The sequence below is a fragment of the Rattus rattus genome, chromosome 16, assembly GCF_011064425.1.
Source record: "Rattus rattus isolate New Zealand chromosome 16, Rrattus_CSIRO_v1, whole genome shotgun sequence".
In the NCBI taxonomy this organism is placed as follows: Eukaryota; Metazoa; Chordata; class Mammalia; order Rodentia; family Muridae; genus Rattus; species Rattus rattus.
In genome coordinates, this window is record NC_046169.1 from 13359496 (window position 1) to 13427438 (window position 67943).

At 52.8% G+C, this 67943-nt stretch overlaps 4 protein-coding genes across 7 annotated transcripts in view; 3 read left to right on the top strand and 1 right to left on the bottom strand.

The window, feature by feature from the left end:
• Nucleotides 1–6085: 6085 nt before the first annotated feature.
• On the top strand, nt 6086–9054 carry Psmg3 (proteasome assembly chaperone 3). 2 transcript variants are annotated; one of them, XM_032886994.1, is made up of 3 exons: nt 6086–6200; nt 6647–6883; nt 8576–9054. In XM_032886994.1, exons 2-3 carry the CDS (start codon nt 6668–6670, stop codon nt 8726–8728), a joined length of 369 nt encoding a protein of 122 aa, XP_032742885.1. In that variant the 5' UTR covers nt 6086–6200; nt 6647–6667; the 3' UTR covers nt 8729–9054. The 2 variants fall into 2 exon arrangements, with proteins under 2 accessions (XP_032742885.1, XP_032742886.1); XM_032886995.1 differs by having other exon boundaries at nt 6169–6288.
• Nucleotides 9055–13414: 4360 nt separating this feature from the next.
• On the top strand, nt 13415–29285 carry Tmem184a (transmembrane protein 184A). 3 transcript variants are annotated; one of them, XM_032886571.1, is made up of 9 exons: nt 13415–13642; nt 20051–20278; nt 24647–24812; nt 25098–25188; nt 25295–25370; nt 25462–25553; nt 26110–26279; nt 26805–26999; nt 27439–28244. In XM_032886571.1, exons 2-9 carry the CDS (start codon nt 20051–20053, stop codon nt 27696–27698), a joined length of 1278 nt encoding a protein of 425 aa, XP_032742462.1. In that variant the 5' UTR covers nt 13415–13642; the 3' UTR covers nt 27699–28244. The 3 variants fall into 3 exon arrangements, with proteins under 3 accessions (XP_032742462.1, XP_032742463.1, XP_032742461.1); XM_032886572.1 differs by lacking the exon at nt 13415–13642 and adding an exon at nt 18919–19234 and having other exon boundaries at nt 26203–26279; nt 27439–29285; XM_032886570.1 differs by lacking the exon at nt 13415–13642 and adding an exon at nt 18926–19234.
• A 1530-nt stretch (nt 29286–30815) lies between these two features.
• Nucleotides 30816–41715, bottom strand: Mafk (MAF bZIP transcription factor K). Its single transcript, XM_032886573.1, has 3 exons — nt 41523–41715; nt 34095–34174; nt 30816–33229 (listed from the first exon to the last, which is right to left on the bottom strand). Exons 2-3 carry the CDS (start codon nt 34128–34130, stop codon nt 32795–32797), a joined length of 471 nt encoding a protein of 156 aa, XP_032742464.1. The 5' UTR covers nt 34131–34174; nt 41523–41715; the 3' UTR covers nt 30816–32794.
• A 14899-nt stretch (nt 41716–56614) lies between these two features.
• Nucleotides 56615–67943, top strand: part of Ints1 (integrator complex subunit 1) — a 24049-nt gene continuing 12720 nt past the window's right edge. Inside the window, exons 1-21 of the mRNA XM_032886624.1 lie at nt 56615–56991; nt 57550–57840; nt 59185–59381; nt 59462–59599; nt 59796–59955; nt 60057–60162; nt 60257–60443; nt 60548–60693; nt 60791–60932; nt 61764–61940; nt 62537–62645; nt 62854–62974; nt 63329–63406; nt 63969–64126; nt 64387–64483; nt 65392–65483; nt 65607–65667; nt 66674–66871; nt 67100–67229; nt 67474–67653; nt 67730–67879. Coding sequence (XP_032742515.1) covers nt 56853–56991; nt 57550–57840; nt 59185–59381; nt 59462–59599; nt 59796–59955; nt 60057–60162; nt 60257–60443; nt 60548–60693; nt 60791–60932; nt 61764–61940; nt 62537–62645; nt 62854–62974; nt 63329–63406; nt 63969–64126; nt 64387–64483; nt 65392–65483; nt 65607–65667; nt 66674–66871; nt 67100–67229; nt 67474–67653; nt 67730–67879 — 3057 coding nt within the window. The 5' untranslated portion in view covers nt 56615–56852. The remainder of the gene's footprint in view (nt 56992–57549; nt 57841–59184; nt 59382–59461; nt 59600–59795; nt 59956–60056; nt 60163–60256; nt 60444–60547; nt 60694–60790; nt 60933–61763; nt 61941–62536; nt 62646–62853; nt 62975–63328; nt 63407–63968; nt 64127–64386; nt 64484–65391; nt 65484–65606; nt 65668–66673; nt 66872–67099; nt 67230–67473; nt 67654–67729; nt 67880–67943) is intronic.

The window sequence follows — 67943 nt, forward strand, 5'->3', positions numbered from 1 at the left end:
TTATGTATGTGTCTGAATGAAGGTATGCGATGTATCCTGGGTGCTGGGCAAACAACCAGTTCACTGCGGACCGGAGCTCTGCCATGGGCGTCCAGGTGCTGCGGGTACACTGGTTGGAGAAGGCGTGGCGAAGTCTGGAATGGGTCCACAGCCTGTTTCCTCGTCGAACGCCGCTACACACCAGACTGAGAGAGGAAGGCAAGGTCTGGGATGAAGGCTGTGGTTCCTCATCTCCTCCCTCCAGTGTCCCACATGGAGAGGAAGTCAGGAAGAAGGCCCACGGTCCCACATACCCTACGGTTCACTGGAAGGGCAGCGAGAGTTAACTCCTGGGGCATCTCTGCAGACCCTCAAGACAACCTCTCAACCACTTTATTTTTATTACGTTTGTGTTTTTAAATTGCTTATGTGTATGGGTGTTTTGCCTGGGTGCACATGAGCACATGCCTGCCTGGTGAACACAGACGCCAGAAGAGACACTCGACCTCGTGGAGCCGGAACTAGGGGATTGTTAGTGGCCTAGTAGGTACTGCAGTTCAAAGTCGGTTCCTCTGAAAGGGCAGCCGGGTCTCTCACTGGTCGAACCGTCTCTCTAGCAACCTCAATCATTTTGTTTTTGAGACACGATCTCATGTATCCCAGGCTAGTCTTAAACTCACTATGTGGCCCAGGCAGTCTTTGAACTCCTGATCCTCCCGCCTTGACCTCTCAGCCAAACATGACAGTGCACCATCACGATCTGTTTCGTGCAGCGCTGGGGATCAAACGGTGGCTATATGCACACTTAAGCAAGTGCTATTCCCCTGAGCTTCCCAGCCTCTCAAGTCGATTTTCAGCCAGGGTCTCATTAGGTAGCCTCAAATTCACCGTCTCCCAGCCTCAAATTCGTCAACCTCCCAAGTGCTGGGTTACAGGAATGGTCTACCACACTCGACCTTAATAAAACTCCCCCCCTTCCCCGCCGTTGGCACCATTAATTCCACTGTTGTCTTATTTGTTTTTCTGTTGCTGTCACAAAATGCCCTGACAAAGACAACTTAAGGAAGGATATTCTGGCTCCCAGCTCCAGAGGGGTAAAGTCCACCGTGGTGAGCTGCAGGCAGGGCAGATGTGGGGGCAGAAGCCGGATGCTCACCAGTCACAATGTATCCACTACTCAAGAGCTAAGCATCAAGCGGAAGTGGAGTCTGCGTACAAAGCCTCAAGGCTCGCCTTCTGTGACCCAGGTCCTCCAGCCAAGCTCCAACTCCTTAGGGCTCCTCAGCATCTACCACAGACTATGTTACTATGTTTTCAAACACATGAGCCTAAAAGGGACATTTCGGATCCCTACAACTGTCATATATATATATATATATATATATATATATATATATATGTGTGTGTGTGTGTGTGTGTGTGTGTGTGTGTGTGTGTGTGTGTGTGTGTGTGTGTGTGTATGTATGTATATATATGTATATGTATGTATATATATGTATATGTATGTATATGTGTATATATATATAATTTTTATATATAAAGGGTTGCATGCATGTGAACCAATGTTATCAGTGGGCATGAACTGGAGCTGGAGTTACAGGTGGTTTCGAGCCACCGTATGTGGGTGTGGGGACCCAACCCAAACTCAGAATGACAAGAGCGGCAAGTGCTTGCGATCGCCGAACCGTCTATCTTTCCAGCCCCAGAAACAGCCATTTTAAATGTGTTTACTTAAGTTTCTTTCCAGCCTGGCCTTGTGACACAGACCTTTAATCCCAGCACTTTGGAAACCTCTGTGAAACAGGCAGAGAGCTCTGTGAGCTCAAGGCTAGCCTGGTCTACAGAGGGAGTCCCAAGACAGCCAGGGCTACATAGTAAGATCCTGTCTTGAAATAAAAATAAATAAAATTTTAAAAGGGGGGGTGTCTTTCTTGCCAGTGCAACAATCCCTCCAACACACGCTAGAGAACAGCCAAAAATTAATGAGACTTGTGTTTTGTTTTGTTTTGTTTTTTTTCTTTTCTTTTTTTCGGAGCTGGGGACCAAACCCAGGGCCTTGCGCTTGCTAGGCAAGTGCTCTACCACTGAGCTAAATCCCCAACCCCGAGACTCGTGTTTTTTAACTTATCTTTGTGTGTGATGTGTGCCTGGGGAAGTTCTTATACTGCAGCACAAACTGAAGTCAGAGGAAAACCTCGAGTTTTGACTCTCACCGTCCATCTTGTTTAGAGCTGAATACACCCCTCAGGCTTTTAGGGATTTTCCTGTCTGCATCTCCCATCTTCCCGAAAAGCACCAGGATTACAAACATATATTACCTCACCAGGCTTTTACAAGGACTCTGGGGATTTGAACTCAGGTCCTCAAGATTGCAGAGAAAGTGCTTTTCTCACTGAGCCCTGAGTGTGTGAGTCCCAACCACTCATCCATTTAAGCCATGGAGAAGTCCCTTTCCTAAAGCAACAGCGGCTCAGGTGGACACACCCTTTTAAAAAACAAACAAACAAAACCAAAAAATTTCTGTTTTCCTTCAGACCCAAACCAGCCCAAAGTCGACCCCTCAGAGTTGTTTGACGACGTGGCCAGAACGCTGTCCACCTTGTTCTCCGATCTCCCCTCTGCAAAGGTGATAAGTATGTGTCCAGGGCTTCCGTGTGCTGGGGAGGCAGTGTTCCTGGACCTCGGCCTCAGAGAGAGAGAGAGAAAGCATAACAAGGTGGATCAAAAGCTTTTCAAGATTTCTCCAGGCAAAGCAACACGACAGCAATTTGCTTTTGCGGTGTGTGGGCGGACGGGTGTTTAAATTTAGAACCGACAAAAAGACTTTGCTGAGAAATCTATACGCTCCTTGCTTCTTGAGTATTAGTGGCACGAAACTCTAATCTTCCCCCTTCACGTGCCAACTGCGAGAATGCTCGGAAACTCGTTTCCTCTCGATCTCCGTCTACTCCCGCCATGCTTTGTAAGTGTGCCTTTTCTTTTACACCCCCAAGAAGTCATTTTGGAAGATGCAAGCTTCGTACGACTCGATGGAGCTTGGATAAGGAGTCATTAACTCAAGGAAAGAGAGGATAAATTTATGGAGGAAAATGCCTGAGCTGTCTAAGGACTTTAGTGTGTAAGCAGAAGTGCGGCTTTTTTCAGACCCGTCAGCAGCAGGCACCGAAGGGCTTCTGGGGTGGAGTTTTCCAGACTACCAACCTCTGGGGAAGGGGCTCGAGGCTGCACTTTCTCCCAGTATCTGACCATGACTTTCCCAGTCGGTGAAACTTCTCTCCTGGTGAGGCTTTTGCCAAACTCATTCTGCAGGACAGAGATTCCTCCTACTTTCCCCTGAACTTTAGTGAGGGTCAGGGGCTCCAGGCATTAGCTGGAACCTGGTAAGGGTCAGTGGCCCAGGTTCCAGCATCCTCTGGGTCTCAGCAAGGGTCAGGGAACCGGGCCAGGCATCAAGTTGAATGGACGTCCAGGAAGGTGAGGGTAAGGTCAAAGCACTTTATTTTCAAAGGGTGCTCACAGTGTTTCTGTCTTAGGGAGCTCCGATGGTTAAATAAATGATCTAGAGGGGGCTGGAGAAATGGCTCAGCGGTTAAGAGTACTGACTGCTCTTCCAGAGGTCCTGAGTTCAATTCCCAGCAACCACATGGTGGCTCACAACCATCTGTAATGATACCGATGCCCTTTTCTGGTGTGTCTGCAGACAGTGACAGTGTATTCATATAAATGATAAATAAATAAATCTTTAAAAAAATAATAAAAAAATAAATGATCTAGGCATACTACAAAGGAATGGGTAAGGAAAATATGGAGTGGGGATTCAGCCATAAAGAAGAATGAGGGCTGGAGAGATGGCTCAGCCGTTAAAGGATAGGCTCACAACCAAAAATATAAGAAGAATGAGATGGGGCTGGGGAGATGGCTCATCAGTAAAGTTTTTGCCTTGCAAACGCAAATACACACACACACACACACACACACACACACACACACAAAACAAACACACAAAAAAATAAAAATTAAGAAACAGGAAATAAAATAAAATCCTCAAAGCCATATTTTAAAGCCTGGGAATCTGGTACAGCCTGCAATCCCAGCAATCCTAGACCTGTTCCCTAGACTTGCTGACAGCCAGCCTAACTGAACTAGTAAGCTCTAGGCCAGGCCTGGCTCAAGAAACAAGGTGTAGGGGACATGGTGACAGCACATGCCTTTAACCCAAGCACAGACAAATGAATGAGACCAGGCCAGCCAAGGCTGCACAGTGAGAATCTGCCTCCAGAAGAGAAAAAAAGAGGGAGGGAGAGAAGGAAAGAAAAGAACAAAAGCCGGAAAGAAGATGTGTGGACAGATCCTGAGGAAACTGACCTCTGACCTCCACGCATATGAACACACAAAAGAATGAGGTTATATTATTCTTAAAAACAGATGAATCTGGGCTGGAGAGATGGCTCAGTGGTTAAGAGCACTGACTGCTCTCCCAGAGGTCCTGAGTTCAATTCCCAGCAACCACATGGTGGCTCGCAACTATCCGTAATGGGATCTGATGCCCTCTTCTAGTGCATCTAAAGATAGCTACAGTGTACTTATATAAATAAAGTAAAAAAAAAAAAAAAAAACAAAAAAACAGATGAATCTGAACAGAATCATGTTAAGCAAATTAGGCCAGTCTCAGAACGACAGATACTGTATATTTTCTCTCTAACTGGTGGTTCCTAAAACCGTGTGTGTGTGTGTGTGTGTGTGTGTGTGTGTGTGTGTGTGTGTTTAGGAAAACAAAGAGACCTAACAGGAAGGGAGGGGGGAGAGGGCAGTGGGAGGGAATGGGTGGAATATGCTCAATTTACAATCTCTACTTCTAAGAAATAATTGTTTTAATTTAACAGCTAACCATTAAGAGCATTTGTTGCTCTTGCTTCCCATCGCCTACATGACAGCCCATAACTGTCTATAACTCCAATTCTAGGGAGTCCAGCGCCCTCTCCTGGCCGCTGTGGGTACTGCATGCATGCGGCATTATCTACAGGAAGGCAAAAATACTCATGTAAATAAATAAGAAAACAAACAAATACTGTCTAATTCTTTTAAGTATCCTGCAAAATGAGCAGTAATTAATATAAATCAGACTTGTTCCTCAATACCCAAAAGAAAGAAAGAAAGAAAATGAAAGAAAGAGGGAAGGAGAAAAAAGATTAAATGAGGGCTGGAGGGCTGGAGAGATGGCTCAGTAGTTAAGAGCACTGACTCCTCTTCCAGAGATCCTGAGTTCGGTTCCCAGCAACCACATGGTGGCTCACAACCATCTATAATGGGACTGATGCCTCTTCTGGTGACAGCGACAGTGCACTCACAGACATAAAATAAATAAATCTCTTTTTAGAAAAATGAGGGTTGGTGAATGCTTGCTTAGCTTACATAAATTCCCGGATGTTATCCTCATACCGAGTAACCATGCGTGTGGTGCATTCCAGTCATCTCTGTACTTAGAAGGTGGAAGGAGGAGAATCAGAAGTTCAAGATTTTCCTCAATCAACCTAGGATACTTGCGACTCAAAATAAAGAAGAGGAGAGGAAGGGAAGAGGAGGAGAAGGAAGAAGGAGGAGGAGGAGGAGGAGGAGGGAGGAGGAGGAGGAGGAGGTGGAGGAGGAGGAGGAGGAGGAGGAGGAGGAGAAGGAAGAAGGAGGAGGAGGAGGAGGAGGAGGAGGAGGAGGAGGAGGAGGAGGAGGAGGAGGAGGACCCAGAACTCAGGAGGGGCAGGCCTCCCTCTGAGTTAGAGGCCATCCTGGTTGACATAGTGAGTTCCAGGACAGCCAGGGCTACGCAGAGATACCATGACTAAAAAAGGCATAATGGACAGACAGACGGACGGACAGACAGACAAAATAAGTTACTATAAAGTGTTCCTTAGCCAAAGCCAGGTACACACCAAGTGAAAATAAATATTAATTCTTATTGCCATCCCAGTCCACAGTTATGACACAAAGCCCCCTACATTGGGGTTCAAGCACCGCCCACGAGGTCCTGAAGCGCGACAGGTACACTGTCCCTTTAACACGAAGCCTGGACGTCTCCTTTGCAGCGCGGAACTGAAGGCTCTGGGACTGCGAGGATCCAGGGAACCTTAGGCTCAACGGACCGGAACCGGAAGTTCTTGCCAGCGCTTCTGCCAAGCCAGAGCTAGCTGAGTTGCTCTCTGAGACATCTTTCTGGCACTGCTAGTGTGGTGAGCGCTGGTTGCTGAGGGTTTTGGTCCCAATTGCTGTCAGTAGTGATCCAGCCATTCCCTAGTCCAGTGCGGCCGGGGTTCCCCGGTGAGCTCCGCGGTTTCCCTCATCCCTCGTATCCAGAAGTGGAAGACCGCTAGTCACGGGAATAGCCATAACTGCAAGCAGCGCGGCGGAACAAAGAATCCTAACAAAAGCCTCATGAGCATGCGCACACTTGCTTTTGAGTTGGGGCGTGGTATTGATAATAGGGTCTCCCCGGTGTAGTTCAGGCTGGCCTCGAAGTCGGGATTCTCCAGCCTCAGCCTCCCTTGTGCTGGGATGACAGACATGTGCCACCATTTGCAGCTTGAAATGGGTTGTTCGACGTTTCTGCTTGGGAGCTCCAGGTTATATCAGACTCTGATCGCTTCATCCCTTTTTTTCTTTTCTTTTAAAACTAAAGCCTCCATTGAAGAACGGAGCCATGGAAGACAAACCACTGGTAGTATCTAAACAGAAGACAGAGGTGGTATGCGGTGTGCCCACCCAGGTGGTCTGCACGGCCTTCAGCAGCCACATCCTGGTTGTGGTGACCCAATTTGGGAAGATGGGTACGTTAGTCTCCTTGGAGCCCAGCAATGTAGCCAATGACATCAGCAAACCAGTGCTCACCACAAAAGTCCTTCTCGGGCAGGACGAGGTAATGGAGTTGAATCTTTTTTTCTGGTGACATTTGTCCCATTTGACACCCATAGGGATATGGGGTGTCTGGGAGGCACACTTCCACACACACCCAAGGTATGGTATGCACAGTGAGCATTTTTCACGATCTTTTTGATCTCAGGTGTCCCGTCTGGCCCGAGCCATGCTTCTCGAAGCGCGTCAGCATTTTACTGAGCACTCGGGGAGGTATTGATTTTTAGGACACAGCCATCTCCTCAGTTTGACCCTGTCTGATGGCGTGTTTATTTCTGCTTCTTGAGTCTTGGCAGCAGCCCCTTTGGAGTCTGTCTCGATTAGGGTTAACCAGAGAGATGTTAGGCAGAGGCACCAAGGAGAAATCTTAATGATGCCTCATGGGCAGTTCGCTGTGTCTGCTCTGTGCAGTCCACCTGGCGCTCTGAGTCACTGCTGTCTTAGCTTAGGGGATTTAGGGGAAAGCATGAGAAGCTGGTCTGGGTCCCTTAAGGAAAGCATCAGAAAAATACAGTGTCTGACCTGGGTGTGGCTATACATACCTTGTCATCCTCTCAGGAGGGAGGCCGCAGCAGAACTGCAAGTTTGTGATCAGACTGAGTATAGAGTGAGCTTGAGGCCAGCTAGGGATAGACCCTGCTTCACCCCCCACCCCCCACCCCCAAAAAAGAAGAAAAGAAAAAAAGAAAAGAAAAACCACTGGTTATGGTGACATGCTGGCTGGTGTAGTCCCAGCACTCAGGAGGTGGGACCAAGAGAATCAGGGTTCAGTTTCATTTCCAGCTCCATAACTTGGGCTACATGACACCCTTTATTAAAAGGCAGGAAACATTGAGATGGCTCGGGGCTAAAGGCATGCAAGCCTGTTATTCTGATATTCTAATATTATATATTAGTGGAGACTAATATGGCCGTGTGCACATCTTTAATTTTGGCAATTGGCAGATTGAGGTAGGCCTGGTCGACATAGCAAGTTCCAGATCAGACAGGGCTACCTTAGTGACCTCTTCTCTCAACAACAATAGGTAAATAGTGAACTCTTGTCTCATCGAAAACAAATACACGAATGAATAAATAAATCAATGGAGACTGAGGAAATCCCTCAGTTCATAAAGTGCTTGCAAGCACAACCTGAGTTTGATCCTCAGAACTCACACAAAAAGGCTAGGTGTGGGGCCGGGCTTGGTGGCACATGCCTTTAATCCCAGCACTAGGGAGGCTGACTCAGGCCGATCCGGGCAGGTTTGAAGCCAAGTTCTAGCAAGGGCTACATAGAGAGACCCTGTCTCAAAAAACAAAAACAAAAAGCCTGCCAATGTGGTCCATTCCCGGAAGGCAGAGACAGAAGGACCCCGGGGCTTGCTGCTCAGGCATTCTGGCCTAATTAGTGACTTGCAGGTCAGTAAGAGATCCTGCCCCAGAGCAGATGCTTGGCGCTCTGAGGATGATTCCTCAGGTTGTCCTCAGGCCTCCTCATACACGCACACACACGCACTCACTTAAAAAAAAGGACAAACAAATAAAGCTGGATGCATTAGCACAAGAGGCTGAGGCAGATGATTGCCACAAGTTGGAGGCCAGCCTGGGCTATTATTGCGTTCCATGATACTACAGATCACCACAACATGTCTTTACAAAAAGAAACAGATGTGGTTTCGTGTAGTCATGGCCCTGTCTTCTTCCCCTCCTTCCCCAGCCTCTCATCCATGTCTTTGCAAAGAACCTGGTAGCATTTGTGTCTGAAGAAGCAGGAGACAGAGCCGTCCTCCTGGCCATGGCTGTGAAAGAGAAGAACATGGAGAGGCTGAAGGCCTTGAAGGAGGTGATCCGGCTATGCCAGGTGTGGTGACCCACAGTCAGCAGTGCAAGACGCTCCGACATGGCAGACTCTCTGTGAGCGAGGTCTTGGACACCCGTCTTTCCAGCACCAGGACAGAGCTCCTTCTCTGCCGTTAGCCCTGGAAACAGCCTTCTAGTCCCAGGGCAGTCTCCCTGCATGGCTACTGTGTTCTGCCTGGGACACCGGAAACGGTTCTGGGCTGTGGCAGGTGCATCCACTGAGTGGAAATAGCGGCCAGTTATGGGGACTGGTAACCCCCAGGTGTGCGGCAGCACTTGTGGGAAGACTTTTTTATTAAAAATAAATCTAAAGTACTTGGCTGGCCTTCTCAGTGATCCTGAGACGTTATGGGCATATTTAGAGACTCACTTCAGGACACCTGAGGCAGGAGGGAAACCTATTCAGCAAAAGTGCAATACGTGGTTGCTGGATGTGAGGTAGACCCTAGGCATGCGTTCAGCCAGCATTGGGTACTGTCCCTCCTGTGCTGGGGCCATGGGCATGTGGCAAGCAGACTAAGGGTGGCCATGCAGGTGGGTCCCTAAGGATGGGCTGGACGGGAGATCCAGAGATGGGGAGCAGAAACTCAGAGAGGAGGAGAGGTTCTGACATAGGCTGGCTTTTGTGCCCAGAGTTGTCGGGGTCTCCTGCCATAGGGATGGGGGTGGTCCCTGATCACAGCTGAGTGGGAATTTCTAAAGTCCAATGGAGAATCTGCCCTGACATTCTGATGGTCACCAGTAGAGAAGAGACCGCAGAAAGGCCAGGTAGAGAACCAGAGCCTTTCCAGGGCTCAGGATGTCACCCTTGTGTTCAGGAAATGACAGACTTGCTGACTTGGTGTCCTGTAGGTCCAGAGATGGGCAGTAAACTTGTCTGGCCACTTTTCACTTAGAACAAGTCAGGACTAGCTAGCTTTAAGTATTGATCCTTCTGCAGGTCAGTGCCTGCTGTGTACTGAGCCCTGTTCCCCTGCCCTGCTGTGTGCTGAGCCCTGCTCCCCTGCCCTGCTGTGTACTGAGCCCTGTTCCCCTGCCCTGCTGTGTGCTGAGCCCTGCTCCCCTGCCCTTGGGAAGCTTCTGGCCTCTCCAGAGGCAAATGGGGGAGGGGCTGTAAGCCAAAGCCAGGCCATCTGAGATGGGTAGGGACTGCAGACTTGAACTCAGGATCATCCTTTCACCTCTCGCCTCCCACACCCCACCCCATGGATCTCCCATCCAGCCCATCTGTAGGAGCCCACCTGCATGGCCACCCTTGCTCTGCTTGTACGTGTCCAGTATCTGCCAGACTTCTGTAAGGTGTTACTACCTAGGACAGGAGTGTCCCAGAGCCTCTTTCAGCCCCGTTCCTACTGCACCTCCCAGCCACTATCCCATATCCACCCCCATTCGTGGTAGGCACCTTTCCCACACTGCTTTGCGCTTTGTCCATCCTTTCCCAGACCCTGGTTTCTCCACTCCTTTATGTCCCCTGGGTAGGCTGGTGTTGGGATCTGGCAGTCCCCACCCAGTGCCCCTTCCTACCCATCATCCCAGTTACCATCAGCCTGTAGAGAGCATGGACCATCAGGAATCTCCCAGGCCACTCAGATGAAGGAAAGACCAGGGTTGGATACACACAGTTGGCAGAGCCAGCCAAAGCAGGATATGCTCCGGGGAGCCCTGTGAGGTGGCCCTGTACAAAGGTCTCGGTATCAGCCCATGATTATTCAGATAAACAATCAACCTACAAGCCCCAGCTTCTTTATCTGGACAGCACCCTGGGCGGAGCTCAAGGCCAGGGCCAAGTTCAGGTTTGTGCCTTTGGTTTTCTAATTTGGTCCCTAAGCAGACAACACAGCCAGATCAGATGGCCCCATCTGGGGAGCCATTACATCCCTGTCAACAACCCATTTCTGACACCTGTCTATGCCTCAGAGGCCATGCAGCAGCTGCTCCCCGGTGGAAGAGCCCAGATGGAGCGCCTGGACACCTGCCCCGCTGCTCCCAGCCACCAGGCCCTGTTAGAGCTCGTGCACTGGTGCCAGCTCCGTCAGTCAGTGGGGCTCAGGAATGCTGCTTTTGCTTTCAGGCCTCTGGCCCTGTTTCAAGCGGTTTCCTTTCCAGCCAGCCCACCACAACCCAAAAAAAGCAGGTGATGGGAACACCTGATCCTTAGGGTCAGAGTGTATTCCACGTGCTAAGTGACAGCTGGGAACATAAAGGGAGCCTCGCTCAGTCTGTGTGCAGGGCTAGAGGCTGCCTGCCCGGGAAGGGGTACCGAAACTCACCTGTAATTGAACCTGTTCCCTCTCCGAGCTAAGCAGTATTTACAGCTGCTCCCGAGCTGTCTGTACCCATAAAACACAGACCAATACCAGATGCCTTAAACTTCTAAGCCAGTGCCCCTTGCCCAGATCTGGTGTGTAAATCAGACAAGGCTCTACCGGAGAAGACACTTGGCCAGGGCTTCCTCTGCTGCCACCATAACTCTTAAAAGAGACCTGTGTCACCCGGAAGAGATCCACAGTGCCAGCAATTTCTGGATAGAAAGTATTTCTGTGGCTAGAGGGGCCGCATGTGGTGCACACCCAGGGTAGATGTGTAAACTCCTAGTGCACATGCCACAAGGCAGGCTGCCTTCCATGAGGTCTTTTTAGCAGTTTTCTGCTGAAAGCAGGCAGCCTCCCAGTGGCTAGGAAAATTGTGTCCTTGTTTAGTCAGTGAGTTGGCTCTGTAGAGGTGAAGTCCTCAGAAGGCCCTGCAGGTGCCTTTCCGGGAGCCTGACCAAGCTCCACCCAGCCCCCTATGACCAAGTGAGCAGTGCACAGGACACAGGACATGCCAGTGAACTGGTCTTGCTTGGGGTTGAGAGCTGGCAAATTAAGAGTCCCAGAGCTGGGGTGAAGCGCGCGCGCGCACACACACACACACACACACACACACACACACACACACACATACACAAAATGAATAAATAAATAAATACTAAATAAATAAATAAATGGTAAGCCCCAAGTGAGCAGCTGCAGCAGTGGTCACTGGGAGTGACGTCAGGAGCCTACATGCTGCACAGGGTGACCGCAGGGGCATTACCACTATAGCTTACAGTTTGCCATCACATATCCAGACTTGTCAGTAGAGTCAAGGCTGCTTGGTCAGCTGGAAATAAGGATAAACAGATTATACAGGACCAGCAGATGAAAGACCCCAGAGCCCTGCTCATGTGGGAGAAATCCTTAGATACAAGCCCAAGTCAGGTAGAAGAGAGCTACCTAGGCCCCAGGCCCCAGAGCCCACTGCATAAGGCTGCATGGAGCCCTGAGCCCATCCCCACCACACAGACACAAAGGCCTGGAGGGTGAAGACAGAGGGCCTCCACCATGGTGGGCCTGAACACAAAGGCACTGGCATAAAGGGTGATTGGAAGGCGTAGGGAACTGGGGAGAGAGTTCCAAGTGAAAGGCCTGGCAGGACCACCCAGAACATGAGAAACACTGGGCAGACTGCAGAAACAGGGCCAGTTACAACTCCCCAAGGATGCACCAAAGATATGGGACACACAAGATGATGATGATGGTGGGGATTGTGGTAGTGGTGTGGTAATGGCAGTGCTGCTGCTGGTGCTGGCGCTGGTGGAGGTGGTGGTGGTGGTGATGGTGGTGGTGGTGGTGGAGGTGGTGGAGGTGGTGGTGGTGGTGATGGTGGAGGTGATGGTGGTGGGGTGGTGGTGGTGGTGATGGTGGTGGTGGTGGAGGTGGTGGTGGTGATGGTGGTGATGGTGGTGGTGATGGTGGCGGTGGAGGTGGTGATGGTGGTGGTGATGGTGGTGGAGGTGGTGGTGGTGATGGTGGTGGTGGTGGTGGAGGTGGTGGGGGTGGGGGTGGGGGTGGTGGTGATGATGGTGGTGGTGGTGATGGTGGCGGTGGTGATAGTGGCGGTGGAGGTGGTAGTGGTGGTGGTGGAGGTGGTAGTGATGATGGTGGTGGTGATGGTAGTGGTGATGTAGTGGTGGCAGTGGCGGTGGCCGTGGCGGTGGTGGTGGTGGTGGTGATGATGGTTTTTACATTTATTTATGTGTCAGGGCATGCATGTCCATTGCATACATATGGAGGGCAGGTAGGAAGTAATTTCTCTCCCACTGTGTGGTTCCCATGGATCAAAACTCAGGTCATCAGGCTTGGTAGCAAGCGCCCTTTTATCCGCTGAGCCATCTTGCTGGCCCAATACGAAAGATTCTGATCGCACCCTGACCCAGCCACCTTCAAAGCTCTTCCATACCCCTGGCCCTGGACAACCATGGTAGGCACTTACTTAGCCTATGTCTCCTGCTGCCAGCCATCCTGTGACAGGTATCAGTGACCTTGATCAGAGGTTAGAGGTGAGGTGGGCCCTCTACCTCCTTCAGGTGCTTCAGAGATGAAAGGAGAGTGCGCCGTGTGGATAGAGGGAAAACCGGAGTCATCCCTAGCCCTCAGTACGCCTATGTCACCAACATCATGACCCTACCTGAGAACCCAGGTTGGATGTGGAGACCAGCTCTCACTGGATTCATGGTCACAAACCCGTCTAGGCATCATATGCTCTATGGACTAGGTCTGAGGGCACCAATGACCAGGACAGGCATAGAAAGGCTGATCCCAGAATCCTGGATGACAGAGGGTGTGGCCCTGGTGAAGGGTGTGTCCCAACAAGGCTGTTGGGCAGGCAGGGCAGGCCAGGCAGGCCTGGGAGGAGTTTCTGGGCCTCTGAGAAGCCATGCTTCGGCAGCAGCAATAGTCCAAGGGGTCTGGGCTGCCCCAGATGCTGAGAAGAGGACAGCAGAAGGCTGCAGACCACACTGAGGCAGGACCTCATCCAGCCCAGAAACTACAGTGTGTACTGAGAAACCAAAGCAACGCACCAGCCCAGTGGGCCCTGCCAGCTGCCCAGAGCCACCAGGGAGGTGAGCTGTGTGGGTGTGGGTGTGCATGCTTGTGGGGCTGGCTCAGGAATAGAATGGTGTCTGAGCCGGGGCCCCTAGACAGCAACAGGGTGGGGTAAAACTCGCTGCCAAGAACCAGCATCATGCTGTCCCCATCAGCCTTCTCCACCTGTGTCTGGACTCCCTACTTACCGCAGAGGGTCTCAGGCCCACGGCAAGCCTTTGCCCACCTTTAAGTGAAGGGCCCCCAGGTCCACACCCAAGTCTGGCATCTGGCTCTGGGGCAAAGTCAAGCACGGACAGGCCCTGACAGGTACTCCAAAGACTAAGAGGACGGTCTGGAGAGGGAGGTGGGCACAGGAGTGGAGAGGGGGCACAGCTTGCAGAAGAAGTAAGGAGCAGGTTCCACACATCGCCAGGATGGCCTACCATGGGGTCTAGGGACATTGGGCACAAACAGACCATAGTCATTCCCATGGATGGAAGCCAGCACTCCACCTGCACTCTGTCTGACAGAGTCAGCTTTCTGGGCCTTCCTCCCTTTCTCAAGGCTGATCTCATCCAAGAGAGAGGCACATCTGGCCTCCAGGAGGTGCTGCCTATGCATTCTAGACTCAGCAGGTATATTGGGAAGCCCCCGAGGGAAGGGGTAGCTGTATGGTTCCCCAACATAGAAGGCTTCCAATCTAGACTCATCACCCAGGCTTTCTGGAACCTATAGAGGAGGTAGGGAGAGACACCCATGACCTCTCGACGCACCTGAGCACCTTGACCCACAAGGGCTCTTGGCTTCCGACTCCACCCTGCCACACCTACTGAATCAAGGCCAGAGCTCTGGTGGAAACAAACCTCCTTGTGATCATAGTGGACACTAGCAGGGGATCCAGAGGATTTGGACCTGGGGTCAGTGGACGCTAAAGTCATGCTGCCTGCTCTGCAGGAGCTGACTTGGACTTGTCGGCTCAGCCAACTGATACCCCTAGCAGGTGGTAGCCTCGAAGCCCCAGGGCAAACAAAGCCTGACCTCTACTCTAGAGAGCGACTAGAGAGCTAACATACTTGTCACTGGTCAGCCTGAAGCCAGGGGTGGGAGCCTCAGCAAACATCAGAAGTGGGGACCATGGGGCAGGGTTGGAAGTGAGGAACAGGCAGAGTGACTGTCCCACCTCCCCTGTTCTCTCAATACAGCTTTCCGGGTTGGCCAGGACTCTGGTGTCCTGGTCACAGAGAACAGTGGTCAGAGGTTCCTCTGCCCCATCTGGGCTAGCAGGTCTATCCTGATATGGGTGTGGTCAGAGTCCAGCCTTTTGTCAGTGTGGCCTGTGATACTGGCCTTTGGTGAGGCCTAACTCAGTAGTGTAAAAGAGCAGGAACAAGGGGCCAGCTAGCTTCTCTCTCTCTTGCTGTTCTGCCCTGGGACCCCTCACTTCTCCAGTCCCAGCTCCCTGGTGGTATCTGACCTCAGCATGGTGCAGCCGCCTGTCCTTCAGCTCTCAGGGTGTGGTCCTATGTGGGGAGTGTGGACCCCCTCTCCAGTTGAGCTAATTGTCAAGCCCCTTCCCTGGTCCCAGAGCCAAACAACAAACATGGTCCCAAGCCCTAGCCACGGCAGAGATGTGTGTGCCAAACACACACTGTGTACCCAGCAGAGGTTCATCTCTACCTCACCTGCCCCAGTTGTGAGCCAGGAAAGGGCCTCCATTACCCAGGAGGATGTCGTCATCTCCAGTAAAGCCCATTACAAAGCTCGGCAGTGGTGGCACACACCTTTAATCCCACCACTCTGGGAGACAGAGGCAGGTGGGTCTCTGAGTTCAAGGCCAGCCTGGTCTACAGAGCGTAGGCCACAGTACATAGAGAAACCCCCCCTCAAGAAGAAGAAGAAGAAGAAGAAGAAGAAGAAGAAGAAGAAGAAGAAGAAGAAGAAGAAGAAGAAGAAGAAGAAGAAGAAGAAGAAGAAGAAGAAGAAGAAGAAGAAGAAGAAGAAGAAGAAGAAGAAGAAGAAGAAGGGGAGGAGGAGGAGGAGGAGGAGGAGGAGGAGGAGGAGGAGGAAGGGGAAGGGGAGGAGGAGAAGAAGAAGGAGAAGAAGAAGGAAGAGGAGGAGGAGGAGGAGGAGGAGGAAGAAGAAGAAGAAGAAGAAGAAGGAAGAAGAAGAAGAAGAAGAAGAAGAAGAAGAAGAAGAAGAAGAAGAAGAAGAAGAAGAAGAAGAAGAAGAAGAAGAAGAAGAAGAAGAAGAAGAAGAAGATGATGATGATGATGATGATGATGATGATGATAAAGCCATTACAGAGCTGGATGTCCTGACCCCTCTTACCATGCATGAATGATACCCTCACAGCTTGCCCATGACCATAAAGCTTAGGATCCCACTGGGAAGATGCTGCAGTCACTATAGGTGTCCAGCAGGGGGCAGACACTGCTGAAGAGGGAATTAGGGGTTGGGGCAATCTTGATGGCCAGGAATGAGTGGGGTTTCTGTGCCTTGCCAAGAAGGTAGGTCAAACTGTATCTCCTTTTTTTTCTTCTCAGCAGCTCAGAGGCAGTCATAGCTAACCTATGTTGAGAATTCTAGAGTGACTGACCGGCCTGATGATCAGAAATGTCCCCACATTACCCTGCCAAGATGGAGAGGACAAGAAAAAAAGAAGCCTGTGCCAATAGGAATAGAGGCCAGCTGGGCAGTCCAGTTCCCGACTAAACCCACTTTGCATGTGGCAAAACTGAGGCTTAGAGAGGCAAACGTGGTCACAGGCAGGCAGGATAAGGCTGAGAGCTGAGGTCACTTCTGGAAAAGACTGCATGAAGTTGAGTAGAGATGGCAGGAGGCATCACAACTCTTGCCTTCAAGGCCTGGGTTAGGCTTAGACAGACTCTGCAAGGCCTTCCTGGATTGGCAGAGCTAAGCATGAACAAACCAGGGGTGTGACACCTATGAGGACCACACTGGCAGCCATGACTGAAGGGGCTTCCCAAGTGTCAAGGACACCTCTGACTGATGCTACTGGCCCTGTTCCTAGCAGGCAGGCCTCCCTGCCTTCCAGGCTCTCTGCATAACACCCTCTTCCTAGAAGCCCTTTGATGCCAGGCAGGGAAGTCCTCCTGATGTCATGACATAGTGCTTCCTGTTGTTGCCTCATCATTCTGTCCAATGGACTGAGGTAGAACGTAGGGGTCACCTCTTGTGCTGGGTTCTGGGAACAAAGCAGTCAAGGGCCAGAGAGGCCTCCGTTTCCCTTTTTTTGCAGCAGCAGGAGTGGTACACTGAGGTGAATCGCAGTCCCTGCCAAACCTGAAAACCACTGATGCGGTGAACAGAGCTGGCTTTGGCCTTAAGCACTGCTACCGAGGTCGACGGTCTGTCCCCACACACTGAATGGTGTCTCTGTGGGGCAGAGTGGAACTTGGAGGGTTGGGGGAAGCACCTTCCGCACAGTAGCAACTCCCTTCGGAACAGCAACTCCAGCCAAGAGGAGACCCTCAGGCCAAGGCCATTGTAACTGGGCCACAATTATTAGGGATCCAGGCACAGTGCCAGGTTCCAAAAACTCCTACTAAGGATAGATAAACACACAAACAGATCTCAGAAGAAAATGTACTGAGATGAGATTGGGGAACATTGTAACTAAACAGCCGGCCTCATGAAGGCAGATGTATCTGGGAGAAGAGCTGGCCTATGGCTCAGATAAGGCCTGCATATCAGGAACGGAAGTTGCATAAGAAGTCAGGGAAGGACCTCCACGGCACTCACAGCCTTGGAGAATCTATGGTGAGAAAACATGGATGGAGCAGTCCAGGAGCAAGGGATTGGCAGATTGCTGGAGTTTGCTTCTGGAGTATCCCAGACAAATGATAAGTCCCCCGGTGGCCACATCCCAACTCCAACAGGAAAGTGGCCTGAAGCCCTGTCTACTAAGTCATCGGTAGGGTCAGAAGACACAAAGGACCAGAAGAGTGGGTACATCATGAAGTACCCAGAGTGTTATGACCCTTATGGGCCCAGAGCAGATCTGAGAGCCACAGCCCCCACCCACTCTAGAAACCAGGGTAGGTGAGCTTCTCTCCATAGAAGTGTTACATGCCAGATTCTTCCAAACCCTTTTGAAGTGCTAGAGATGGACCCAGAAAGCTAAACAAGTGCTCTACCACTGAGCCATGCCCCAGCCCCTCACTGGGGGATTCTAGGCAGGGGCTCTACCACTGAACCACACTCTAGCCCCTCACTGGGGGATTCTAGGCAGGGGCTCTACCACTGAGCCACGCCCCCAGCCCCTCACTGGGGGATTCTAGGCAGGGACTCTACCACTGAGCCACGCCCCCAGCCCCTCACTGGGGGATTCTAGGCAGGGGCTCTACCACTGAGCCACGCCCCCAGCCCCTCACTGGGGGATTCTAGGCAGGGGCTCTAATGCTGAACTACAATTCCCGCACACAGTTTACATTTTATTGTAAGATAGGGTCTCATTAAATTGTCCAAGCTGGTCTTGAACTTGCTTTGCATCCTAGGATGGTCTTGAATTATCTTGTCTCAGATTCCCAAGTGGCTGGAACAACAGGCCTGTGCCATGAAGTTTGGCTAAATTTCCCCATCTTTTTTTTTTTTTTTTTTTTTTTTTTTTTTACTCCTGGGTTCGTTCATTCATTCATTCATTCATTCAGTGAGACAGGCTTTCATATAGCCCAATTTGGACTAAAACGGTTCTGTATCAGGGATGACCTTGAACTTGTAATTCTCCTGCCTCTACCTCCCAAAGGCTGGGCTAACAGGCATGCACCACAATGCCTGGTTTATGCAATGCAGGAAATGGAACCCAGAGCTTCATGAATGCTAGGCAAGCACTCTACCCACTGAGCCACATCCTCAGTCCTGCCCAGTTTTAAGTGCACAAATCTGGAGCAGCGGGGACACCCACACTAACCACCACTTTGTCAACCTGTGAGTCAAAACCCCTTCGGAGTCAAATGTCCTTTTCACGGGGGTCGCCTAAGATCATCCCAAACACACAGATATTTACATTACAATTCATGACAATAGCAAAATTACAGCTATGAAGCAGCAACGGAAATAATTTTGTGGTTGTGGGGTCACCACAGCATGAGGAACTATATTAGGGTCTAAGCATGAAGGTTAAGACGTACTATTCTAGACCTTTCTCACCACCCAGAAAGAAGCTCTGTGTCAGGTGAATCCTCAGGGCCTTCTCCCTTGAGCTTGCAAAGCTCACGCAGACCCCTCGTCCTCTGTCCCTTCCTGCTCAACAGCTTGACTACCTAGTGCCAGCAGGTGAAGGGCACCTGCCAGCCACGCAGTTCCTGGAAGCCAGCTGCTGCTGAGCAAACAGCCCCAGCGGGATAGAGTGTCGCCAGGGGCGGGGACGAGCCTCAGCTTCTCCTCCCTCCGCCCCTCCCTCAGCCTGAAGCCCAGGTGGGCCACTGGCCAGGTGAGGCCCTGTGTGCCTTTCCTAGCCTAGCGCTACCCTCCTGAGGCCAGCCTTGCCCCAACCTGAAGCTGGGTCTCCACTGGGGGGCCACATGGCCTAGTGAATGACCAGCCAGGCTTCCCCAGAGGAGGCTAGGCCTCCAAGGCCCGGGCCAAAGAGCTTCCTGCTCACAGAGGTAGGCTCCCGCCCCCATGACAGACAACTGAGGGTAAGAAGGAGGTCCAATGTCGCTGTCTTCCTGCAGGTACAGACTCTATCTCTTGCCGCCGGGGCTTGTGAGACCCTGAAGAGTACTTGGTCAGGGTCAGAGGCAGGCGGAGGTTGGGTGGGGGTGGATGGCACCGGAGGCGGAGGATGGGGAGGGAGTGGATCACCGTCCCCTGCAGGAAGGTGTGCTTACTGATCTTCCTTCCGGGATGCTCCAGGCAGCTGGATCTCCAAGTGCCAGCCCAAGGCAGAAAAAAGCTATAGGGTTTTTGTTTGTTTGTTTTGAGTTTAAGTTTCTTCGGAGATTTTTTTTTTCTTTTCTGAAACAGAGTAACTAGATAGATCAGGCTGGTCCTTGTGTTAACAGATTCACTGCCCATCTGCCTGGGCCTCCCAAGTGCTGGGATTACAGGGGTGTGCCACCAACCCTTGGTTAAAAGCAGTCTTAGACTCCTGTGAAGTTGCCGGCTGAGAGGCAGGGTCCGAAGGAACCTGAGGGGGCTTGTTAACCCAGGATCAGAGCCCACAACTGCTCAGAGTCAGGAGAACCAATGGGAAAATCAGACCCAGACTCGCACAAAGGGTGGCCATGGTGGGCCCCCAGGGAAGCCTCTTTGGATGATGGTGCTAGGGGTGGTGGCCAGGCAGGCAGAAACTGCATTGGGCAGGACCAGGCCTGAGGTGACACCCACATGGCCTTGCCCACCTCCTGCCCCACCTCCTGTCCCTCACACTCCCACGGGAGCCTTCACCCGGGTTCTCACTCCTCTGCTGGCTTCTGCAGATGAGGAATGCATCAGGGTTTCTGAAGACAGCTGGAGCCCCCCTTGTGTCAGCGACCTGGCTTCCGCCCAGCCCCCCTCCGGCAATGCCCATGGTGGCAGCCGGGCCACAGATGGAGCGCGTGGACAACGGCTCGCAGGGGGCCCCCCAGCTCTTCCTCACCAGCGCATTGGCCCGAGGCGTTTCAGGCGTATTTGTATGGACTGCTCTGCTGCTAACCGGCCACCAGGTATGCACACCCCCAACCCCTAACCCTTCTGAGCCTGGACCGATACTGTGAACAGCTCCAGGGACAGCTCCCAGCACCAGACACCCAGGCATGGTGTCCGACTATGGCCCTTCCCCAGGGCTAGCATGCAGGGGTCAAGCCTAAGGTGGGAGGTCTCTGCCAGGCACAAGGCAAATTGCTGGGTGGGCATTCCCAGGCATGTCTGAGGCCCTTCACTCTACTCCCCTTGGTCAGTGCCTGGTCCCAGTTCACAGACAAAAACACCAAGGCTCGGAGATGACTGGGGCTTTCCAGACGCACACGGCTGACAGAGAAAGGGCCTTTTCCCTCCAGAAATGGCTAGGGCTCAGACCTTGCTCTATAGAGAACCTCACGCCCACACAGGGAGTTTGGCGGGGGTGGGGGGGGGTGGTGGTGAGGACTGAGACCAATAGGAACTGGGACAGTGGAGAACAGGAAGTGAGAGATGGGGAGCTAGGAGAGTAGGGGGCAAGGAGCTGGGGATGGGGGGTAGGCAGGCATGGAGTAGAGAACTAGGGAATGGAAGATAGGCAGCAGGAGTATTGGGGGTGGGAGGAGCTGGGGAGATGGGGCCAGAGAATGGAAGAAGTGGAGCCTGGTTAAGGGAGCTGAGAGCCCCGAGCTCTCTGGAACACCCACTTGGCATCATGGAAGGGCCTAAGTCAGTAGGTGAGCTGGGGGCAGGAAGCAAAAGCAAACACCTCTGCTTGTGACAGACACCTGCTGGCTGGTACCTGTCCAGGTGTCCCTCAGTAACCAGGATACAAGGGAGAAAGAGCCATGCCTGAGGGTAGGCCAGGCCAGTCTTAGCCACAGAGGTGGCTGGCACGAGGCCCGCTGTCAGGGTCAGCAGGAAGATCTCTGGGAGGGGGAGCAGCTAGGCAGAGAGAGGATCGATCCTTCCATTACCGATAGAGAAACTGAGGCAAAAGACGGCAGCAGCTTGCCAAGGTCACCAGTCATGCGGTGCCAGCCTGGGAAAGGTCTCTTGTTGGCTGGTCACATCGTGTCCTCCCTCCACAGCAGCTGGGTAAGGAGGAAGGAGCTGATAAAGAGCTGGTCTCTGACGCCAGTAGCCTTCGCACCACCCCACGCGGCCCCTGTGTGCACACACAACTCCCTCTAACAGAGTAACTCCCTCCATGCTACACAGGGCACCTCCCCAAAGAGCCTTCACCACAGTGACCTGGAATGGGGAGGAGGCACCCAGCTCCCAGATGGCTTCCTCTGAAAGACCCTAGAGGCATAGGCTGATCCAAGAGGGTCGGTCACAAGCGAAGGCTGTTCTGAGGTCTGTAGCAGGTTTAAGACCAGTCTTAAAGAACAAATCAGTGACACCCCCCCCCCACACACACACACATCTCACACGGGATTAGCAGAGTGCGAGTGAGTGCCCACGAGGTCCTGGGTTCTGTTCCTGGAACTGAGGTGAGGTAGGGCATGTCCCTGTTCTGTTTCTTGTAGAAAACTACAGAAAATACAGACAGCTTCAAGGTGAACAGTATCACCTTCCTGGAGTTTTGTTTTGTTTTGTTTTTTGTTCTATTCTGTTCTGTTCTGTGACAGCGTCTTGTAGCCTGGGATGGCCTCAAACTCCCTATGTAGCAGAGGATAACCTTGATCTCCTCATCTTCCTGCTTCCACTTCCCAAGTATTGAGATGGCGGGTGTGCAGCATTTACCCTGTTTATATGGGGCTGGGGGAGAAGCCCAGGCTTCCTGCATGCTAGGTAGGGACTTCACCTCATCCCCAGCCCTTGCCTTCCATTTTTGTCAGGCACGTGTGACACTTGACACCCTGTTTGGTTTCCTACTCTGATCTCAGGTAACCTTACCCTATCAGGGAGCTGCATGTCTGAGCATCACTTTTACCAACTATATAGTATTCCTTTACCCACGGGCTCTATGGTGTAACCAGCCCTCCCCGTGATGAGCGTAGCTTCGGTATTTAATACAGTTTCTCGTGTTGTGGTGACCCCAAGCATAAAATTATTTTGTTGCTACTTCATAATTGTCACCTTTCTACTGCTAAGAATCTTAATGTAGATATCTGATATGCGATGCTTCAAGGGGTCGAAACCCACTGAGAATCACTGGGCTACATAGTCACACACACACACATCTCAAAACCAACAACAGCAACCTTTTTTTTTTGGAGCTGGGGACTGAACCCAGGGCTTGCGCTTGCTAGGCAAGAGCTCTACCACTGAGCTAAATCCCCAACCCCTAACAGCAACCTTTTTTGTTTGTTTTAATTTCTTCCCTTTTGAAAGATTTTAGACGGTGATGAAGAAGCAAATAAGAACAAAGATTGGCTGGTTTCAGCCTTTTATGTGTCCTTCAAAACAGGAAATGGGTTAGTAGGGAAAGTGTCTGTCATGTAAGCCTGGGACCTGAGTCAATATAGCAGCCACCGGGCTGGAGAGATGGCTCAGCGGTTAAGAGCACCCGACTGCTCTTCCAAAGGTCCTGAGTTCAATTCCCAGCAACCACATGGTGGCTCACAACCATCTGTAAAGAGATCCGATGCCCTCTTCTGGTGTGTCTGAAGACAGCTACAGTGTACTTATATATAATAAATAAATAAATCTTTAAAAAAAAAATATATAGCAGCCACCAAAAAACTCCTGGCACGGTGGGACACATCTGTATTCTCGAGGAGGGGTGACCCATCAGATCCCGGAGAGTCATCAGCCAGCTCTAAGTTTAGCCAGATCAATTGCTCCAAGTTCAGTAAGAGATCTTGTCTCATAAAACCATGAGGGTGGCGTCCGAGGAACGACGCTAGAGGTGGCAAGAGGAAAGGAGGACTAGATGTGTGTCCTGTGGTCGCGCGTGTGCCTTCAGATCCCCTAAGTAGGGGTTGGAGAGGTGGCTCAGTTAAGAGCACTGGCTGCTCTTGCAAAGGACCAGCACCCATGTTGGGTACTTCACAGCTGCAGGTAACTCTAGAAGCCGGAGGATCTGACACCCTCTACTGACCTCCATAGGCACTGCATGCGCATGTGGCCTATACTCACGCAGATGCCAAACTGCCTAACGGTTTTATTTGCTCATCACAGAAATTTTTTTGTCTTTGTGGTGCCGGGGATTGAACCCGGGCCTTCACACATGTCAGGCAAGCGCTCTCCCAGCAAGCTACACCCCGGCCCACTGATACAGTGTTAAAGGGCTGAAGATATAGTTCAGTGGGACTTGCTTAGCCTTTGCAAAACTTTGGGTTAAATTAAATAACAAATGCTGGCTATGGTAGCTCATACCTTTAATCCCAGTACTTAGGAAGCAGAGGCAGGCAGATTTCAATTAGTTCAGGACTAACTTGGTCTACATGGTGAGTTCCAGGTCAGCCAGAGCTACATAGTGAAACAGGTGTAACCTGTCTTAAGAGGAAAAATAAAATTAAAAAAAAATATATATATACATACATATGTATGTATATATATATATGTTGGGGATTTAGCTCAGTGGTAGAGCGCTTGTCTAGCAAGCGCAAGGCCCTGGGTTCGGTCCTCAGCTCTGGAAAAAAATATATATATATTCATATTTTTACTACATATTAGTATATAGTAAGCATTATTTAATTTGGAGAGGGCACGTTCTAGGGATTGAATCCGGAGCCTCACGCCTGTTAGGCAAAGACTCTACCTTAGCCATGCCTCTGCCCTTCAATGGGTAGGTTCTTCACCAATGAGGCATTCCCCCAATCCTCCTGTGGGTGTGTGTGTGTGTGTGTGTGTGTGTGTGTGTGTGTGTGTGTGTGTGTGTGTGTGTGTGTGTGTGTGTGTGTGTGTGTGTGTGTGTGTGTGTGTGTGATCTTCCTTTTAGGGACAGTATGACTTGCTTATTTGGCTGGCCAGTAAGCTTCGGAGAGTCACCAGGCACTACCTTCCCAACACTGGGATTACGTGCGTGCGTGCGTGCGTGCGTGCGTGCGTGCGTGCGTGCGTGCGTGCGTGCGCGCGCGTGCCATTGCACTTAGTTTTGCTCCTGAGTGCTGGAGATTTGAATTTAGGTCCTTAGGTTTGCAAAGCAAGATTTTTATCAACTGAACCACCTCTCTGGTCCTACTTTCCAGTTGGAGACAGAGATGCTAAGTTGGTCCTGGCTCCCATGAAGCCCCTGTCAGAAGCGAGTCTCACTTTTCACCTACTATGTGTGCTATATTCCCTCTGATTACTTCCGCTCTATACTCATCCTGTGCTCAGTAGAATATCAGGCAGTGTGGGAAAGAGAGAGCAGCCTAGAGCTCTGCCTGGCTCTGGTCCTCTCCCGTTTGCCTGGCACCCATGCGGTGGACAGCCGGGCCAGGAACGGGGACAGGGGTGCCACTGGGACTGCTCTGCCACAGATCTACTCCCACCTGCGTTCCTACACCGTCCCGCGAGAGCAGCGCTTCGTCATCCGCCTCCTGTTCATTGTGCCCATCTACGCCTTCGACTCATGGCTCAGCCTCCTCCTCCTGGGGGGCCATCCTTACTACGTCTACTTCGACTCTGTGCGAGACTGCTACGAAGGTGAGACCCCAGGCTGGGCCCGGAGGAGCTGAGCAGGGGTGGGGGACACGTGGGATTACACACCCGTGCCCACTTCCCCCGCCACCCACAAGGGGGCTCCACTTCCTTCTCTCATCTGGGACCTGCTTCAGGGGTCTGCAACCTCCATGTCTAGGACTCATAGTCTGAGTCTGCTCACCCGCTTCCCTGGGTTTGCCAACTGTATCTGATGGGAATCTTGCATGCGAGGGTAGGGGGAGAGGGTCCATGACTGACCTTCACTGTCACCACTCTGTCCCTTTGCAGCATTTGTCATCTACAGTTTCCTGACCTTGTGCTTCCAATATCTGGGGGGCGAGAGCGCCATCATGGCTGAGATCAGAGGCAAACCTATCAGGTAAACCCATCCCCCAGGCCCTGCCCTAGCCAGACCCGGCCAGGCCACACTGGAGAACCCCCGGGTTCTCTACTCGTAGCCTTACCGACTTCTTCCGCATGCCCAGGTCCAGCTGCTTCTATGGGACCTGCTGCCTCCGTGGTATGTCCTACTCCATCACTTTCTTACGCTTCTGCAAACAGGTGAGGGGGTCTGCCCACCACGCCCCAGGCCCTGGCTCCGCCCCATCCCAGCCCCTCCCCCCGTCTCACGCCCTTCCCCTCCCCCTCCCAGGCCACACTCCAGTTCTGCATTGTGAAACCCGTTATGGCGCTGATCACCATCATCCTCCAGGCTTTTGACAAATACCACGATGGCGACTTCAAGTAAGGAGGCTGTGAGCAGGGGTCTCACTGGGGGCCGTGGGAGGCAGGGTTCCCCCTTCTTCAAGCGCCCCACCACCACCACCTCCAGCAGTAGCTCAGTTGGTAAAGTATTTATCTAGCGTACATGAGTCTCAGGGTATGGTCCATCCTCAACTTCGTATGAACCCGGTGTGGTGGTGCACACCTGTCATCCCAGCACTTGGGAGGTAGATGTAGGAGTGCTAAAAGCTGGAGGTTATCCTTGTCTGGGTAACACCTTTGAGGCCAGCCTGGGCTACAGGAGGAAGGCCTCACAAAAACAGTGACAACAAAAAGACATTGCTAAGTTTGTGGGAATGCCCAGGGCAGGCGACAGCTCTAGGAGAGGGACCTGAACCATGTCCTGCTCCTGACAGAACTCCAGGCCTCCAACCACTGTGCCCATTGATATTGCCTAAGGCCCTGGGGAGAGGACCTAAGCTCTTCTAGGGTTGTGTTGCCCAGCCAGGAAGAGGACGGGCAAAGAGGATGTGTATGAGGAGCAGGGATCACTCTAACCAGCAGTTCTCTGACCCAGCATCCACAGCGGCTACCTGTACGTGACCCTCGTGTACAACGCCTCTGTTAGCCTGGCTCTCTACGCTCTGTTCCTTTTCTACTTCGCTACCAGGGACCTCCTGAGACCATTCGAGCCAGTACTCAAGTTCCTCACCATCAAAGCCATCATCTTCCTCTCCTTCTGGCAAGGTGTGTGAGCCTGGCGGGTGAAAGCGTGGGGCCAGGACTGGCATCCCTGGAAAATGGGTTCAAATCTTACCTCTATCCCAGCCCTGTGTGCCTCAGCTTCCCTGACCTTACCAAAAGTCAGTGAGTCTGCTGCTCCGCTTAGAGCTGGAAGAGCCTGGAGTGGGGGACACAGTGAGGTCTGTCAACAGGTGGAGGCTATACCTCAGCTTCCAGAGACTTGGTCCCTGCTGAGCCCCCAGCAGGCCATGAGAACTCAGTCCCCAATATGGAAGAAAAATGAAGAAGGCAGCAGCTAAGAGCAGGAGTCCCCTGGCCCAAGTTAGATATGTCAGGGAGAGCACCCAGGAACCCTGACTTTGAGGTACACAGCCCTTTTTAATCATAACGTCCACCAATACGGTCAAGACCAAAGACACTCTGGGCTCAGGCTAGCCCTTTCCCTGGTACCCCGGACTTCAGTAGGAACTGTGGTAAGGCTTAGCTCCCATCCACGGATGGGGCCTGAGGGCTTGTCACTGTCCCTAGGAATGCTGTTGGCCATCTTGGAGAGGTGTGGGGTCATCCCTGAGGTCCAGGCCGTGGACGGCACCAGGGTTGGGGCTGGTACCCTAGCCGCTGGCTATCAGAATTTCCTCATCTGTATTGAGATGCTGTTTGCCTCCCTTGCGCTGCGTTACGCCTTCCCCAGCCAGGTGTATTCAGAAAAGAAGAACTCACCAGGTGAGCCGGGCCCCACAGCCGTGATGTCTGGCATCGATCAGGGGACATCCCCATGGGTATCTAAGCCAGGGTGATGATGAGCTCTGAAAGATGTGGGATTCGTTAGTGCTTGGGGAAGGTGTCAAGAGGGGCTGGGTTGGCTACTCTACTGTGTGCGCCATAATGGCCGCGTGGCTGGTTTCTACTTGCTCAAGGTGGAGGGCAGGAGTCTATTCAAGGATAGGCCCAGAGACCGGTGCTGAGATGCAGGAACTGAGCTCGATCTTGGGTGTCTGAGATCAGCCGCTAGTCAAAGGCGAGGCCTGGACAGCAGGGTCCCCAGACTCAGAGAGCCCAAGGTGGCCTGTGAGAGACACGGCTAAGGGGGCCGGGTAGATGAAGTGGGGTGCTGTGGACCAGAGGACCTATGACTGAGGTTCACACACACTGTCCCCTCCAGCCCCACCAGCTCCTATGCAAAGCATATCCAGTGGCTTAAAGGAGACCATCAGCCCACAGGACATTGTCCAGGATGCCATTCACAACTTCTCACCAGCCTACCAGCAGTATACACAGCAGTCTACACATGAAGCCCCTGGGCCTGGCCAGGGTGGGCACCCATCGCCCAGCACCCACCCTGGCCCAGCCTGTGGCTCTGGAGGTGGTAAGAAGAGTCGCAACATAGAGAAACGCATGCTGATCCCCTCAGAGGACCTGTAGGGCGTGGGGTGTGTGGAGCCTAGCTGGGGTCCAGCTTGCCTAGGTTTCTAGGGTGGGCGAACAGGGTCCCCACCTACCAGCATCTATGGACAGAGGCCCAGCCTCTCCTGAGAGCCTCACTGTGGGACTCCCAGGGCCTCTCTATTCCATGTACAGCCCAGAGTGAAGTCACCTGGGCGAATTGGACAAACCCAAGGACCCAGTGGGATGTCTTATTAACAGCCTGCAGGTGGAGCGGTGGGTTGGCCATTCCTTCCGTGGACAGAAGAGACAGGTGGTTAAATCTTAAGCCATGCAGTGACAGACAGGGATGACCAGGCAAGATTGGGCCCAGTCACCAAAGGCTAGGGAGTCACGTAGCCAGGGCCTGGCTGTGGCTATCTTGGGTGCGTGAAGAAGACCCCTTGCCCTTGCATTTTAATATAGGTGTTTGGCGAAGCTCTTGCAGGGACAGCCTCGCCTATTTAGTACAACAGAGTTGCCAGTGTGCCAGCCTGCCAGCTACTAGCTTCTTATTTATAGATAAACACCTTGCATTTTTCTAGACTTTTGTCGGGCCTTCTGTTCTTATGGGGGCTTGATTCTGAGTGACGATGGGTCTCTCTCTACATTGGTGGTTCACCGTGGCCTGTGGAGCGAGTCTGGGTATCGGGAACAGCTAAGTCACACATCATGATGTGGCTCAGAGCAGTACATGGCAAAGAAGGTGGACTTTGCCACGAGATGACCAGCTCTGTGACACAATGGGAGCTGGGGCAGTCAGGTGACTCTCTGAACTTCAGGTTGGCCCCACCCTAAAGTGGTTTATGAGTCCATGGCACAACCTAGCGTGCCCCGTACAAGGACTCAAGGCTTCGAGCCCGCCTTCTCTCTTGCCTCTTCCTGTATACCAGATCCAGTGCCCAGGAAGTCTGAGATAGGCTCAGTATCCCTAGCTAGACTGGCCTTAGAAACACAGGGGACAAAGGCAGACCAGGCAAGCAGCTGGACAGAAATGCCACCCACCCAGGAACAGTATCCCTTGCCTAGCTGTCAGTTCCCACAGCCTTTAGGAATATCAGACAAAGGGGGTGGAGGGGGTGTTTCCCTGCCTTCTTATTCTCAGGGCCCAGAGATAGGAGGAGTCAAGGCCATTGGCTTCTCCCTGACCCTTCTGGGCTGATAAGATAGACTCTATTCCTTCCTGCACCTGCCTGTAAAAAGCCACCCACACCTACTTATCTGCCTTCTGGGACTGGCAGGCACAGAGGGTGGCCCTCAGCCCACACAGTCAGCAGGGCTGGGAGGGGCTCTGTACTCCCAGAGACCTTCATTCTTGAGCCCATGGCAGGCTCTGTGCCTACCCGCTGGCCTTCAAATATGAGGAATCTTACAACTTGGCCAGCAGGGGGCTGCCTTCCTCTGCCCTGGAGAGGCTATATGGCCATGAACAAGCTAAACAGGTTCCTCTCCCACAAGCCCAGATACAAAGTAGGGCCCTGGACAGTCAGTTGGCATCACTAAATACCCACACATGCACCAGGAACCTCTGTACCCTGGCCCTGGGGAAGCTGTGCTAACCAAAGAAATTAAACAAGTTGCCCAAGGTTACTGAGCCATTAGGGGATGATGCCAGAAGGGGTCACTGTACCTTGCTTCCCTCTCCCCCACCACCTGCATTCAGAGGTGCTTCAGATGAACATGTCACAAAGTAAAGCTGAGCTAGGCATGACATGGCCCCCAGGGCTCTGGTGGCTACAGACTGATTCAGGATCTAGCCCTGTCAGGCTGTTCAAAAAATGGAGGCATGTGACTGGAGTACCAGGGAGGGGAATGGGGCTTCAGTCTCATCATCACCAGGAAATGGGCAAGTCAAGCCCATGGGGTCTGAGGAGGGGCTGTGCCCTGACACAACCTTCTGCCATTTCGTGTGCAGGTGTGTATGCATGTGTGCAAGTTTTTGAGACAGGATTTCTTACTGAACCGTAGAGCTTCACCAATTTGGTTCTGCTTGCTGGCCAATGAGCCTCAAGGATCTGCTTTTACCCCTAAAATTGCTGGGATTATGTCAGTGTTGGGATCCAAACACAGGTCCTCAACACTTACATGGCAAAGTATGGAAACTGAGCACTACAATTACGAAGATACTCCTTGAGATAGTATCTTTGTAGCTCAGGCTGGCCTGGACTCACTATGTAGCCAAGGCTGACCTCAAACTATGTAGTCAAGGGTATCCTTGGACTTGGGAGTGATCTGGCCACTTCATCCTCCTAAGTACTGGGATTTACAGGCATGAGGTACCATGAACGGATCCTGCCATCTTGAACTTGTCCTGATCACTGTACTGCCTAGACCTGGGGCAGGCATGCAACATGGATAGACAAGACCTTCTTTATAGTCCATCTGCCCAGAGGCTGGTCACCACCCAGGGACAGAAGTAGGCTATAGGCTGGGGACAGGGGATTCTGGAGTCAGTTGTAGAGAAATCTGGCCTAGCTAGAGACTGTTTCTGTCTTGAAACTCATCAAGTAGGCTAGGCCAGCTGGCCCGTGAGTACCAAAGATCTACTTGTCTCTGCTCCTACAACACTGGGATTACAAATATGTACCTGCCTTTCTAGGGATTGAACCCAGGTCCTCATGCTTGCAAGGCAAGCGCTTTACCAACTGAGCCATCCTCAGCTCTAGTCAGAGTCCTTAGAGCATTGTTAGTGTCACTGAGCTGAAGCATTGATTGCTCTGTGCCTGGCCCTCTAGCAATGTCCTTTATGTTCACCTGAGACCCTACCCAGCACCACTTAGGGACCAGGGGCCAAGCAGTGACATGGCCCACCCTACAAGGACGGCTCAGATCCCTGAGGCTCCTACAAGTTGCCCTGGCAATCAGAGGCCTTTTTTGGTCAGCATATCCCAGATACCGAGGGACGCCATCTGCAGATGATCTAGGAGTGCAGGTGGAAAGTGTCACCTTGTCATAGTCCCTACATCTTAGGAGACCAGCCTGGGATTGTGACCCGACTCCCAGGGGAGGGCCCGGGTGTACAGAGTAGGAAGCTAGGCCTCATCAGGGAAGGGCCAGCTCAGGCTGCAGGCAGGATGCATGGTTCCCAACCACATCACCATCCACACACCCGAGGCATCTCAAACAGGAAATTCTTTATTGCAAAGATACAAAAGCAGTCACGGCGACATGTACAGCAATAAATTAGGTGGTGGCCATGAGGCAGGGTGCAGACGGGGCCAACAGTCTGTGATCTTGATCTCTTCTCAATAATTTATAACATGGGGGGGAAAAAAAGCACAAAAAAAAAATAAATATTGAAATGAAACTGCCAAGTGGCAGGCAGCTGATGCCAGGCCTCGGCATGGTCGGCATGTGTCCCTGACACCTTTTGAAATAGTTAAAGCTTGCTTTAAGAAGTCAGAGGAACGAGACAGAAAACTCACTTTTATCTTTAAATAAAAGCATCCATATATTAAGTTGTGACAATGAAATTTCAGTGACACGAAGCCATGGGGCATGCTCACACCCTTCCCAGCCCCCTCCTGGCAGGTGTCCTCTGTAGGTGCTCCAGTGGTACTGACAGCCCTGTCTCCTCTGGCCGCCAAGAGTATGGGGCCTCCACCCAGGAGGACCACCAGAGGCCAGGAGCGGGCAGCAAGCCAGTCAGTGGTCACCTGCCTACCCTGGAGACCACTCATCCAGTGACCCGGCCTGCCAGCACCACCACAGAAAGACTGAGGAGGGCTGTTGGCACCCTGGGCCTCCGTTCCCCACCCCACTGTCCAACCTACTCTGCATTAATAAAGATCTACAGTATCAAACTGGGAAAGAAAATTGTTATGAAAAATCTGTACGATAAAATGTGTGTATAATTATATATATATATATATCTTCTCTCTTTAAATATCCATGGTCCTTATTGATATCCAATATGGATTACCTACCAAGGCTATGGTTCCAACAGTGCTTTCTAAGTGCCTGGCTGTGGTTCAGCCTGCCCCTGACTCCCTGTCCACCATATTTCCCAGGATCTGGAGGACACAATTCCTTCAGTAAAAAAACCCAAGATGGCCAGTGGCCCCAGAGTGCTATGAAGGAGGAAAAGGCAGGTAACAATTGGACACCAAAGTTGCAGAGTATGTGCGACCTATAGTCTGCCTGGGGTCCTTGCCAACCTGCCCACAATGGCTATGTGCATAAGGCCCTCCAGAAGTCGTCTCTGTCCCTCCACACTATTCCTCTCGGCCTCTTCCACATCCCCTGGACCTCGGCTTCCACACTATCCCTGTCTACTTCATTCCTGTTCTTTCCGCAACAACACACATATGCCACCAACATACCCCTTAGCATCTCTCAGGCTTCCCCTTCTCCTCTCCAGCCTCTCCCCTCGGCTAAGGCCCAGAGAACCTGAGCCTGGCTTTTGCTGGCTCTGTGGACGGGTGGCCCCTGCACCACAATGGGGTGCAGCCTACCAGACTTCCAGGGACACTTCATGACACTCGTGTAACCCTCAGCACACATACCGGCCAGGCTCTCCCACTCGGCCAGCAGTTTCCGGTCTTCACAGGCTGTGATGATAGCCTGTGTACACACAGGAACACATACATTAGCCCCTGCAAGTGGCTATATCAGGAACTGTTTCCCAGGACATAGGCCTGGCTCTATCTAAGGGCTAAAGCAGGTTGTAGCGCCCTTTAGTAAGGACAGGAAGGCCAGAGCCCAGAAGTGACAGACAGATGGTGTCCAACCCAGCTGGAGGCCCTTAGAGGGGACGGCACCGATGACGCTGACAAGCAGGCACCGGAGAAGTGGAAGACTGAGTCCTCACACTCTGCCACAGAGGCCTAGAGTTGTTCATCGCGGTTGCCCATGTGGTTCCTGTCAGCTCCTAGAGACGTACCCCCAGGGGAAGGAGAGATGTGAGTGGGGGTTGTTTGTGGCACTGGCTCATGAGAGCTTCCCTTTTATCCTGCATCTGCCTGTCCCTGCCGTCCCTGCCCTCAGCCCTGCAGGGTCCACAGTGGGCAGGTAGACATGAGGAATCTGTACCAGGGAGCCTGGGATAGGCATGAGGGCTGTGCCACTGCCCGCGCCCTGCCCGGCCCCAGCAGACACTAGGAGGCGGCTGAGAAGGGCACAGAGGTGGAGGAGAGCTCTGCGGATTTGACGATGGTGATGACACTGGTGGTGGCCACCTTGGTGGGTGTGACAGGCCCTCGGGCCACGGTGCGTGCGAAGGTCTGCAGGGCCTCGTACTTGGAGCGCAGGGCATCCAGCTCCAGCCGCATGCTGCTGTTCTCGCGAGCCAGCTTCTCTACCTCCTGCTGCAGCTCCACCCGCTGCCGCTCCAGCTCCTCCTTCTGTGTCACACGCTTGATGCGACAGCTGGCGGCGTAGCCTCGGTTCTTGAGTGTGCGCCGCCGCTGCTTCAGCCGAGTTACCTCCTCCTTGGTGAGCCCCCGCAGGTGCTGGTTCAGCTCCCGCACCGACATGGACACCAGCTCATCATCGCTAAGAACAGGGGCGTTCTCGCCCGCCTCCTTCTTGACCTAAGGAGCCACATGAGAAGCGGTCAGAACAGAGGCGCACAGGGTTCATGGAACTGCCACACAATCACCAAAGGCTAAAGTCTGGTCCAACAAAGGCCCGGCAGTGCCTGTCACCCTTCCTCGTTCCCACTCTACCATGGTGGCAGCATGGGACTCCAAGATTATGCCCATGGCAGGATGCATACAGACAGCCCTGCTCCTGTTGCTATGACACCTCTTTGAACGGGGAGGACCTGACAGCCATTCCCTTAGGAAGCTCTTGGTCAACTTGTAAAGCTTTCTAGAGACACATGGAACTGGGACCTTGCCCCTCAGATGCTCTGACCAAGCGCTCTCAGGTGAGGGACAGGATGACCCCATGGCCTGTCTTTCCCTGACATCCATCCACCCACTGAAGCAAAGTCTGCATCTGGCTGGTCAGGGCTCACTCAAGTCCACACACAGTCCTCAGGAGCCTCTGAGGCAAGGAAGCACTCAGTAGCACTTCTGGTGACAGTGACATCACACAGTAAGGACCTGGGCTGGTAGAAGGGACACCACTATGCTCACCTGGCATGGGGGGCAGGGGGCCAAGTTTGGCAGAGGAAGCGTCTGTGGATGCAGCCCTAGGTAGCTAGTATCTGTTCCACACCTGCCTTATCGCCCTCCCACCTGTGAGCAGCCTCCGGGGGTGACAAGGCCAGGCTCTTATGGGCCACTCTATCGCCTCTCCTTCCCCGATCTTTCTCCAATTCCTGAGGACAAAGCTGACCTCATTTTCTAGGGCAGTGCTATGAAAGGGGGGCTTTGCCAAGGCAGGATGAGTTGTCCCTGTGCCATGCAGGGCAGTGCCAGTCACAGCCCATGCTGGCCCTGCTCGCCCTACCTTCAATGTCTTGTTGGGCTTGGGATTAGTCGTCATAACCCGGGCCCTGTCACCAGGACGGAACCACCAGGAAATCGTAGCTGGAAAGACACAGAAATGGTAAGTTAGGTCTTGGCAGGCTAGGGTAATAGCACTGGAAATTGGGGTAGGCCTGCCCTTAAGCCTTTTACAAAGTTCTCACCCCTTTAACGTACTTGTGACCCCCAACCACGAAATTATTTCCATTGCTACTTTATATCTGTAATTTTGCTATTGTTATAAACCATAATGTAAGTAAGTATCTGTGGGGTTTGATGGTCTTAAGTGACCACTCCCCCATGAGAGGGTTGTTTGACGCCCTCGAGGGGTCTCGACCCACAGGTTGAAAACCACTGCCCTAAGTGCTCTGGAGCAGGCGCTCAGTTCGCCTCTGTCTGACAGGGGGTATGAGATCCAACTCCGCCTCGTGCTTCAGCATCAGTCCCTAGAGCAGACAGACCCCCTAGGTCCCTGGTTCCCCCATCCAGCACGCTCTAAGACCATCAGCCCTGTGGAATAACTGCTATTCACGAGCCATTGTTGCTTTCTGCCCTAGGCACCCCCCTGAACGCAGACGAGACATTTACACCCGGGGATACCAGGTGCTGCATGCATCCTCAAGACCAAAGGGATTGTCAGCCACAGAGCCAGCTCTATAAGCAGCAGTACTGCACTCTGAAGGAGGGCCTTGGGACAGTGTCTGCTCCTTAGCAAGAGCTCCTGGTGTTCCAGGCTCAGCCTGGCTCACTAGGCAGAGAACAAGGCTATTTCCCAAAATTTCATTTACCCCCCCAACCCCCCAAGACAGATGGGATACATAATATCTGCCACTCCCCAGCCCCACCCTCCTATAACCCAAGGGACACCTACCAGCGTGAAGGACACTGCAGCTGTGACATCACCACTCCTCCCAGGCCATCCCAGCCCTTCAGAGTGACCCCAAGGCCCCTATGGGTGGGGTGGGGGGCTACTGGTGGGTAGTAGGTTCAGAGGATCCAGCCAGAGACACCGGCAGAGAACTCCAGGCACCTGGCAGACTTACCGGGCTGTCTGGCAGGCCCTGTCCCCATGGCCAGCCCGCCAGCCCCCTTGCCCGCCCTTCTCATTCTCCAGTCTGCATTGTGTCACACACCCTCATCATTCATGAAAAAGCCAGCCAAAGCATCCCAAGCATGATTCCCCTCTGATAGTTGCCATGACGACCTTGGGATGTAGCCAACCCCCCACAGTCGCCATGGCAACAGAGAAGCCCAAAAGCATTTGGGACTTGTGGGTCAAGCCTGTTCGGAAAGACAACACGAGGTTCTCAGGCAGTAAACAAAACCACTCAATTCCCTGACAAATTGAGGAAGGGGTAAGAGGGGCAGGGACAGCTTTTGGTGGGATACACCCCTGCCTCTTGTATTTCAAACCCTGACAAAGATGGGCACAGAACAGGGAACATTAGGGAAATCACACAAAAGAAGAGTGTGGAGAACAGGTATGAAAAAGACAGCGGATGACCTCCACTGTACCTTCCCCCACAGATGTGGGGGACCTGTAGGCTCCATCTCTCCACCCTGTGATTCACCTCTGATGGGGTCCTGTCTCCACTGCCCACCACCCTTACTGCCAGGAAGCCACCATCGAGAGACAAGGTACTGACTCTGGTAATGAATGTAGTACCCTGGCGACAGCACGGGTCACACTCAGTAGGCAGTCAGCGGGCCAGGACAGGGGCAGGGCCAGGAGGCTTAGGTAAAGCAGCATGGACCTGTCACAGTATCCCCTGGGACCTGAGATGGACAAGGGCTTGTTGGGGTGATCTACTGTTGATAAGAGATCACACGGGGGGGGGGGTTGGGGATTTAGCTCAGCGGTAGAGCGCTTGCCTAGCATGCACAAGGCCCTGGGTTCGGTCCCCAGCTCCGAAAAAAAAAAAAAAAAAAAAAAAAAAGAGATCACACGGGGATGTGGGCAAAGCAGTATCCACAGACCCCCTCCAGCCCCAGCTAGGGAACAGCGGCACCAGAGAAGTCATGGGCTTCCTTAGCTCCATTAGGAGCTCTCAGGAGCCAGGCGCCTAGGAGCCCTGAGAAAGTTTTCCGTGTAAGGAGGGAGGAGGGGCTGGGCATCTCTTCCAACTTGCAACCCCAGCGTCAGTGACATAGCTATGTGGTGAGTCACGGGCTGTTTACAGAGCCAGTTCACATTCCCACACAAGGACACCCCTCCCACCCGCATGCTCACGGGCCCCAGGGGCCACTGCCAGCGGAAAAGGAAGGTGCCGGGGAAGAAGGGGGACTCAACTCAGACCCAAGGGTGCCGAGACGTGCAGGCCAGCGCTTAGCGACGGGCGGGAATCTCCCCACCCCCATAGTGATGGTACCGTGACACCGGGTGGCCAGGATGTGCCCAGGGCAGGGGCTTACACCCCCAGGTGACCCCATGAGAGTCAACTGACCACTGGATGGAGGCCACCTGGCCAGCAGGAAGGGCCCCTCCCTGGCTCTCTCCATGTCCACCCTCTTTATGGGCTTCTGCTGCGTTCAGGGACCCTTCTTCAGTCCTCAGCTGGCTTAAAAATAAGTAAACCCCAAGGGCCCTGGACAAATGACAACACCTCTCAATGCTCGGGGTCATTTCCTCAGAAAAAGAGGACGAGCGAAAAGATCCCGGAGACGACAAGTGGTGAGAAGCCCCACTCAGGAGTCCTGACTTATACTGAGCTAATGTGTTTATCCCAGCCCGCCCTGTCCAGCTCCTGGAACTCTGTTCAGCAGGAGCGCCTGTATCCCTTGTCAAACTAACTCTGACTGCAGCCTTCGTGACTAACATTGTAGAAGTCTGTCCAGGTGAAAGGTGAGGTCCACGTTGGCCCTGAGTCAGACAGAGGCATGCCCTTCTGCCTGGTGGCAATCACGGGGGGACGATCTAAGGGACAGAGATTTTCAGCAACTCAGTGTGTCCCTTCTACACCAAGCCAATGGGTACAGTTCCACCCTACCCATCAAAGGCCAAACCAGGTCTGTCATCCTAGAACTTGGGAGGTTTACAAGTTCAAGGCCAGCCTGGGCTACAGAGTGTGTTCAAAGTCAGCCTGGACAACTTAGGAAGATCCCCCTCCTCTGCCCAGCTCCTTCCATTTCAGGATGGACTGGGGTAGAAGAGGCCCTGTGCATAATGAGCAGGGAGGCACACCACAGAGTGTGGGAATCCAGCCTGGCACCCAGAGACAGCAGGTAGCCCAGGCCCTAGCAGACTGTCTTTCTCCGGAGGGGAGGGGGGCCAGGCATGCATCTCCTATCCTACTTTCACTCCGGAAGCAGTTCCCTAGCACCACACTGCACTGACTGCACTACTGGGGGCATTTACAGCTCACCTCCCTCCTGCACAACATCCTGGCAGTCCCAGCACACAGTAAAGAGGACCATGGCCAGGTCCAAAGGAGAAACAGATAGGGAACTACAGAGACCTTGCTACTAGCGCAACAGTGGACCAGAAAAGGTCTGAGAGGGTCTCCATGTTCCCCGGGGTAGTGTGTAACCTGGGTCACCCACTCTGCTGCAACTGCGATACCAACCCAGGGGTTCCATAGAGTGACAGCAACTGCAGCCCCCAATCCAGCTGACCAGGATGTGTGCTCTTCAGGTTCCTGGTCTCCCAGAATGGGGGAAGGGAGCAGGGTGGGTGATGAGGAGAGGGAAAGACCTATTCTGTCCAAAAAAACAGGTTCAAGCCCCAGACAGCTGAGAGTCACAGAACCTAAAGCCACTAAGGATGTGACCACCTCTGCTCGAGGGCTTCTCGCAAATACCCAGAGCCAAGTACCCTTTCCAGGACCCCGAGGGTACATGGGGCTAACACATTACCGACATACAGTGGCCACATGCTGATGAACCACACACCACAGCTGGTCCAATAAGCTCCTGCCACTGCAGACCACTAAGATTTCAGTTTGCTGTCCTCCCACAGAGCGTGGCTGGGCACCTCCACCCAGCTCTGGCTGGCTGGCTGCCCTCCCATAAGCCACAACTGTCTGCCTAGCCTAGAGGACGTCTGGTCACCTTGCATTTGCAATCTCAGGAAGCTGTGTCATCCCAGTTACATGCAGAGGTGACTCAAGCAGCTTCGAGGCTGACAGCAGGCTGCATGGCACACCTCCCTTAACTGTGGCTGCCCTCCTTCTGCCTCTAACCTGACCTCCTCTCCCTGACTGACTGAATGGCTTCTCTGATACCGGGTCCGTGTTAGGGCTCTGTGCCTGGTCCTGGGGCTTCAGTTACCTTCTACTCCATGTTTCAGTGGGGATGTGCCCAGGAAACAGCTAAGCCCAGACTGTGTGTGTGTGTGTGTGTGTGTGTGTGTGTGTGTGTGTGTGTGTGTGTGTGTGTGTGTGTGTGTGTGTACTTGCCAAAGTGGGTGTGAAGGTCAGAGGATAATTTTTGGGAGTCAGTTCTCTCCTTCCATGATGTGGGCCTTGGGGATTTGAACTCAGGTCATCAGGCTTGATGGCAAGCACCTCACTGTGTATACCTCACTTTTTTAAAAACAGGGTCTCTCAGGGGCCCAGAATCTAACTAATCACAAAGGTTAGGCTAGCTGACCAGAGAGTCTCGGTGATGCTCCTGCCTCTACCTCCCCGACACTGGGATAACAGAATATGCCACCACATCTAACATCTTTATGTGAGCTCAAGCAAACATTTTATTGACTAAGTTATCTCTCCAGACCTGTTTGTTTAAGATGGGGCCTCATACAGCCCAAGCTAGCCTGGGACTGACCTTCTCTTGCCTCAGCCTCCCAAGTGCTGGAATTGTAGAACCAGCTTTGACCTATCGAGCCCCAAGCATGATCCAGTTTCTTTCTGAACCCTAGCCTTGGTGTACCAGATCCCCAATTCTGATATTGGTGCCTCGAACATAGTCCTACAGCTAAACCTACGTCTTGGGGTTCCCTTCTGAGCTTCCTACCTGGGTTTCCTTCCTTCCCTGGCTGATGAGTGTTCCTGGCTGTGGTAGACAAGGGGTCTCCACTCTATCTTCAATTTCCACTTCTTCCAGAAAGCCCTCCTAATTGCTATCTTTGGGGAGTCAGAATTTTCCCTGGATCTAGACCTGGTTCTAGAACTTTCTTTCAGCAGTTTCCATGCACAAGGAGCTCCTGCCAAGCAGACAGCTTGTGTTGCTGATGCTAGCTCTCCTTCAGGGTATCGAGGCTCTACGAAAGGTCTGCAATATAGACAGAGGCAGGACTCTGGAAAGGAAGCCTAGTAAAGGGTGTGTGTTCTCCGCCTACCATACCACATGGCCCCAAGGAAGAGCAGGAAGCCTCTAACCCTGACCTCTGACCTCAGGCGAGGCCATCAAGCAAGCAAAGCTGTACCCTCCTCAACACCAGACAGTGTGGTGTTTGATCACCGGGGCTCAGGTCTACCTCCGTCAAACTCTATGGGTCGTCAGATAACACTTTCAGTTTCCTGAAACTGCAGGAAAGAGGAAACACAACGCATGTGTGACTTATAAAAAGCAAAAGTAAATATGAGTGACCAGGCATCTTCCCGGAGCAGGGGACAGGGAGGGTGGGGCGGGAGAATGAGTCACTGTTTATAGCTCCCGAGATCGGCTACACAGAGAATTCTCCCAGCTGGCCTGATTTCCATTTCCCGTGTGGACTAGACCCGAGATCCAGAAAGTCCACTCCAAGAAACCTTTAGACTCAGAACAGTGGGGCAGAAACAGACACAACTTCTCAGTCTAGACTGCAAGAAAGAGTTACCAGAGACTGTAAACAAACCCTGGGCTGCTAAAGCAAGGGACTAAAAACTGAGGGTCTCCAGGGCAGAATGGCCAGAAAAGACTCACCAGAAGCCTTGAGAGTGCTAGAGAAAGGGCAGACTCCCGGGAAAACATGGCTTCCCAGGACCCTCCATCCGACTCCCATTTTAGCAACTACCTGGAAAGTACACAGCCCTGAACTTGGAACGGAGCCCTGAAAGCCCAGCTCAGTTCGAGAACAAGAGGAGAATGGACTCCAGCAAAGCCTGGCTCTGTTTTTTGCTCTAATAAATCAAGAAGTTTAGTTTAAAGTTATCACATTAGTCTTATTTCCTTTACCAAGGTCAGACACCACACTTCTCTTGTTGATTTATCTAAGGATCGAGGAAGGTTTTATCCTCAGTGAGGGTTGTCCCTGACATGGGCTGCAGATATATCCTGCCTATCTACAGCTTTCCTGACTCCATCCACATGCTTAAATTCATACCTTTTTGTTTTTGCTTTTTTGTGACAGTGTCTCCCTATGTAACTGAGGCTGGTCTTGAACTAGCTAAGCAGTTCAGGCTAACCTCAAACTCAAGATCTTCCTGCCTCAAACTCCCAAGGGCTAGGACTACAAGCATGGATAACATAACGGCTTTAGATCAACACCTTTGAAAGAAGTTACCTGGCCCTAAGACACCAGACTTGGAAAATACCAGCTCAAAGCATCGAAGTGCCCACGTGCACTCCAACAGATACCTTCTGGAATGTGGCTGCCACCGTAATGGACCTCAGCAATGCCAGCCCCTGAGGTCCCAAGGGCTAATTTTAATAATTCCACAGAAAGGGAAGTCCTGAACTACCTACCGGTTGTGACACAAGCCAGCTTTTTGGGACTGGATGCACCTGGCAAGAGAAACGTGAGTGCCTGTCCATCGATTGGAGGGAGAACTGTTAAAGTGCATCTGTGATAGCAGTAAGAGCTGTGTGAAAAGCGAGGCTCAGCGTAAGAGCCCCAAGCTGCCTGGCCTCCCAAAGACCGACTGTTTGTGAACAGGGTAAGCTCTGGGAGGCTAGAGTGGCTGCCATCTCCATGAGTAAGGATGCCAGAAGAGGAGTCTCTCTCCCGCAAAGAGATCTAGGCACTTAGGACCCACCAGGCTTTCTTCACCTGTAATTTGCTAGAGTTTGCTTCTGATTTCTCGCCGCACACTCTGAACACGCACACTCTTAATACAACTAAACGCTCACCCTACAAGGGAAACCTCTCACTTCAGAGTTGGATGAGACCTTAGCCCCAGACCACACCTGAAGAAAGTGACGGAAGCGATAGGCTGGCCAAGACGGTCACCTGCCTCGCTCCCCACCCACAGCTTCCACATCCGGCACCGCTGGCCGGTCAGCTGATTAGAAAGTGACACCAGTTACTCGGGCCCTTTCAGGGTCGCGGCCGGGAAAGAGGGGGGAATCCTACGCCGACGGAAATGGCCAGGTGCGCACGGCTCCCGGGTGCCGCTCTCCCGCACGTGGTGGGTCCCGCGTGGGCCCTGAGCCAGGTCCTGCGTGGCACGTGCTCGAGGCCCAGGCTGGGTCCCGCGGCCTTCAGGGTGCTCCTCCCGCAGGTGCGCGAACTCGGGGTCCCCTTATCCAGTACCCGAAGCACCTCACTCACCCGGGTCGCGCGCGGGGCCGGGCGCGGCGGCTCCTGTAGACACACTCTTCACGCGCGCTTCTGCTCTCGCGCTCCCCTCAGTCGCCGTCTCCGCCTGCGCGCTTCGGACTACTCGTTCCGACTCGGCAAAGAACAACAAGTCCCGGCCACCCGCCGCCCGCCGCCGGCTCCCCAGTACTGACACCGCTTCCGGGATCGCGCGTCGAAGCGCGTCACCGTCCCGCCCCCGCGATGGTCACGCCCCTTGTGATCACGCCCCTGTTGCTCACGCCTCTTCGCTCACCCAAACCACGCCCTCTCTGGCCGCCCGTCGGTACCACGCCCCCGTATGACCACGCCCCTTGCTGCCCCAGTCCCTGGCTCCTCCTAGATCCTTCCACGTGCAGTTGTCTCATTGCTGAGCCCCTGGCCCTGTCCATCTCCAGCACACCCGGGGCGGGGTCTATGCTGCTTTACCAAGGTAGGGGATGACAGGCGAGCGTGACGCACACTGGGTGTGCACCCCAAATTTTCCTGAACTTTCAGCCTGAGCACTATGTATGTCTCTATGCCTAAGCCACCCACTGCCATCTGCGCTAACCACTGTGATCCTGAGGTCGCAGCTGCTGGACCCTCCCCGGGCCTTGGCAGAAGGAATGGAGGCCAAGTGGCTATTGACCATGTTCTGGATGTAACACCAAGTTCACATCAAGATGGCGAAGTGAGCCGGTCTCTGGGAAGTGGGTCAGTTACATCACATAATCAGCAGGGCAGGTACCTAGCATCCTCTTCCGACCCATACCATGACCTTTTGATTTCTCAGTCTGAGACAGAGGTAGGATCTCACAATGCAGCTTAGAGTAAGTAGCCTGGAACACTTTAATTTTTTTTTTAAATTATTTATGTGTGTTCATATGTATGTGGGTTGGTGTGCACATGGCTACCGCGAATGTGTGGAAGTCAGAGGGCAACTTTAGGGAGTTGGTTTTTTTCTTTCCATTTTTGGGTTTCGAAGATTGACTCAGGTCGTCAGGTTTGGTGTCTTTGCCCACTGAGCCACCTCCCTGGCACTGGCTTGGAGCTCTTGATCCTTCTGTCTTTTCCTCCTAAGTGCTGGGGTTCTAAGCATGCAACACCATGCCTGCCCTGGCGTATCTCTCTCTCTCTCTCTCTCTCTCTCTCTCTCTCTCTCTCTCTCTCTGTAAACAATGGATGTTTTTAGTTAGGATTTTATTGCTGTGAGCAGACACCGTGATCAAGGCAACTCTTATAAGGACAACATGTAATTGGGGCAGGCTTACAGGTTCAGAGGTTCAGTCTATTGTCATCAAGGTAGGAGCATGGCAGCATCCAGGTAGGCATGGTGCAGGAGGAGCTGAGAGTTCTACATCTTCATCTGAAGGCCACCAGGAGAAGACTGACTCCCAGGAGGTAACGCCCACAGTAACATACCTACTCCAATGAGTCCACCAAATAGTGCCTCCAAATAGTGCCACTCCCTGGGCCGAGCATATTCCAGCCACGACACACAGACAGAAAGCCATTTCTCTCCGATGTGGGAGTGCGTGGACACATGGTTGTTCTCTATAGGTTTTGGTGGGGGACAAGAGCAAACAGAACTTCCTGTACTCCAGCTCAGTGCAGCAGTCTGATTCCTAGACTTGCCTAGGAGTCCCAAGACGTCCTTACATGGGAGTCATCGCCCTCTCCCCGACTCAGAAGGACAGAGCTGCAGAATGTGGGTCCTGCTACCCTTGGAGGGGAGGCAATTTAACATTCTTTCAGACCTAAATGATGCTCAGGTCTGAGAACCGGGTGAGCGGGAAGCATCCCTATGGCTCTCAAACCCAGACACTGTGCCTTCCCAGGACTTTTTAGAGTGAATCCATGAGGCACTCTGGAAATACATTGGAGAGCAACAGGCACAAGTACCCGGAAACCCGTGGTTTTCTGTGTGGTCAGTTCCGTGCTCAGTGTGCTGCAGGCACCGTGACCTCTCGCAAAGGGTCTCAAATCCGTCCTTGCTCCTAAATGTTCTTCCGGTGTTTGCCACTAAAAGGAGCCGTCCAGGTCTGTCAGTGTCAACTACGACCTGCCAAAAGCAGCTCAACCGGCTCAGAAACAACATCGGTGACAATGACAACGATGCCCGTGTGACCAGAACATTTCCAGAGCTATCCTCCAAGATCTGAAGGACGTCTTCCTGCATCCTCACACACCTCCCACCATCCATGCACAGTTGGAACTCTTCCAACTGGACCTCTCCAAGGGACTGGACCTCTCTGAGGGACTGTCCCAGGGGTAGGGGTTGGTGCCACTTATCTGACTCTGTAAGACTACTCTCATAGAGTTTTCGTTAGGATATCTTACTCTTCTTAGTTCCCTCAAGCAAGAGATTAAAAAAACAAAAGCCAGGTGTGGCGGCTCAAACTTTTCATCCCAGTATTGGGCAGGGGGTGGGGGACAGAGGAGAATCTCTGTGAGTTCATGGCTAACGTGGTCTACATAGCAAACTCCAGGACAGCTCAGACTACATATAAAGATCCTGTTTCAAAATTAAAAATCCAGAAAAATAGAGGCAGGGCAAAAACAAGGACTTGAGTTTGACTCCAGAACCCAGATTAAAAGGTGGGGTGCTGGGGAGATGGCTCAATGGTTAAGAGCATTTGCCATACTCTCTTTTTACAAAGGACTTGGGTTCAGTTCCCGGGGCTCACAGGGCAGCTCTGAAACTCTCTGTAACTCCAGTTCCAAGGGATCCTACACCCTTTACTGGTTTTCAAGGGCACCGGGCACACATGGTACACAGACATATATGAAGGCTAAACATCGTACGCATAAAAAAAAAATAACAGATGTGGTGGGTGTGCATGTGTTATCCCTGCACTGGAGAGGTGAGACAGGAGGGTCCTTGGGGTGAGGCAAGCCGGTGAGAGACCCTGTGAGAAGAAACAAGATGGGTGGCACCTAAGAAACAACAACTGAGCTTCCCCTGTGGCCTTGACGTACCCGAGCACGTGCACACACACAAAGCCACAGGCGGCACTGAGGGCGCACACCTGTAATACCAATACCTGGGAGGCTGAGGCGGGGGTTCGTGAGTTTAACAACCTGAGCTATCTATTAAGACATTGGAATGCAAGAGTCCCCCTGTCTACACCTCCTGAGTTTCAGGGTTATGGCCGAGTGCCTTACCCGACCCAGTTCACACGGGTTCAGTTGTGGTTGTGGAGACCTGCGGTGGTGGCTTGGCTTGCCCAGACAAACGCTCCCTTTATAATGGCTTTTATGGAAGAGGCGATGTTGGTTACACCCTGAAAATCTGTCCCTTACTGCCCTGGGAGGGGTCCTATCGCTAGGCGTAGAGCCAGACTCACCCTTCATCCCAGCTGTTTTGGGCTGGTCCTCGGGCAATCTCTGTTCATAGGGAGGCTGGGCATCTGGGGAGGATTAAGTGCCCTCCCACACTCCTTCGTCCAGAGCGCAGGTAGGAACTCAGATGGCTCTGGTAAAGCCAGATAAATAGAAGCAACTTGAAGCTAGCAACGTAGTTCATTCAGCAGTAAGGCTACAGACAGGAGTGGTTTAGTACAAGCCCAGTGGGTACCCCTAAAGACCCTTTTCCCAGGGCCTCGGAACCCTGAAAATGCAGACTGGATCTTTGATGAGGCCAGACTCGACGGCGTTGTATGGTGTCCCTGTAGATATGGGAACACAAGCCTCCCAGAGCTGATGGGGCAGCATTGGCTGCCAGGGCGTGTGAGTTGGTGTTGTGTAGACGGAAGTTCCTACCAGTGCAAGAGCTGCCTGCTGCTTGAATATGGATGAGTGTTTAGCCAGCACTGCCTCTCACCTTCACAGGGGAGAATCAATGGATGGACACAGGCTGCTCACTTGTCCAGCCACAACTATGTCCTCGGGGATGTTTCTCTGAGTCCAGTTCCCTCCCAAAAGAGTAGGGGTAGTGAGGTCCTATCCCCCGGACTCTAAAGGGGCTGCAGGGAGAGCTACAGGGAATCCATGCTAGCTTCTGGGGTAAAGACATTCACTGGCTTTGGTTACTGGACAGAGGGGTCTTCGGGCTGTCGAGAAGAGTGAGGCAGGCCTGAAGGGGGTGGGTAGAGTTTAGGTTTCAAAAGCTCCTAATGCCTTGTCCAGCTTCATGGCTTTGGACACACGGTCACTATATCCTTGCCCATGACCTCCACTTTAAGATGACAATCCCTTCGGTTTAAGGGGCCAGTAGAGGACAGGTGCTCCCAGAGTGGGGAGGTAGTTCAGCTGGTAAAGTCCCTGCCCAGCTCGCACGAGGCCCTGGGTTCCATCACCAGTCCCAAACGTGTGTGGGAAGTCCACGTCTGTCATCCCAGCACTAAACGGAGGCAGGAGGATCGTCAGTACAAGGTGATCTTTGCCTACCTAGTGAGTGTGTGGCCAGCCTGGGCTACATTACAAAAATGCATCATAACCTGCCCAGAGTCCCCACTGTGATCAGAACTGCATCTGTGTTCCTCAAATGATCAAGTTACAAGTTGAGGCAATTCTAGCCAGTCCTAGGGAGTGGCTGGAGAGACGGATAGCCCCGTGGATAAAGTGTGTGTGGCACACGCCTGAAGATCTGCGCTCCGATCCCCAGCACTCTCAGGAAAAGCCAGGTGCAGCAGCGTGTGCCGGCAATCCCTGAGCCTGGAGACGGAGACAGGACTCCTGGGGCCCACCAGTCAGCCTAGCTGAACCAATGACCTTCAGGTTCAGTGAGAGACTCTGTCCCGGAAAATAAGGTGGATGGCCTCTGAGGAATGATGAATGATGGGTGTGTTTGACTTCTGGCCTTCACACACATGCACACGTCTGTGTCAGCACTCATACAAACACACACACACACACACACACACACACACTCCTAACATGATGAATGCGTCACCTGTCACTGTGCTTACAGCCACAGTGTCCTCTCTCTGCAAAGCAGGTCAGGGCCTTTTTCTCCTCTTGCTGATGACAGAATGGGGATATCCAGGACTCTGAGGCAAGGCCTGTGCAGAGGACAATCCCTGCTTAAAGCCATGACCCCAGGTAATAGCCATGACTAGTCACTAAGACATCACTGACACAATCACCTTATTTAACATTTGGTCTGTCTTTTTTGTGTTTGTTTGATTTAACAGTTTATTATGTGTGATATGTTGTATGTATGTGTATGTGTATCCGTGTATGTGTGTGTTATACACATGTGTACATGTATGTTAGGGGTGTGTGTTTATATATGCATGTGTAGTGTGGTGTATATATGTATGTATGTGTATATATGCATGCACATGTGTGTCACTCCATGTGTGTATCTATGCATTGTGGTGTATATGTATGTGTATATGTGTGTATGGTGTGATGTGTATACATATGTATATGTGTGTATGTGTTATATGCATGTGTGTCACTAAATATATGTGTGTATATATTGTGTATGTGTATATGTGTATGTGGTGTGAATATGTGTATGTCTGCATGTGCATGTATCTGTCATTACATGTGTGTGTGTATGTATTGTGTGGGTGATATGTTGTGTATACATATGTATATGCATGGTGTGTTTGTCTGTGCATGTGTCGCTACCCATGTGTGGAGTTCAGAGGACAAGTTTCAGGACTCAGTTCTCTCTACCATGTGGGTCCTGAGGATTGAACTCAGGTCATCGGGTTTGGTGGCAAGGGCCTTTATCCTCTGAGTCATGACACCAGCCCTTGGTTTGTTTTTGTGCCCCTCCCAACCCCCGAAGCCCAGCATGGCCTAGAACACCAGGTAATCCTCCTGTCTCTGCCTTCTAAGTGGGAGCCTCTGCATCTATTGCATGGCAGCTTCCTTGGGATTAAAACACCTCCTTCAAGGGATTTGCGGAGGTGAACCATGTCTGGAAAAGTGAAAACTTGGAAGCCCCTCAAAGACCCCTCCCAGATTTTATAAAAGGAATCAGTAACTGCCAGGGAGGAGTGTGGCCAGCAGACCTAGGAGGGGACAGAGTCTCAGGCCGGCAGCTCCCTGTGCATCTTGCAGAGAGAGCTTGCAGCTTTTCTGAGCTGTCTCCCGTGTCGGGGTGGACTTTTCGGTGATGCATCCCTTTTGGGTCATCCTTGCTCCATGAGTAACCATCCACCCATGGTCCCGTTAGTAACCCCACTAAAAACTGATCCGCTCACCAGGCTTTGGTGTCATCTTTACTTTGGCCTGGCCTGGAATTTCTGGCCAAGGATGACCCTGAACTCCTGGCTGCTCCTGCCTCCACCCCCAAATGCTGGATGGAAAAGGAGCCCAGGGCTTCATGCGTGCTAGGCAAGCATTCTACATTGCCAGCCATGTTTCAGTATCTTAGTGGTCAAGTCACTTGTTCAGGACCACTACCTTCTCAGTGGCTGAGGTCAAAGTTCCAAATTCATTCCTACATGGACCTGTGGCCCAAACCCTTGTGAGTCACAAAGGATGTGGACCAGAGGTGGGCACAATTATGAGACCACACCCCTACACTTGGGTATCTCAGCAGTGTCCCTGAAATGGGAACTTGTCAGTGAGGGACATTCCCATTACTTAGGTGACACGGAAAGACAGCAATGTTGATCACTCTTCAAAGGGTCAAGATCTAGAGAGCTCTCTAGTGGAGTAAATTTCATCTGGAGATGATTGGAAACCCTGTGAGCAGGTGATTTTTCCAGCCAGATCTCTCTCTCTCTCTCTCTCTCTCTCTCTCTCTCTCTCTCTCTCTCTCCAAAGTTCCATAGCTGACCTCACACCCACCATGTAGCCTAGGTTAGCCATAATGTGATAGTCTAGGTCTGTCATTCCAGCAAGGGGACCTGAGTTAGTCAGGGTTCCCTGGAGGAACAGAGTTTATAGAAATGTGTGCACGCGCGTGTGTGTGTGTGTGTGTGTGTGTGTGTGTGTGTGTGTTTGTGTAGAAAGAGAGAGGGGGAGAGTGAGAGAGCAAGAGAGCATTTATGGGGTTGGGGATTTAGCTCAGTGGTAGAGCGCTTGCCTAGGAAGCGCAAGGCCCTGGGTTCAGTCCCCCGCTCCGAAAAAAAGAACCAAAAAAAAAAAAAAGAGAGAGAGCATTTATTAGAATGACTAACATGTCCTTCATATAGGCTGCCAGCAGACGGTATGGTTCATATTAAAGGTGGATCTTCCCACCTCCAAGATCAACATTAGAAGTGGGTCTTCCCAAGCCAGGAGGTAGTGGCTCCTGCCTTTAATTCCAGCACTTGGAGGCAGAGGCAGGTAGATCTCTGAGTTCAAGGCTATCCTGGTCTATAGAGCAAGTTCCAGGGCAGCCAGGGCTACATAGAGAAAACCTACCTCGAGCCACCCTACTACCACCACCACCACCACCACCAAAAAGTGAGTCTTCCCATGTCAAATGATTTAATCAAGAAAAAAATCTGGGCTGGAGAGATGGCCCAGTGGTGAGCACTGACTGCTCTTCCAGAGGTCCTGAGTTCAAATCCCAGCAACCACATGGTGCCTCACAACCATCTGTAATGGGATCTGATGCCTTCTTCTGGTGTGTCTGAAGACAGTGATAGTGTGGGTTGGGGATCTAGCTCAGTGGTAGAGCGCTTGCCTAGCAAGTGCAAGGCCCTGGGTTCGGTCCTCAGCTCCGAAAAAAAGAAAGAAAGAAAAAAAGACAGTTGGGGTTGGGGATTTAGCTCAGTGGTAGAGCGCTTGCCTAGCAAGTGCAAGGCCCTGGGTTTGGTCCCCAGCTCCGAAAAAAAGAAAAAAGAAAAAAAAAAAAAACCAGTGACAGTGTATTCACATACATGGAATAAATAAGTAAATATTTTTAAAAAAATCCCTCACAGATGTGCCCAGATATATGGATTTTAAGTAGTACTAGATATAGTCAAGTCGACAACCAAGAATAACCATCACAGAACCTGAATCTGAAGACAGCCTGGGCTACATACTGTGACTCTGTCTCAAAAGAGAAATGAGGTGGCTGGTGAGATGGGTCAGCCAGTTAAAGTACTCACTACACTACAGTCTGACAACCCTGGAATGGACAGAAGTTGAATATGGTGGTGCACATCTTTAGTCCCAGCAATCCTATGGAGAGATTGGAAGCAGAGACAGGAGGACTTCCGAAAGGGTCCAGGCTAGGCAGCCTGGAGTATGCAATGCAACAGAAACAAGAGAGACCCTGCTTCAACAGGATTGATACAGACTATTAAAACCTGCCCTCTGACCTTCAGATATGTGCCACAGCACATGCATGCCTGTACGTGCACTCACACACGTTCAGGCATGCGCTACGAATCCTTTTTAGAAGAAAAGAAAAGCGGACTGGAGAGAGAGTTCTATTGGCTCCAGATTTCCATGTTTTAAACTCACACGCGCAAGAAGCCAGGCACAGTGGCGTGCGCTTATAAACCCAGCACTGGGGAAGCAGAGACAGGAGATCCCTGTGTGCCCTCGCAGCCTGCCTAACAACCTTAGTGAGTTCCTAGCCAGTGAAAGACCCTGTTTTCCACGAGATGGGAGCTGGAGAGATGGTTTAGCAGTTAAGGATGTGTACCACTGTTGAGAAGGACCCGAGTTTGGTTTCTAGCATCCACAGGTGGCTCACAATCATCTGTAACTGAGCTCCAGTAAACTTTGATGCCTGTGACTTCTGAGGGCACCTGTACACGTTCATGAACCATTGCCACATACATGTAATTTAAAAAACAACACTTTTCCTTTTCTTTTCTCTCCTTTCTTTCTCTCCTTTCTTTCTCTCCTTTCTTTCTCTCCTTTCTTTCTCTCCTCTTTCTCTCCTTTCTTTCCTTTCTTTCTCTCCTTTCTTACTCTTTCTCCTTCCTTCCTTCCTTCCTTCCTTTCTTTCTTTCTTTCTTTCTTTCTTTCTTTCTTTCTTTCTTTCTTTCTTTCTTTCTTTCTGTTTCGTTTCAGGCTGGTCTTAAACTCAGAGATCTGCCTGCCTCTGCCTCCCCAGTGTTGGGATTAAAGACATGCACTGCCACCACCTGGCTACAATTTTTTTTAAGGTGAATGAAGCCTAAGAATTGAAAGTGAAGTTGATTTCTGGCCTCTACACATTCGTAAGCATACATAAGCACCTGCACACGGGAACATGTACACACATACAGAGGAAAATCAGAGAACAGTGCAGAGCAATGGCTCAGCTGCTAAGAATACTTATTGCTCTTGCAGAGGACCCCGGTTCAGTGTCCAGCACCCACATGGGGTTTTATAACTGTCTAAAACTCCAGTTCCAGAGGAGCTGATACTCTTTTCTGACCTCAGAGCACCAGGCATATTGATATATGTGCAGGCCAAACACTCCTACAGAAAATAAAAATAGATCTTAAGCCCCACCCAAACCCCAGAAAGGAAGCCTGATGCCTGGAGGAGGTAAGCTAAGACAGACACATTGCTCAGTAGAATCAAACGTCTCCCAGCCATGGTTAGTTCTTCCCCAGTCCCACCCCATCCCCACCTATAGAGAAAGTCCTGTCACACATTGCATCGGGTGTCACTCCTGGGGGTTCCCAGGGAGACCACTGACTCCAAAACCCTTCCCCCCATTTCTTAGTTATTTCCCTCAGGCATTTGGGATTCAAGACGGACAAACCAATGCACAGAAGTCTCCTGAGACCAGGAGTCTAGAGGTACCTCTCCTTCATGCTACAAGCATCAACGACTCTTCCTGTCGCACTGTCACTCCCCGTGACTATGACGGGGACTCATTTCCTCATGAACTGCCTAGGCTATTTTCAGACAATTGTTGAAAAGCAGTTCTCAGGCCACCAGCCAGGGCTGCCTCCCTGGGCTTCTGTTTGACAGGCAAGTTTGCCTTACTGGAGACTAGCTGCCCAAAAGCTCTCAGGTGTCAAGTGCACAAGCTACTGGGCCATCGCTGTCTGGCCCCACCTCTGCTCCTAGAGATGGAACCTAGGATTTTCCATATTCTAGGGAAATTCTCTACCACTGAGCCACTCCCCAGCCCCCCACTGGGGGATTCTAGGCAGGGGCTCTACCACTGAGCCACTCCCCAGCCCCCCACTGGGGGATTCTAAAATTTTTTTTTTTTTCCGGGGCTGGGGATCGAACCCAGGACCTTGTGCTTCCTAGGCAAGCGCTCTACCACTGAGCCAAATCCCCAACCCCCTCACTGGGGGATTCTAGGCTGAGGCTCTACCACTGAGCCACACCCCAGCCCCTCACTGGGGGATTCTAGGCAAGGGCTCTACTACTGAGCCACTCTCCAGCCCCTCACTGGGGATTCTAGGCAGGGGCTCTACCACTGAGCCACACCCCCAGGGATTCTAGGCAGGGGCTCTACCACTGAGCCATGCCCCAGGCCCCATCTACCATGAAAAACTGGCAACATATTTATCATTTAACAAACACTTTGAAAAAAAAGTGAGCCCTGAGGCCATGACAAACACTTTACTGACTGAGCCACTGTCAGGATTTTTGAGACAAGGTCCTGTATGTAGCCCAGGCTGGCTCAGAATTCAAGATCTTCCCCCCTCAGACCCCTCAGAGATTATAGGCATGCAGGTCACTCCTGGGTCATAGGCCTCCTGAAGCCGCTGTTGCTGAGGCTTGGCAGCAGGGAATTTAATCAGCCTACCTTGAACCCTCTGTTAGGAATATTCTTCCGCAGAGGAAATCCCGGACATTTCCCTGGACTGTGGATAGGCACCAAGCTGCTCTCTTGGGGGAGACACAGACATGTTGCTGGCATATAGCTCTGGGACCCAGGTGACATGAGGCTTCTGAAACAGAAAAGCCAATTCTAAATTTAGTGGGCAGAGAGGCTGGGAAAAGAACAGCATGTCCCGGGCATCCAAGGCACTATTCCAGGCCTCACCACTATGACACTTCTCAGCAGCTTACCCATTTGACAGGTAAGTAAACTGAGGCCAGAGATAAAACTTACATAATACTACACAGCTGGTAGGTAACTGGTGAGCTCCACCTCAACACCGGAAATCCTGTGCCTAGTCGCTACCTCTACATGAGCCCCTGAAAACTAGGCCCTCTCCTGGGTAAGTTAGTGGCATTGAATGTAGACGTGAGGAGACACTTAGAGGGGAGGAAGCTCCAGGCAGCCTGCAGTTTATTCCAACTGTTTATGCCTCAGGTGTCACCTGCTTCCAGTAACTAGCCGTCTGACCTTATTAGTCAGAGTTCTCTGGAGGAACAGAATGGAAAGAATGAATCTATATCTATGTCTATGTCTATGTCTATATCTATAGATACAAACGGATTTATTAGAATGGCTTACAGGTTGTCTTAGGGTTTAACTGCCGTGAACAGATGCCATGACCAAGCCAACTCTAATAAGGACACTGAATTGGGGCTGGCTCACAGGTTCAGAGGCTCAGTCCATCATCATCAAGGCAGGAGCGTGGCATCATCCAGACAGGCATGGCGCAGGAGACGCTGAGAGTTCTACACCTTGTTCCAAAGGCAGCTATGAGAAGACTGGCTTCCAGGGAGCTAGGATGAGGAGGGTCTTAAAGCCCACACCCACAGAGACACACTTACTCCAACGAGGCCACACCTCCTAAGTGTGCCACTCCCTGGGCCAAGCATATGCAAACCATCCCACAGGCTGTGGTCCAGCTAGTCCCACAATGGCTGTGTACCAACGGAGGGTCTAAGAACCCATGAGGCCGATGTCTCAGCCATGACGTGTGAACATGAACATGCTAGGACTATGAAATGTGCCAGCCAAGGCATGGACTTGGTAGTAAGAGTAGGGGCAAGTGGCCAAGAGAGAGCCAGCTTCCTTCTTCCTAGCAAGACTTTACACAGACTGCCAGCGTCTCTTTCCACCTGAAAACATCTGGATTAAACTGGGCGGTGATGGTACATACTTTTAATCCCAGCACTCAGAAGGCAGAGGTAGGCAGATCTCTGTGAGTTTGAGGCCAGCCTGGTTTACAGAGTGAGTTCCAGGATAGCCAGGGCTACACAGAAAAACCCTATCTCAAAAACCAAACCAACCAACCAACTAAACAAACAGACACAAAGATCTGAATTAAAAGTGCCTCTTCCCACTTTGAGTGATTTAATTAAGGGAAAAAAAATCCCTCACTGATGCATCCAAGCCAGGGCATTTCAGTTAATTCCAGATGTGGTCAAACTGATAACTGAGAATGTCCATCACAGGGTCTCAGTGGCCTGGGGACAGCAAGAAAATGATTGTTTCAAAGCAGTTGTGGTGGCACTCTTGTGTCATGCCAGGCACCAGAAGCAGAGGCAGGAGGATTCTAAGTTTGAGGTTAAGGTGTGCGGTCCTATCTCAAAAACAAATATAGGGGCTGGAGAGATGGCTCAGCGGTTAAGAGCACTGACTGCTCTTCCAGAGGTCCTGAGTTCAAATCCCAGCAACCACATGGTGGCTCACAACCATCTGTAATGGGATCCGATGCCCTGTTCTGGTGTATCTGAAGAGAGCAGCAGGGTGCACACATACATAAAAACACCACCACCACCACCAAAATGAAAACAAAAACAAAAACAAAACAAATCTATAGGGGCTAGAGAAATGGCTCAGTGCTTAAAGCTGTGGGTACACATACAGGGCAAGGCAGTGGGGCAGAGATCAGTGTCAGTTGCCTTCCCTGCTTGCTTTTCTTCCTTTCTTTCTTCTCTCCCCCAACCCCTCTCTCTTGAGACAGGGTTTTCTCTATGTAGCCCTGGCTGTCCTGGAACTCGCTATGTAGACAAAGCTGGCCTTGAACTCAGAGATCCTCCTGCTTCTGCCTCCCCAGTGCTATAAGTGAAGACATATGCCGCCAAACCCTACTTTTTTCTTTTAAAGATTTATTTATTTATTTTATGTATAAGTATACTGTCGCTGTCTTCACACCCACCAGAAGAGGGCATCGGATCCCATTACAGATGGTTGTGAGTCACCATGTGGTTGCCGGGAATTGAACTCAGGACCTCTGGAAGAGCAGTCAGTGCTCTTAACTCCTGAGCCATCTCTCCAGCCCACTTATCTACTTTTAAATTAAAAAAAAATGTTTTTTAGCCAGGTATGGTGGTACATGCTTTTAATCCCAGTACTCAGGAGGCAGAACCAGGAGAATTTCTGAATTCCAGAGCATCCAGGGCTACATGGGGAAACCTGTCTTGAAAAAACAAACCAAAAATGTCTTCATCCCTGGTGCATGATGGTTACAGGTCATAGGGGAAGGGGTGGGTTTGGTGTACCAACTTGCTCAAGGTCCTTGGAGAGGGAGCTGGCTGAGCAGCAAGGAAGGGGAGACCAGAAGGGAGCTAGCTGGATAGAGGACAGCAGTGGTCCTGATGGAGGAGCTTAGCTCCCCTTTCACTGGAATGGATGAAGCCCGGGTCCTCAGAGAGATGCTGAGCCAGGTGAATCTGGAGTTCCTAGCTTCCTTCCTCTTCCTTGGTGTCCCCACTTCACATGTCCCTGAATGGATGCTAGGGCAGACATCTGCCCTTTATGTGCCAGAGCTTCCTCGGTGCTCTGGCCTCGCTCTGAGGATACCTGACAGGGTCTGTCTTGGCATGCCATATGGTACACCCTGTGGTGGGAGTTCCAGCAGGGATGCGGCGAGGCTTTGCAGGCACTGAAGCTGGTACCACAGAGAGGGAGAGTTGCTGCAAGTGATGTGGGGATGCTGGGTCCATACGGGGAGCCCCAGAGCCCCCGAGACACTGTCCACCACCAGGCACAGCAGTATGAGGCTTAGGCTGGCAGATGGGGACAGCTGCTTCCTGCCACTGGGGCAGTTAGACCGCAGCAGCTGCAGGTCTGCTCAGAGTTATTTCCCAGCACCCCTACTACATTTGTTCTGCGGGACTCTGTCCAACCTTCCCCAACAGGTCCTCAAGCAGGACTCGGGCTGAGCTGGGCCCCACTGTCGCTAGGTTAGGATCTAGTGGAGTAAACAGACTTCCCATCATTCCGTCTGTTTTTTGCTTTTGTTCTGGGTCACCATCTCTCTATGTGGCACCAGCTGTGCTGGAACTCACTAGACCAGGCTGGCCTCCAACTCGCAGAGATCCACCTGCCTCTGCTTCCCGAGCGCTGGGATTAAAGGTGTGCGCCATCACACCGGCTCATCTTTTTGTTTTTCCAAAATCTAAATTTTATTTATTGTTATTGGGGGCGCATGGTGTGAATGCACAGGCACGCATGCCACAGCACACGTGCAGGTCAGAGGACAACTTTGTAGAGTTAGGTCTCTCCTTCCATTCTCATGTGCAGTCTGGGGATTACACTCAGCCATTAGGTTTGCTCTGCATTCACCTACTGAGCCATCTTGCTGGCCCTGACCTTTGACTGTTACTGCAGCCCTGGGGTCACCGTAGGAGAGATCCTGAACTGCATACGTTGACAGGCATCAGGAGGCATGCTCCTGGGGCTGAAGACTAGCTCTTTGCCTGGAGCTCCCTCTGTGCCAGACTGTTCAGATACACCCTGTATTCAGCCCACAAATGTTTACTATACAGCTCTGGGCTTGCTGGAACCAAGGAGGATGGCCATTGTAGGGACAAATTAGTAAGGGCGCTTGAGAGTCTTGGTCTCCAAATACTAATTCTATGCCCTTGGAATATCTGTCTGTCTGCCTGTCTATGTATCTATACGTATACTCAGACGTGCACATATATGTGTATAGATATGTATACACACACATACACACACACAAACATGGTCTCAGAGTGATGTCTGGAATTTTGTCCTTGTCTCAGTGTTTTGATATTCAGCACTGGGACGAGAACAAATCTTGACAGCACCTGTCTTTTTTGACAGCTCTGGTTTCCATGCAGATCGAGGTACCCAAATCAGGTGAAATCCAGAGGCCATTGAAGGAAGCCTTCAGCATCCCTGACTTTAGAGCATGTCACTGGTGGATCACTATGAAAGTAGGATTCTGACTTCTTGGGCTAGGATCAGACTCATCTCCAAAAATGTAAGAGGAAACAGTTTATGCCCGACAAGCAGAACTTTCTGACTGGCACAGGTACGGTCCATCCAGCCTCCGGCCACCAGAGGGCGGTGCAAACACTACGTAAACTCTGCCTGCCTCTCTTGTCTCTTCCTCACCTTCGGGTTTGTTTTACTTCCGGTTAGTGGGAAATCAGCACAGGGAAGGAGCGCAAATCAGTTTGCGCTTCCGGAGCGCCCGTGCTGCGGGTTTGCTGGGTGATGCACTGTAGGTGAGGGGCCCTTGCACTCAGGTGAATTCTGTGAATTCTGCTCCCTGCGGTGACATTCGTCTCCGCAGTCGGCCGTGTGTGGGCTGCATTTGGCCCTGTTCTGTGACCCCGGTAGGCGGCCCTGGGCACTCGGCCCAGTGGCCCCGGCGCGAGGGATGAATGACTGAGCGAGCGAGTGACTCCCGCCGCCTCCTCCCAGGTGACGGCGCTTCGTCGAGGGGCGCCCGGGCCGCGGGCAGGATGAATCGAGCCAAGCCCACCACCGTACGGAGGCCCAGCGCGGCCGCCAAGCCCTCAGGTGGGTCCCTGCGCGCGGCGCCCGCGAGACAGTCAATAAAAGGGCTCCTTGCAGGCAGGGCACGGCCACTGAAGGGGCGCCTACGGGACATAGTTAACTTGGGAGTACTGAAGAGCATAGTATTCCTGCAGGACATGGTCATCCAACCCAGGGTTCATGCATTCATAGCTGCTCTGGGGGCTCCTTGCCCTGCTGAGCATCTGGGAAGGACAGGGTAACTGGACCAGAATCACAGCTCCTGAGGTCCTATAATCTAGATTGGGATCCTGAAGGTTCTTCTTGCTCACTGTGTGACACTGACCCATTACCTAACTTCTGTGACTTTATTTGTAAAGTGAGGGTCATACTTTTGAAGAAACTCGGTAAGAATCAGGTAGACAGTACTTAAGAGTTATGAATGGCTTGGGTTTTAGTCAGCACTGGATCGGCGTCAGCCATCGCTTGCTCTGCCAGGGTGATGTTGAGTAACCTCTGACTTTACTTTTGTCCCCTCGGGGTCTTGTTTATCCGCTCTGAGCATGGGTATCACAGGTGTGGGTTTTTTTTTTTCCTCTGCAGGGCACCCTCCCCCAGGAGACTTTATTGCTCTGGGGTCCAAGGGTCAAGCCAATGAATCAAAGACAGCGTCCACCCTGCTGAAGCCAGCCCCTTCTGGACTACCCTCAGAGCGCAAGAGAGATGCGTCAGCTTCTCTGTCTGGGGCCTCCGCGCTGACTGGCCTCACTAAGCGCCCCAAACTGTCCTCCACTCCCCCATTGAGTGCCCTGGGTCGTCTGGCTGAGGCCGCAGTTGCAGAAAAGCGAGCTATTTCTCCATCAATTAAGGAGCCATCTGTGGTGCCCATTGAAGGTAAGCCCAGACTGCTGACTTCTCCAGAGAGATAGCCTGTCCATCACCCAGGCCTGTCGGAACCACTTCCAGCGGGGTCTTCTGCAGGAACGGGTGTGATGAGATCTTGGCTCCCTGGGGGCTCGCCGCCTGATGTTGTGAACAGATGCACTTCCCATCCCCACAACCACTCCCGGCTCATCACTCCATCACCTACCTGACATGTCTCCGGCTTGCCCTGGTTGTGACAGCACTGTTCTGAACGCTGCTGAGGGAGGTGTGCCAACTGTGGTGGTACCCAAGTGGTTCTAGCAGTGGAAGGGGATCCTTTGCTCACTGTTCTGCCCCCAGGACAAGGAGCATTTTGGTGCCATTTTCCAGGTGGAAAATAGGTTCCCAAAGAGCCCTCAGAGGGTTCCGACCAGCACTTGCAGTTGTGCAGTCTGACCTTCCCCTGCTTCTTGTCATTTATCTCATGATGCCTTTGATAGTGTCAGGGTTAAGCCCAGGTCCCTGTGCGCATGAGACAAGTGTTCTAACCACTGAACTATACAGCCCAGAGCCTCTCTGTGACTCATAACAGCTCCATGATGCCTTAGCATAAGCATGTTTCTGATCTCCTGGCATTCCAGTAGCAGACACCATTGTCTGTGTGTCTGCTTGGAGCCTTTTCTAGGGGAATTCTCTGTGAAAGCCAAAAGGGGCAAGCATCCCATCCCGCAGCCATTATTTGAAGCTGTGTCTCATAAAGCTACATTATTCCTTGATACTGAGATGTCATTGAAAGGCTCAGAGGGTATGGTGGTCTAGGCCCATCACCTCAACTGCTTGGAAGACTGAGGCAGGTAGATCAAAAGTTCAAGGCCAGCCTCAGCCACTTCTTAACAGGACTCTATCTTGCAGTAAAAAAGTAAATTGAAGGCTATGGGTATAGCTCAGTGGTAAAGCCCCTGCCTAGAATCCCCCAGGGAGGGGCTGGGGGCGTGGCTCAGTGGTAGAGCCCCTGCCTAGAATCCCCCAGTGAGGGGCTGGGGGTGTGGCTCAGTGGTAGAGCCCCTGCCTAGAATCCCCCATGAGGGGCTGGGGTGTGGCTCAGTGGTAGAGCCCCTGCCTAGAATCCCCCAGTGAGGGGCTGGGGGCGTGGCTCAGTGGTAGAGCCCCTGCCTAGCATTTGTGAAGCCATGGGTTGAGGAAAAAGGTACAGACTCAGGCGTATGGTTTCTGGGAGTGCAGAGCACGCATGTGCTGGTGAGACCATCTGTATTGCCTGTTGTTGTCCACCCTGGGCATGGCCTCTGTCATCATCCACCCTGGGCGTGGCCTCTGTGCTCATCCACGGCTAACGTGAAGCTCCCGTGTGGTCAGTTCTGCCCACAGTACTGCTGGACGAGATCGAAGCTGCCGAGCTGGAGGGCAATGACGACAGGATCGAGGGAGTGCTGTGCGGGGCCGTAAAGCAGCTGAAGGTGACGAGGGCCAAGCCCGACAGCACACTCTACCTGAGCCTCATGTACCTGGCCAAGATCAAACCCAACATCTTTGCCACAGAGGGTGTCATCGAGGTGAGACCGGGCCCTCCCTAGACCCGTCTCTGTGCGGCGGCAGGCATCTCAGGACAAGCGTAACTTTACCCTCCTTTCAGGCCCTGTGCAGCCTCTTGCGGAGGGACGCCTCTGTCAACTTCAAGGCCAAAGGGAACAGCCTAGTGTCTGTGCTGGCCTGCAACCTTCTCATGGCCGCGTACGAGGAGGACGAGAACTGGCCCGAGATCTTCGTGAAGGTGCGTCACCTCCCTAGGGTCCCGGGGAGCAGAGCACTGAGGAACGGAGGGTGCCGGAGACCAGGACAGGAGAGGGACACCAAGGGAGGCTCCCAGTGTGCTATCCTTCCTCCATGGGCATTGACAAAGGCCTCCTGCATGCCCGCTGTGGGTACCCATCCAGCCTCAGGCAGGCTCCAAACATGACTCACTGTAGGTATACATCGAAGACTCGCTGGGTGAGCGGATCTGGGTGGACAGCCCTCACTGCCGCACCTTCGTGGATAATATCCAGACCGCCTTCAACACTAAGATGCCGCCAAAGAGCGTCCTGCTGCAGGGGGAGGGGGCACGTAGTGGTGGCGAGCTTGGTGCAGGTAAGAGGTGCCAAGGTGTCTGTGAGGTTGGGGCTGAGGTCACCACCCTACCCTCCACATCCCTGGCAGAAGGCACCCATTAACTCCCATGGTTCCCACAGGCAGCAGCCCCCACCCGTCACTCACAGAAGAGGAGGACAGTCAAACGGAGCTGCTGATCGCCGAGGAGAAGCTGAGCCCTGAGCAAGAGGGGCAGCTCATGCCAAGGTAGGTGAGCTGCACAGCCCCAGTCTCAGAAGGCCAAAGGGAGGGCACCGGAGCTGGCATCCTTCCTGGCCTCCTTTCCCCCCCTCTGGCCTAGGTACGATGAACTCACAGAGAGCGTGGAAGAGTATGTCCTGGACATGCTCCGTGACCAGCTGAACCGGCGCCAGCCCATCGACAACGTGTCCAGGAACCTCCTGCGGCTGCTCACAGCCACCTGCGGCTACAAGGAGGTGCGGTTGTTGGCCGTGCAGCGGCTGGAGATGTGGCTGCAGAACCCCAAGGTATGGTGTGGGGGTGAAACAGTTCATGGGAGGGTCTCCTGGGGGGGCGGGGGTTCTGTGTGGTTGTGCTTGCGTGCCTAATGGTCGCCCTGGCCTCCCTGCAGTTGACCAGGCCAGCGCAGGACCTGCTGATGTCTGTGTGCATGAACTGCAACTCGCATGGCTCGGAAGACATGGATGTCATCTCGCACCTGATCAAGATCCGCCTCAAACCCAAGGTGCTCCTCAACCACTATATGCTCTGTATCAGGTACGGTCAGCCATGGGGGCAGCAGGTGAGCCAGGCCAGCGGGCAGCAGGGGCGGCCTGGCCCGGCCCCCCCTCACCTTCTCGGCTCTCGTGTCCAGGGAGCTGCTCAATGCGCACAAGGACAACCTGGGTACCACCATCAAGTTCGTGATCTTCAACGAGCTCTCCAATGCTCGGAACCCCAACAACATGCAGATTCTGTACACCGTGCTGCAGCACAGCTCCGAGCTGGCGCCCAAGGTGGGGGATCAGGATGGGACAGCCCCTGGGCTTGCGTCTGGGTAAGGCTTGGGGCTTGCGGAGCTTTAGAGGGAGAAACTCCTGGCAGGAAGACCCATTGACTTCTGGCTTCTAAACCGTCCTTGTGAGCTAACACTGTGGAGCAGATAGTGCTGGGCGGTGAGCCTCCCAGCTTCCCCAGCTCCAGCATGGTGTAGCCTCCTTAGCTGGGACTTTCTAAACCAAACAGGCATCTCCACAGCTCCCCAGTGCTGGCCTGGAGTCCTAGCTTGTGGATATCCGGTGTGCCATCTCTCCATACCAAGAGACTCTTGTCCTTAGCCAGCGGTCTCTGGCTGTTGTGTTAGACTCTCTCTGCACTAGCTTCTGGCCACGCCCAATGGTTGCCTTTTAGCTTAGTGTTTTAAGAGAATTGATTGGGTCCTTGCCGGCCCAGGAGGTAGCTTTGGTGCTCAGTCTTGTCTGAGCCCAGGTGGATGGGGTGAAGTGGGCTGCGATATCTGGCAGCATCCACATCCTTGTGCCAGTTAACCTTTACTCTGGTCAGAAGAGGACTGGCTGCCCTCCTGCATGCGAACCATCAGGAGAGTGAAATACAACATCCATGAAGGGGAGACGGCCCCCCTCCTCTAAGGACAGGCAGCCCGACATGTGCTGTGGGACCTTGCACAACCCTACCTGCTGCTTAGTTGTTTGGATTGTTCTCCTGGGGGAGGCTCTCTGCAGCTCCCAAGTGAGGTCCTGGCAAATTGTTAGAGGGGCAGGATGTGGTAAATGCATGCATTTGGATGGTCATTAACCCTAGCTCCCTGTGGCTTCCCTTTTCCTCAGTTCCTAGCCATGGTGTTCCAGGATCTGCTGACCAACAAGGATGACTACCTCCGTGCCTCCAGGGCCCTGCTGCGTGAGATCATCAAGCAGACCAAGCACGAGATCAACTTCCAGGCTTTCTGCCTAGGGCTCATGCAGGAGCGCAAGGAGCCACAGTACCTAGAGATGGAATTTAAGGTGCCTTGGGACCCCTGCTCACCACCTCCACGTTGCGGTTTCCTGATACCGAGCGTTAACCTTGTTAGAGGGGACGGCCACGCGCCAGGCTTGTGTGCAGACACATCCAAGTGTGAAGCCACTTAGTGCCGCTCCGTCCCTCGTAAGGATGGAGCAAGGCTGACCAAGCTGGGGAGCTGATGATCCCAGTGTGGATGTAGACATTGCAGCTGTCAGGGCCGAGGAGTATGGACAGAGCCCCCCAGAAAGGGTCTGATTGACTCGGGGTGCCGAGCAAGAGGTGGGAGGGAGTTTTGCTGAGAAGAATGCAGCAGGGGCGCTGGGACAGGATGGCAATCCACCATCATGGCATCTGCCACTGGGGAGAGGGTTTTCTCTGTTGGTCGAGTCCCCTCCCAGAGCCTGATCAGAAACTGGCTCACCCTGGACCCAGAGGCCTGCTTCTGTCAGCTCTTCTCCCAGCATGGTGGTCTCCAGATGTGGAGACAAACTCTTAAGTAGTTTGTGCGTCCATGTCCCCATGCGTCCCTGTGTCACATGGGACCCTTGGGAAGGGCCCTCTGTCACTCGGGCTCTGCTGCTCTGTATGCCCGTAGGAGCGGTTTGTGGTTCACATCACGGACGTGTTGGCTGTGTCCATGATGCTGGGCATTACAGCCCAGGTGAAGGAGGCTGGAGTCGCCTGGGACAAAGGAGAGAAGAGAAGTAAGACCCTGCTAGGCTGGGGGGAACTCCAGCCAAGGATGTAAAACTGGGCCTCGTAATTTGGAGCCTGTTCACTCAGGCATCCTGTTAATTTTTGAGGACTAAAGTTGGGTGGGAAGCCAGTAACGGGGCAGGGGTGGTCTCCATAGTGGCCTGGCCTGCTTGAGTCCGTGGCCACAGGATAACATGAGCCTCTTCACCTCCCTAGACCTCGAGGTGCTACGCACATTCCAGAACCAGATTGCGGCTATCCAGCGAGACGCTGTGTGGTGGCTTCACACTGTCGTCCCCTCCATCAGCAAACTTGCCCCCAAGGATTATGTGCATTGGTAAGAGGCAGGCCATCTCTCAGCCTCACTGTGTCACCTATGTGAGTACATCTCAGATGGGAGCCTGTTACCTCCAGTGGGGCCACTGGCCACACAGCCTTAGAGCCCTGCCACTGAAGCCCTCGAAGACAGAAGGGTCCTGAGCGTGAGAGCTACACGTGGGCCTCCGTTCCTCACAGAGGCCCCGATGACCCCTCTCTTGGTCCCTAGTGGCCACTGTGGGCAGGTGACTCAGGAGTCAGGAAGCCCCAAGCAGTTTTCCATCACTAGCTTTTGCCTGAGCTGTCCCCGCGGGGCACCGTCAGGGTGGAGACTTCCTCACACAGCTGACTGACACCTACTCTGTCCCTGCAGCCTCCACAAGGTGCTCTTCACCGAGCAGCCCGAGACCTACTACAAGTGGGACAACTGGCCTCCTGAGAGTGACCGCAAGTGAGGACTGGGGTGGGCAGGGCAGCCTGTGGGCACAGGCTTAGCAGATGCCAGGCAGGTAGACCGTCTGCGGTTCTTCACGTGCAGTGGTACCTGCCTCATTCCTGCCTCTTCCCTGTTCCCTGGACACACCCCCAGGCAACTCCTCTCCACTCCCACTCTGCCCTTCCTTGGCTAACCCTCCAGCCCACTGGGTCACCTGCATGTTCTGGGACACCCCCTCTCCAGTCCTGCTGTCTGTCTAGCTGATAGACATTGCTGTCCTCTCCAGTCCTGCTATCAGTCTAGCTGATAGACATTGCGTCCTGTTGTCCATACCCCAAGCACTCTGCCTACCCTGGCTGCCATGTTTCCATGGTTGCGGGGGGGTCGTGTGCAGCCTTTGGCAGTGGCTTCCTGCTCTCCCTGTCCATTAAATGCTGGGATCTAGCATGTAATTTTCCCGTGTGGGCCACCAGAGTAAGGAAGATTATACCCGTAGAAAGGCAGATCGGATCTGGCCGCTGGCCACAGGAGATCCTGGAGGTTCCTCACCACCCCTCTCTCCCAATGTCCCCTGCAGTTTCTTCCTGCGCCTCTGTTCAGAGGTTCCCATCCTGGAGGACACCCTGATGCGGATCCTGGTCATTGGACTGTCTCGAGAGCTGCCGCTTGGCCCTGCAGATGCCATGGAACTGGCTGACCACCTTGTGAAGCGAGCTGCGGCCGTGCAGGCTGATGGTAACACCCCTGACCCTTTGCCCCTCATAGGAGCAAGAGGTGCCGCCATCCCAGCTGTCCCTCACCCTCGCTGCTGCCGGGGGGGCCCAGCCACCTGCAGGGCCTGTGTGTCGCCTGTCCCCGGTTTAGCCTGTCATGCTGTGGTAACAGTCAGACTGACACAGCATTTGGAGCAGTCTCAGCCTCTCTTGCCATTTCCTTCCTGCTGCCCAGGGAGGGGGCTGGGCCAGACCCGGGAACCCGGGCATCTTTGGTTTCAGATGTGGAAGTTCTGAAGGTGGAGCGGATCCAGCTGATAGATGCGGTACTGAACCTGTGCACCTACCACCATCCTGAGAACATCCAGCTGCCCCCGGGGTAAGGCCGCAGCGACTCCCAGCAGACGGGCCTGTTCCCCAGCCGGCCTGAGGGGGAGCTGGCTCTCAGGGCCCACAACTACTTCCCGCTATTCCTGTGTGGAGAGACGCCTTCTCCAGTGGCTTTTTTTTGGGGGGCGGCAGGGGGTCCTCAGACTTGGGAGATTTTCTTTTTGCTTATCTTTTCTTTTGGATGGTCTCTCACTACTGCGTAGCTCAAAACCAAAATTCACCTGCCTCAGCTTCCTGAGTGCTGGGATTAAAGGTGTGCACCTCTATGCATGGCTTTTTAATTTTTTTTTTGCTCAGTACTAGCAGTCGAACCCAGTGTTTTGTGTGTATGAGGCAAACACTGCCACTGTACTCCAAGCATTTTTTTTGGTTCTTTTTTCGGAGCTGGGGACCTAACCCAGGGCCTTGCGCTTCCTAGGTAAGCGCCCCACCCCTGTGCTAAATCCCCAGCCCCCCATTTTTTTTTTTTTTTTTTTTACTTAAAATTTTTTTGGTGTGTGTGTGTGTGTGTGTGTGTGTGTGTGTGTGTGTGTGTGTGTGTGTGTGTGTGTACAAGTAGATGTGCCATAGCCTGTATGTGCAAGTCAGAGGACACTTTGTGAGAATCCTGTCCTTCCACCATTTGGGTCCTGGGGATCAGACTCAGGCCCTCAGTCTTGATGGCACAGGCAGAGCCCTCTTGCTCACCTGCTTTTGAGCCAGGGCCCCTTACTTTTTCACTTGGAGCTCATCAGTTTGGCTGGCTAGCGGGGCCCAGGGCTGTCTGGCCCCACATCCTAGCGCTAGGATCACACGTACCACTCCATCTGGCTCTTATACTTGGGTTCTAGGGAATAGAACCGGCCTGGCCCGAGCTCAGAGCACAGAGCTCACACTGTGGCTGCCTCTGCCTTCCAGGTATCAACCCCCAAACCTTGCCATCTCTACCCTCTACTGGAAGGCCTGGCCCCTACTGCTGGTCGTGGCCGCCTTCAACCCAGAGAACATTGGTGAGCTGTTCTGGCCATGAAGATGGGCCAGAGCCTGTGGGAGCACCAGCTGGGGTGCAGGGTCGGGGTGTGGGAGGGAGGGAGGGAGAGAGGCAGGCGAGAGTGCTTCCGGTTGTTCTCTAGGTCTGGCTGCGTGGGAGGAGTATCCCACCCTGAAGATGCTCATGGAGATGGTGATGACCAAGTAAGTGGATGAGCATCCTTCAGCCCAGGGCAGGGCTGCACAGAGGAGCACTGTTTATGCCACCTCCCTGGTGTCTGCCTCCTGCTGTGCAGTTTCTGAAGTCAGGTCCCTTGTTCATAGGTTTCAGCGCCTTCCCTCGGGCTGGGCAGTGTGCTTCTAGCTGTCACCATGGGAACCCATGGGTAGGGTGACACACGTTGGGTAGCACACATGTCGGGTGGCTCGCACACTGAAGACTGGGGAGAGGGTAGAATGGGTGTGGGCCTGGCCCATGGGGAATGCAGCAGATCGACAGCCATGGTGACCTTCACAGTGGTCAGTGTGGCTAATGAAGCCTAGTCTTTCTGTACTGAAGCCCGTGTGAGCCAGGGTGGGGGACCCTGCGTGTAACAGGCCCAGCTCGGCCAGGCGGCACCACAGAGAGCAGTGGGCTTAGGTCACAGCCTAAAGACGTTGGAGGGATCAGGCTTGTGTGTGGCAATGATAATGAGGACCAGGTATGTGCTGTGGCATTGGAGACTGGTTGTGTGTATGGCTGTGGCATTGGGCAATGGCTGTGGTGTAGGATATTGGGTGTATGGTTTATGCCCGGGAGATGTGAGGCATGGGACCTGGTGGCAGGGACTCCTCGAGGAGACAAATTTTTGAGCATGTCAAAGGGGGAAGTGTTTGTGCTTCACAGAATACTGCATGTTTCCGTGAGGCTTTCATGAGGAACAGGGGTCCTGTGAAATACAATATGGTGTCACACAGTGTGGCAGAGGAGGTGTCCGGGATACTGGAAATGTGATAAATAGGTAGTGTCCACACTGAAGGTAGTTGTCATGCTGTGTGAAGTGGGTTCCTGGAGCCTGAAGCCACCGGAGCTTAACTGGATAGTGTTCTTGCTTGGCCCAGTGTGCAGGCTGTGCTCCTGCAACCGTAGCTGTGTGTGCCTGAACTGAGCATCGCCTGCTGGGTACCCATGTGCAGGGATGGGTACCAAGCCTGCATGTTTGATCTCCAGTAACTACTCCTACCCACCGTGCACGCTGACGGACGAGGAGACAAGGACGGAGATGATCAACCGTGAGCTGCAAATCTCTCAGCGAGAGAAGCAGGAGATCCTGGCCTTTGAGGGTCACTTGGCCGCCGCCTCCACTAAGCAGACCATCACCGAGAGCAGCAGCCTCCTCCTGTCCCAGCTAACCAGCCTGGACCCCCAGTATGCCATCCTCCCTGCCCCAGGTGTGGGTGGAAGGGACACGAGGAGCTGGCCTCGGGTTGTCTGCTCTGCCCCTGCATGGTGTGGATCTCGGAATTAGGCCTTAGGGTACTGGGTTAGTTGAGATGTTTGCCCCTTGGCAGCAGGGCCGGGACAGTGTGGCTTTCCAGTATTTGCACTCAGTGTTATATGTGTGACCTTCTGACTCTCGTGTCCCATGTCACACAGAGGCCCTCCCCGGAGACCACCTCCTCACATCCTGGACCAGGTGAAGGCCCTCAACCAATCCCTGCGCCTTGGGCACCTGTTATGTCGCAGCCGTAACCCAGACTTTCTCCTGCACATCATCCAGCGCCAGGTGAGTCCTGCCCTGCGAGTGGTGGAGGGAGCACAGGCCACGAAGGTTCCAGAGGTTTCCCCAAAGGCAGAGTGCATTGGAACGCGCGGCGAGCACTGTGCCTTTGCACGCTGATGGTGCATAGACATACTATGGGTTCGGATGTGTGCTGACTGCCACAGGTTAGAGCCTCTGCAGGGCAGAGGATTCGGGGCCCAGGGCTGGGCCTCTATTGGTACACTCAGTTTCTCTGCTGCCCACACAGGCCTCCTCCCAGTCCATGCCATGGCTAGCGGATCTGGTGCAGTCCAGTGAAGGCTCTCTGGATGTGCTGCCGGTGCAGTGCCTGTGCGAATTCCTACTGCACGATGCAGCTGACGCCACTGCCTCAGGGGAGGAGGATGACGAGGGCGAAAGCCGGGAGCAGAAGGCCAAGAAGCGACAGGTATGGGATCCCAGCCATCCATCCACCCCACCAAGTCTACTCCGGCAGTGCTCTGACAGTTCTTCTTGGTCCACAGAGGCAACAGAAACAGCGGCAGCTGCTGGGCCGCCTACAGGATCTGCTGCTAGGCCCTAAGGCGGATGAGCAGACCACATGTGAGGTGCTTGACTACTTCCTCCGGCGTCTGGGCTCCTCACAGGTGGCCTCCCGTGTGTTAGCCATGAAGGTGAGTGTGGCCAGGTGTGTGAAGGACTTGCTGTGGCTGAGGGAGGGGTGTGTGTGTGTGTGTG

What these genes read in the sequence shown, in the direction of transcription:
- Psmg3 (XM_032886994.1), top strand. Translation starts at nt 6,668, where the DNA reads ATGGAAGACAAACCACTGGTAGTATCTAAACAGAAGACAGAGGTGGTA. An exon ending in TCCTTCTCGGGCAGGACGAG is followed by an intron (nt 6,884 to 8,575) that starts GTAATGGAGTTG and finishes CTCCTTCCCCAG; the next exon opens with CCTCTCATCCATGTCTTTGC.
- Tmem184a (XM_032886570.1), top strand. Translation starts at nt 19,163, where the DNA reads ATGACCAGCCAGGCTTCCCCAGAGGAGGCTAGGCCTCCAAGGCCCGGG. An exon ending in TACCACGATGGCGACTTCAA is followed by an intron (nt 25,554 to 26,109) that starts GTAAGGAGGCTG and finishes TCTCTGACCCAG; the next exon opens with CATCCACAGCGGCTACCTGT. An exon ending in CTTCCTCTCCTTCTGGCAAG is followed by an intron (nt 26,280 to 26,804) that starts GTGTGTGAGCCT and finishes CACTGTCCCTAG; the next exon opens with GAATGCTGTTGGCCATCTTG.
- Mafk (XM_032886573.1), bottom strand. Translation starts at nt 34,130, where the DNA reads ATGACGACTAATCCCAAGCCCAACAAGACATTGAAG. An exon ending in AGCCCAACAAGACATTGAAG is followed by an intron (nt 33,230 to 34,094) that starts GTAGGGCGAGCA and finishes GTGGCTCCTTAG; the next exon opens with GTCAAGAAGGAGGCGGGCGA.